Source organism: Triticum aestivum, chromosome 7D (genome assembly GCF_018294505.1).
Source record: "Triticum aestivum cultivar Chinese Spring chromosome 7D, IWGSC CS RefSeq v2.1, whole genome shotgun sequence".
NCBI classification, from domain to species: Eukaryota; Viridiplantae; Streptophyta; class Magnoliopsida; order Poales; family Poaceae; genus Triticum; species Triticum aestivum.
The window spans coordinates 67,316,277-67,388,365 of NC_057814.1; the positions used below are offsets into that span (position 1 = coordinate 67,316,277).

At 46.0% G+C, this 72,089-nt stretch overlaps 2 protein-coding genes, 1 long non-coding RNA gene and 1 pseudogene across 3 annotated transcripts; 2 read left to right on the forward strand and 2 right to left on the reverse strand.

Moving 5' to 3' along the window:
• Positions 1–10,708: 10,708 nt before the first annotated feature.
• LOC123166195 (GDSL esterase/lipase At5g45910) lies at positions 10,709–12,613 on the reverse strand. The gene is made up of 4 exons (XM_044583963.1): positions 12,242–12,613; positions 11,881–12,090; positions 11,265–11,687; positions 10,709–11,160 (listed from the first exon to the last, which is right to left on the reverse strand). Exons 1-4 carry the CDS (start codon positions 12,477–12,479, stop codon positions 10,946–10,948), a joined length of 1,086 nt encoding a protein of 361 aa, XP_044439898.1. The 5' UTR covers positions 12,480–12,613; the 3' UTR covers positions 10,709–10,945.
• A 20,551-nt stretch (positions 12,614–33,164) lies between these two features.
• Positions 33,165–34,061, forward strand: LOC123163956 (hevamine-A-like; annotated as a pseudogene).
• Positions 34,062–37,470: 3,409 nt separating this feature from the next.
• Positions 37,471–37,800, reverse strand: LOC123170822 (short-chain dehydrogenase reductase 3a-like). Its single transcript, XM_044588567.1, has one exon. The coding sequence runs from the start codon at positions 37,798–37,800 to the stop codon at positions 37,471–37,473; it is 330 nt and encodes a 109-aa protein (XP_044444502.1).
• Positions 37,801–39,773: 1,973 nt separating this feature from the next.
• Positions 39,774–41,872, forward strand: LOC123166670 (uncharacterized). Its single transcript, XR_006483642.1, has 4 exons — positions 39,774–39,928; positions 40,645–40,735; positions 40,846–41,326; positions 41,463–41,872. It is a non-coding gene; the product is annotated as an uncharacterized lncRNA (long non-coding RNA).
• The last annotated feature ends 30,217 nt before the right edge of the window (positions 41,873–72,089 follow it).

Sequence of the window (72,089 nt, forward strand, 5' to 3'; positions counted from 1 at the left end):
CTTGCCATTGGTTTGCTCAAGCATTTCACAAATTCCCGCCCAAGATTGCCATTGTCATCCCTCTTAGTGACCAACCGTTTAAGAGGGTCTGGGCGTGGGCAGTCAGAGTACCTTGTGAGCAGCACTGGTCCATACTGTCGCCATTTTGAGTGCGTGGCGGAGGAGGTAGACATTTGCGCTAGGTCGCCGGAGAAGAGAAAGATTGGGGAAAGGGGATGAATGGGCGGCGGCGGCGGCGGGCGGACGGGCACGGGCGCTCGTCTCTTCTAGCTGCGAGGAGGTGGATCCCGCGAATAGACAAGTGATGGGTCCCGCGCTTACATGGATAAGTGGTGGGTCCAGCCCCTAACAGCTAACAAGGGCATCAGTTGAGTTTAACAGCCATGTCGTTCGTGGGCTATTTTTTTCCAACCGGGCTCACACCCCTTTCCATTAATTTTGCAATCAACGGAAATACATCAGTCAGGTATCGTTGTTCGAAGATCGCAAGCTAGGCATCAAGCCAAATAGGACAACTACTAAGGAAAGGAGACTGAAAGGGGGTAGCGGGTTGATGCATCGCCAGGAAACCCACTGCATGATAATCCTGAAACGGACTATCAGCTGTGGGGCGAAAACCTGACGACACTACAACCACCACACGACACAGACGAAACTGTCTAGAGGATCACTCTTGCCAATTCGCTCGAACAACGTCGCACTCTTGCCAATTCACCTCAAATGTGTCGGATAGGAGCTATTGGCCCAGCCATGCACGCCTGGTTCTTGGATGAGAAGGCATCATTTTAGTTTGGCAGGGATCGCCATCGTTGGAGAGACGGAGCTTTCCATGCATGACAGATAACTTAAATAATCAATCTCGTACTACTAATATGGCTTGACTGATTATTTTCGTGAGACATCTTGTGGTTTCTAGTTGATCTAGACTGGCAGGTCCGTTCCCTGACGCTGCAGTCAGATGGATCGCTAGGACTCCAACGGCTAGGTGGTGCTGATTGTACGACATGATCAGACTTAAAGCTAAATGAAAACAACGAGATCGACGTCAGGGACTGACAAATTAACACTTCCCTTGGCGAGTTATTTACGCAAAACCATCACAGCTGGGGCTAAGGTAACAACTTGGTACCACATTTATGACAAGGCACAAGAAACCACCAACTTTGCGCCTAACCGATAACACGGAGCACTGATTGTCGAATTTACTTGCGAAAACAGCCGTTCTGACCGGCTGGGCCTACTTGTCGGGGTGACGTGGCGAAGACAAAAAAATTGACCAACTGATGTGGCAAATGAGACACGGGCCCCACCTGTCAATGACTAGACGTTCATCATCTTCACGTATCTTTTCTACGAGGCATTCCATCGAGCAGCTTCTGGACGGCTGAACACTTGGTGAACTCTTTCGTTTTTCCCAATCCCGATCGTGCCAGTCGCCGGGTCTGTTGAGCTATGCCTACGGGAACACGGGCGGCGTGTTAATCCGGCAGGAGCCCCGCCCGGACGGACATAGCGAGGGCCGGCGGCGCCTCGTCCAGACAGGAGCCCCACCCGGCCAGCTCCGCGGCAGGGCGGGCACAAGGCATCTGTGGCGGAGCTCGTGCTGGTGCGTCGCTCCCGAAGGAATCACGTCGCGCAGTCCGCACGGCCTGGCCAGCTTCGCACTGTCATGTGGCCATCAAATCAGTGTCCCTGTGTCGCGTGCGTGTGTGTTCTTTCTCGCCGGAAATAGAGCCGCTACCCTCCAGCAATCCATCGGACGCGTACGCATGCATGCGTTTTTGGCTTGAAGGAATACATCCAGCAACACTGGCCTCCCAATTTCTGCACTGAGCTCTCTGCCTTCCGTCGAACAGCTTAAGTGCGTGCAAGCTCCGCAGCTGTCTCGCCCCCCACCGCTTGGTCCGTTACTCCCAGCGTTCCCATAAGTGTGCCTTGGTCCCCCAGCTTCAGGCGCCGGGCTCGGAACACCTCGTCGGTCGTCGGGCTGTCGGCAGGGACGGCCGAGGTGCCCAACCATGGCGGCGGATGCGCGGGTCCAGCCTGAGCGTGGGCACTGGCGGCGGCCGGCAAGGCAAGCGTCTCGGGCAGTGGTGCTCGGGGCGAGGCGCGCATCGTCGGAGTGGGCTGGACAAGAGGATGAGGTTGATGGCGGGAAAGCGGCGGCTCGTCAGGCGTCGGGCTGCCGGCGGGGACGGCCGTGGTGGTCGGCCATGGCACCGGAAGCGCGGGTCCAGACTGAGCATGGCCACTGGTGGAGTCCGGTGAGGCTAGAGGCGAGCTGCTCGGGGGGTGCTGCTCAGGGCGAGGCGCGCGTTGCGGGATCGGGCATGACGTCCTCTGTGTGGCTGGTTGGAGAGACACCAAAATAAGGAAGAAGAAGGTGCGTGAGGATGACAGGTGGGACCTACCTCCACCTCAGCGAATTGTCCAGATAGGCATGCCACGTTGTCCTAACAGGTGGGCCCTACCTGTCAGTTTTGCTGTTTTCGCGAACAAATTAGACTATCAGTGCTTCGCGTTATCGATTAGGCACAAAATTGGTGGTTTCTTGTGCCCTGGCACAAATATGATATCAAATTGTTACCCTAGCCCCAACTGTGGTGGTTTGGTGTAAATAACTCTCCCTTGGCAGTTCCTCAGCAGAATTCTCTGTGCCGTAATGGAATGGGCAGTACTAGCTCCTGCCAATCTCCAGATTCTTGCAAAATTTGGAACCTGAAATGTTTCTTGTAGAATTCATGCGAAGCAGTTTTCCTTCAGAAATTAAATTCATGCAAATTAAAAAAAACTGAAATGAAATTCATGCAAAGTCGTGCGAGGCTCTAGCGTACACACGTACTCTTTTTTTCTTTTTTAAGATGCGTGTATTTTATTAAAAAGAAAGAGAGTATAATGCCGATGATGGAATGATCGATACATCACCAGAAGATGGTGTACCCCTAGCTACTTGCTAGCGGTCCAAATTGTAATCGAATTGCTGGAACAACAACCATTCAAAAATGTCAATATCATACTGCCATGCAGAGCACCACATAAAACTAAAGTCCTGAGAGTGCAAAATAAAAATCAATATATATTTTCTCTCTTTCTCTAAAAGCTTCATGTTGCTTCTCTGTCACGGCTGGGACCTAATGCCACGGGCGTTAGGAAAAGAGATAAGGGTGGTTATCATGGAAGTTACACTCGTTGGTGTGTGTTCGCTTGCAAGACACAGTATCAGCCAGCATATGCATGCATGCCGCCGATAACGACGGCCCTCGCTGCTCTCCGCTAGTCCACGCTAATTATTCAGAAACGTACCGGAGCGGCTGTCCAAGGAAACCAAGAAGAAATGGTTCTTGCCCGCCGCCGTTGATGCTGCTACCTAACTATGAGTAGCTACTAGCTAGAGTGAGTGTTGGTGGTACGTCTGTACCTGCTCCCCTTGTCCACGCTATTTTCCTAGCAATAGCAAGCAGCTCAAGTTCATGGCTGGAATTATTTTTCTGGTGCGGCATGGAATTAAATGGTTTTTTCCGCAAAAAAATGGAATTAAATGGTTTTGCTTGGTAGGCAGGAGGGCCGGCTGGTTAGGTAAGCCAATGGCACTTATCTAAACAACTGATTAGGCTTGTTAATTGGATAATCAGAGGATGCTAGCTAGTAGCCAGGCCAGGTGCTGAGGATGCAAGGAGTTTCATAGAAGAAAAGAAAAGAAAATATGTGCAAGGAATCGAAGCTGTCAAGAGATGTCGCTGTCTGGCTTGACGTCGGTCTGCAGCTGGTCTCGACTCGACTCATCATGACCAGATAATCTTATTTAACTGGTTTGATGTTGATCGCCGGCCTTGGCTACCGACGATGCAATGCACGGCAGCTCTCGCCCTCTCTGCAGATGTACATGCATGTCACCGAGGCTGACGCATTAGTCAAAGCACGGTCACAACGAAGCACATGCCACCGGTGTCTGATCAAGATCAAACACTCCAACGACCTCACCGGTCCGTTGACGGTCAGTGTTGTTTTATCTGTGACGTTTAAAACGTTTTTTTCTGTCTGTTTCGGATAACAAAAGTACAACATCATCGGCACATGCAGGGTTTGGCCATCCAATCTGTGAGTAGTTTATTAGGTAACGATCGAGTACATATGCCCTTAGAAGTTAAGTTAGAACCATGGTCAAGAAACTCCACCGCTCGCAAGCCCAACTCAAGTAGTCACTAGAATGTATGATTAGTTGGTAACCATATGCTTTGACAACGATAATCAAACCTTCTCTCCGAAAGGGAAAAAAATGACAATTAACTTCTACTCCCTCTGTTTCAAAATAGATGACTCAACTTTGTACAAACTTTACTATAAAATTAATACAAAATTGGGTCATTTATTTTGAAACGGAAGGAGTAGCTAGCAAAACATAAGTTGGTTACATTCGTTGACCACCCTGTCAACCTTTTCCCCTTGGACCGACACCACTTGGCACATGCATGGCCCATGCATATCCAGTGCCAAGTTAGTTCGATATTTTTTATTCATTTCCTTGAGGGAAAAAGTTAGCTCGAGAATTGACACGCCATCCACCCCGGCCGGCAAACACCAGCCGTTGCACCCGCATCCATGACCATGCTTCCATGCATGTCCTCCGGCAATGGAGTTGTTGCGCGCGCGCTGCATCCGTATCTTATCTCTCCTCCCTACGTTAAGTATAGTCTTCACTTTTCAGTGGAGATATTCATGGATTTTTTTTCGCGGGAAATCGAGATATTCAAATCAGTACCACGTACAAACACAGGCGAAGGGAAGACGAATATTTCCTCTGACCTATAAAGCCATACACACAGGCTACAATTCCACAAATATAGTATCCCCGCGATTTATAAAGTTGGTGTCCGTATTAGTGTAACCGCACATGGATCATTGCATCTGCATGCAGCTGCTGTTGCTGACAATGGTGTTTGACCTGCTGGGCTGCCGATAGCTTCCCGACCCGAGAAAAGAGGAGGGCGAAAGCAAACGTGGCGTCCGGTTGACACAATTGCAACATATAACCACCGGTGCTCTTCAGCTGGCTGGCTGCTTAGCTGATATGGTCGTTGTAGGTTTCTGTTTCTGAGGAAGCACGGCTTTTTGGCGACGGATACAAACAAAGGACTGGCTGCCAATTATAACGGGGGCTGTGGAATCATGCAGCATGTGTATGTACGCGATGATCATGATGGCGCTGGCTAGCTAGCTGCTTGGGGTGATGGAATTGATTACCTAATCAGGCCTCCTTTTCTCTTTTCCTTCTGAGATCATGCAATCGATGGTGTTCAGTTTTTTTAGTGGCTATATTTATAGGGTGTGTCTAGAACTCAGTCGACTAAGACTTAACGAACTCTCAGTCGAGTGACGTCAGCGTGGTTTTTTTGCTACAAACGGTGACGGACAATGTTGCGACGGTATTGCAAGCAACAACAATAAATGCGACAACTGTTCTAACTGAAATGCTACAACCGTCAATGAAGGATGTTGCAACCAGCGAGATGACGTGCTACAACCGATGTGCTCCCGCAGGTTGTTCACCATGCGTTCCATAGCACTTTGACTTTATATCTTTTACCATCTTGGAATCATGTAGATGTAGATTGCTTTCATCGCAGGGTCATTCCTGAAGGTGGCTTGTACCAGCTCTTCGTCATCATAAATAGCAAGCCACTCCTTGTTTATTACTCCGCTTTTTCACTCTCTCATTCTTAGTTAACCATTTCATTCTATTGAATCTGTGGTACTTTGAGTTTTGAACAATAGTTAGAATTTATTATTAAGCGATCCCCCGCTTTTTGACTTCTTTCTCTCTTTCCTTGGAAAGAACAGTTGTTTATTAAGACCGCTTTTCTAGAATCTACTTTGAAAGTGGAAAATAGGTCTCTTCTTCAATGAAGGCGGAACTATTCACTAAGCCAACAGGTTAGCGAGTCGAGACATCTATATCTATGGAATTTCAAAAGAGAGAAAAGGATCCGAATCCGACCCGAGGACGAGCTCAAACCTTAGGGTTTGAAAAGAAGAAGTAAAGCTCTCGTTTACTTCAATCAAGAAAGGTAGGTCATAACACAGATTGAATTAGACCTTACTCAATCACTCATCGCTGGAAAAAGTAGAGCAATTTCCTCGCAAAAAAAGCACGAGCGAGATATTCTTCCTTAACAGGGATCTCAATTGCGGGAAGAAGTACAAAGGGCAAAGGCAGAAGTGGAAGGGTCAAACTCCTCTATCGGGGAAAGACAGGAAGGATAAAAGTGTGCAGCTGCATGGTACTGCATTTTGTAGACGTGGTTCGGTTATTCCCATTTGTCTCTATCTATTGGTGGGGAGGTATATGAAAGAAGGGAACAAATAAGTGGATTGAGGAATAAAACCTCGAAGAGAAAGAGAACTTCTCCGGGTAATTGGCTCGCTCTCCATTGCTTGTGTGTATAAGGCCTATCACTACAGGAATCAGCTACTTTGCCGTCTGCCGCGGACGGCAAAAGGCTCCGGCAAAGTAGGCTACGGTAAAGAGCTTCTTTGCCGTCTGCTTTCTGAAGCGGGCGGCAAAGGGGCCTTTGCCATCAGCGGCTGATGGCAAAGAAAGATGACGGCAATAAATGTGTTGTTAGTCCGTTAGGCGGCTAACGGCAGCCTTTGCCGTCTGCCACAGACTCTTTCTTTGTCGTCAGCCAGAAACATTACAGATGGCAATAAAAAATTTATTTAAAAAACAAACAAATAGTCCAAGTGCAGAGGCGACGAGGAACGAACTGAGGACGAACACCACAGTATCCATCAACACTGCTGTTTCAAGAATCAACAACGAACGAACGGATTTCACAGGACAAAACTATCCATCATATAGCTTGCTGATCCAAAACAAAACTACTCTGTTTAACAAGACGAACAGATTACACACGAACGGATTACACTGCTTTACAGTACAGGTGTTTGATCTGGACGAACGCGCCTCCCTGCAACCATCCCCTGTGCCATGCTGGCTGGAGCAGCAACAACCAGCAGCCGCGCCCCTCTGCCTTCTCCTTCCTTTCTCCATGGACAGGAGCACACCGACACCACCATGGACACCCGAGGAGCTCAAGCCGTCCGCCGCCGCACCGGAGCTCGCCACCCTCGTCCGAGGGCTAGATCCATTGGACCGCACCAACTCTGTCAGCGCCAAGCCCCATCGCCGGCAGAGAAGAGCAGCGGAGGTGGAGGCCCGCGGCATGCGGAGGCGGGCTGCAAAGGAGAGCAGCGAAGGTGAAGGCCCGCGGCTCGGCTGCTGGTGCTCGGAGGCGGGTGGCTGCTGGTGCTCGGAGAGGCTGGTGCTCGGAGGAGCGCTGAGAGAGGGAGGCAGAGAGCATCGTAGGCGGAGGCGGGCGAGGCCGGGCGGCTTGCGGAGGAGGCCGGCGGCGAGCGGGGGCGGGCGAAGTCGGGCGGCGCGTGGAGGCGGGCTCCGGTGGCATGGCAGAGGCGGACGGCGCGCGATGGGGGACGAGGCGCGGAGGCCGGCAGGGCGACGGGGGATGAGGCAGGGGCCGGCGAGGTGTTGGCCGGGGCCGGGGGTCGAGGTGGTGGCGGGCGCTGGCCGGCCGCCTCCTCGATTTGGATCGAGAGGGAGAGAAATGAGAGAGAGAGAGAGGCGTGCGGTGGGGGTGGGGATAAGGGAGAGAGAAGACGGGGCATGGGGCTGGGCGCATGGGTGCTGCCCTGGGGGCGCGTGCGTCGTGGGTGGCTGGGGTGTGTGTCCGACGGAGGGTGGAGATGTGCGTCTGAGATCTTGCCAAGTCATCGATCTGCGTGATCGATCTGTGTGCTGTGTTTCCTCTTTGCCGTCTGCCAAAAAAACACAGACGGCAAAGAGCTCACTTTGTCATCTGCCAAAAATAACGTTATCTCTTTGTCGTCCGCCCTCCTTTGTCGTCCACTTTTTTGCTCTTTGCCGTCTGCTAGCAGACGGCAAAGAGGGGGCCGTTAGGTTTTCTTCTAAGCAGCTCGTTAGTGGGGCCCATCTCTCTCTTTGCCGTCCGCCAGCTGACAGCAAAAAGAACTGGCTGATGGCAAAGACCTTCTTTGCCATCAGCCAGTTTTTTGCCTTCCGTTTTATGTAAGCGGGCGGCAAAGACCTTCTTTGCCGTCAGCCAGCAGACGGCAAAGAATTGGCAGACGGCAAATAAGCTAATTCCAGTAGTGTATGTTATAGAGTATATAACTTTGATCATAGGGACCGATTTCTAGTCTTCGAACTTTTCCAATCCTGCTATTTTCCTCAAGTCTTCTTGAGTAATATGATCCCTGAGGGTCAATCCTTTCCCTTCCCCCCTTTGCCCTTTCAAATGAAAAAGAACTACCAATGCAAAGAAATGAAATGAAATGAACAATTGCTATGAGCAGTTTATTAAACTACACTACGGCTAATATATATAAGGACAAATCAACTAGAAAAAACCGTTGCCAAAGAAACCATTTGTTTAAGCTTATTAGCAAGATGGATGTTGCAACCGGTAAGAAAAAAATGTTGCAAACAATGGCATAAAATATTTTGTAAACGATGGCACAAAAATGTTGCAAACGATGGCATAAAAAAATGTTGCAAACGATGGCGCGGGGTCAGCGTCAATGAAACTGAAAAACAAACAGGAAACCCCCCAAAAAAACGTTATAATGAGAAAATCGCCGGATGAGTTGTGGCGCTACAGTGCCACATGACGTGCTGGGGCGCTCCCGTCCTAGGAAAAATGACCTAGCACGCGGGCAAAAATGGTGGACTCACGGGCCTTATAGGGGCATTACATGCTTCTTCCAACTAAGTAAACCAGCCCCCTCCCCCCCTTTATTTTCAGTTTGGGGTGGCCCAATTTTCCCAAATAGTCAACCCCAAGCTGCAAGCAGATCCACCCCGTAATAACCCTGTGCGTGTAGCATTACTGAGTGCATGCGGGAGCACCCTCCAACTAGTTGCTCCCTTGGGTAGGCTTTTATGGGCTGGGCCACAATTATACGACTCTGTATTCGGCAGAATCAAACAAGGGCGAAGCTACGTGTCCGCCGGCGGAAATTCAAAAAGGATCCGCCGCCTTGCTGACCATTAGATTGACATATTAATAACCGTCCGATTTACCAACGTAATGTAAGCAGCCACCCTTTGTAACAAGAGTGGTGTTTCTGCAACAGTCTGCTTGTTGCAATCACCCGAGCCTGTATTTTTTATTTTTTGCAACAGACATCTTATTGCAGAAATTTTTCGCAACAAAGATCTTGTTGCAAAAAATTTAAAGATCATCTGCGCGTGTTTTTTTATTTTCTGCAACAGACATCTTGCTTCAGAATTTTTTTCGCAACAAAGGTCTTGTTGCAGAATTTTAAAGATTTCTGCATATGGTCCCTCTTTGCAACAAGAGCTTTGTTTCAGAAACACACTGACTATTTCAACAAGAGCTTTATTCAGAAACACGCTCTCCCGAAACCGTCGTTCACCGTGAGCTTCGCCGGATGGTGGCGAGGGAGGATCAGCGCCGCTCGTCCCCGCCTTCGCGCCGCCGCCGGCGAGCACCCGACCTCTGACCAAAGTCACCTCATCACCATCCTCCTCTTCCTTCTGTTTTCTTCATCTCTCTGTATCTCTCGCCGCAGGAGCGTCGTTCGCCGGTATCGTCACGGGTCCTTGCTGTGAAGCTCGCCGTCAACCCCGCTAGACATCACCGAGACGAGCTCCCGCCGCTCCCGGGCTTCCCCACCCCCTGCCCACGGGTCATCCTCGTCAGATCCGGCGAGATTCGACTGCCGTCATCGCCCTCCTAGCCGCACGAGTCTCCGCCTCGGCGGCTCCGGGGCGTTCCTGCCTCCTGCCCACGCGCCATCCTCGTCGGATCCAGCGAGATTCGTGGCCGCCATCGCCCTCCCGGCCGCACGAGTCAGAACCGCTGCAAAAAGCCAGGCAGTTGCAAAACTCTCTTTTTCGAAACAAAGGCTCAGTTGCAGACACACATGTACACGGGGGTGCTCTCGTCCATCTGATCAACAGAGGATCCGATGGACACGGAGGCAGTGGACGCGCCCTCGCGATCGGCCGGCTGAAGGTAAGCTTTTCCCATCAAATAATAATAATAATAATAATCAATAATAATAGGTCCAGGTGGCGTATGAGCAACCTTGAAAAAAGTGGCGTACAAACAGGAGAAAAAAGATAGCTTGGAAGCAGGTTGGTCAATGATGCACGGGAAAGGCAAACTTTGAAGCTTGGTCTCGTTGGTGGTACTACTAAGACTCAGTACTCAAGTACTGGCACGGTCGTTTGAATCCAATGCCACGGTACAAACTGCAAAGTCCAGTTGCGCTTCTACGACCGATCGAGGACATCTCAATACCTCATCATGCATCGTCCATTCTGGCCGGGGAAGCAATCAAACAAATGATCGGCCAGTCGATCATCCGATTAGAAAAGAGGAACACAGGGTTCAATTTTTCACATGTAGTAGCATAGCAACTTCTGTTGTGCACTCGCGGTGTGGAGCACAGGTTGCTTTTGGCCATGTGATGTCTCTTTCAAGCAAAGAAAATGGTCAGCTCAGGTGTTGAAAGGTTATTATCATCGATCGTCAAGTTCCTGCTACCGAATCGCGACTTCGATCGATCGGTGAGGCAATTTTGCTTCTTTTTTTGTTTGGTGCCAATGATTAGTTTTGGTCCTGGTTTTGTACGCACTGGATCATGAACGCTCCAACCACACCTTTCATCAAACATTCAATCGAGCACATAAATAACCGCCGAATCTCTTTCAGCCCAAGCGCAAATTACACGAGAATTAATCAAATCGATGCTTATTCTCGCAACACATCTTCTTCTTCTTCTTCTTCTTCTGCTAAAAATAATAGTAATCCATTCCCTCCCCAGCTTCGAGGAATGAAAGGAAGCAACCAAACGACGAGCCGGAGCTCGGTCGCTCGCTCTAGGAGAGGATGGCCGGGTGGCAGTAGGGCCCGTTGACCCAGCCGTCGGCGATCTTCTTGTAGGCCGCCTCCGTCAGGTGGATCCCGTCCCAGCTCAGCGACGACGATGGGTTGCCGCACGCCGACGCGCCGGACATGCCGCACCTAGCCCCGTTCTGGTAGTTGTACTTGCCGCCGCCCGCGCCGCAGCACGCCCTCAGGTTCGTGCTGAACCCTGCACATCGACACACGCACAAAGAAATAATCAGCTCGCCGGAGCCGGAGAAGACAAGGAGTGGGAGGAGGACGATCAGTACAAACAGTGACGGAGGGACGTACCGTAGCTAGCGGGGCTCTTGACCATGTCGAAGACGTGGGAGTAGAAGTCGGCGTACATGATCTTGGCGTAGGGGTACTTGCCCTGCAGGCTGGTCACCTTGCTCTGGAGCAGCGAGTTGTGGCGGGCCGACAGCGCGTTGAACCGCTTCAGGCAGCCGTACTGGTCGTAGTCGCCGGCGTTGGAGGTCTGGTAGAGCGTGAGGTAGATGGGGAAGCAGCCGACGGGGAGCACCCCGGGGATGACGACGTACATGGCGCCCAGCCCGATGAGCTTCTCGGCGCCGGCGCCAATGGCGTCCACGATGGTGGGGCTCTGCCCGGCCGCCTGCTCCGGCGTGTAGCCGCCGAAGAGCTGCGCGTTGTAGTCGTTCCCGCCCAGCTCGCCCAGCACGAACAGGGACTTGGACAGGTACGTCTTGCACGCTGCAGTGCACCAACAACAAGGACGTGGAGTTAGTTAATGGCGCGCGTGATCATGCATGGGGACGGGGTGGGGGCGGGCAGGCGACCATTTTTGTTTTTCTCTCTGGCCTTGGCCTGGACCAGGCGGCGTTAATGGCGATGGCGGTAGAGTTGAGGAGGTAGGAGGGGATTAATGGCGGTGTTTGTTACGTACATGAGCCGCAGACGGAGGGGAGGAGGTTCTGGAACCACTGGATCTGGGTGTCGAGGGGCCCGTTGTTCCAGATCTTGTCGCCGACGCCGAGCGACTGGAAGAAGCTGGAGCCCATGGCGGTGGCGCCGATGATGGCCATGTTGGCGCCCTGCTTGAAGTCCGCGCCGCCCTGCTTCGACGGCTTCAGCAGCGGCAGCCCGAACTTCTCGGCTGCACGCACACGCCAAAAACAGAGCACGTCAGCTCACCTGCCGCCCTCGAGCTCGAAGCAGAGCGCATGCTCTGTTTCTCTTGTTTTGGAGGGAAAATGCATGCATGGCGGGTTCAAATCAAAACCGGCGGCGGCAGCGAGCGTGCGTACCGAGGAAGTCGACGACGAGGCGGCCGTCGGAGCAGCGGCAGGTGGCACGGCCAAAGAAGGTCTCGCCGTAGGGGGGCTGGGTGAGGGTGAGGCCGGCGGGGGGCCCGTTGACGCAGAGGTTGCCGGTGTCCGACATGGAGTCGCCGAAGCTGTAGATGGCGTTGAACTTCTGGCCGGACACGGCCAGGAAGCACGCCGAGACCATCACAAGCGCCACGAGCAGCGGAGAGGACGCCATTGTTGGCTGGCTCGGAGCTCTTAGAGTGGGAGTGCCGATCGCTCGGTGGATGGATGGGTTGATGAAGGAAATGGGCGATGGCTCGGCGGCTTATATAGACGGCGCCGGTGGTCCGGTGGCACGTAGCTGTTGTTGCGCCATTAGCCCACCTCGCCTCAATCAATCTTCACTTCACCGGGCTTAACTAACTAGTACTACTCACTAGACTAGTATTTTTGTCACCGGGTTGTTGTGCATGCATGAACTCTTTCTTTCTCGACCCTTTCCTCCCTGGTTCCCTTTCATCCTCGTGTTCCAATGTTCAATCATGTCAGTACATCAAATCTTTATCTTCCCCTGCTTTTATCCGGTTACCACTTTTTAGCTAGGCTAGGCTACATATCTTTTTATGCAATGAAATCAAGAAAGCAAGTAGATTGCATTATTTCGTTTGCTGGCTAATATGTTAACATGTTCGTTTTTACTACTCCCTCCGTTCTCTTTTATAAGACGTTTTAGACATCTGATTTTGAACTGTTTTGGGAGCTGTCTGAACTATCTAAAATGTCTTATAAAAGTGAACAGAGGGAGTACAAATTTGGTATTCCTCTGGTGCCTGAAAAAATCACACATGTTAGTCGATTTTCGAACGAGTCCGAAGATGGGGTCGACACGGCGAGGCCAATTCAGGTTGCTCACCGGAGACGGGGCGGCGCTACAAGCGGGAGCGAGCTGTGACCTTCCAGACAAAAGCGAAGAATAGGGTTGACTAGCACGGGTCAAGGGTGTGGGAGGGGGTCGGGGCAGCGGTAAGCACGATGGTTGAGGAGGAGGGGGCAGCTCCCCAGGCCACAGAGCCAAATGTGATCTGGCCAAGGGGGTAAATCGGCTAACTGCAAAAAAATAAATTCAGACACATGTTTTTTTTTTTTGCGAATTAACGGGGGCTTTATTTCTATGTAATAGTGTTACAGTCAAAAGGCAACAAATCCTCAATACAAGGTGGAGCCGAGATCAACCACACATCCGTTGTACTCTCGGTACGGCTATAATTGGCCAGCCGATCTGCAACTCTACTTTGACTATGAAGAATTTTCTGAGGATAAAACTCCCTAACACACGTTAACAATTTCATCTCCCAAACCAAATGACCATACGCAAAACGCTCCAGTCCCGTGTTGGTGCAATTTTGTGTGCACCATGATTTGAACCCTCGATAGATGAACTGATCTCCCTATGCCTTTGTGATATCATCATATGACATATAGGTTCCTGGGTGTGGTACATTTAGAGCACATATCCTCTGACTTCAGCTAGATGACTTTGGGTCATTGACATGTGCCCCCCCGCATGTCCGACAAGCCACTGTTGAGTTATCTGACTGAAGTTAGAGCATTAAAACCATTATAAGCTACGCGTGAAGGGCGGCCAACTAGCTATGCCACGTGGCGCAAGCTGGTTGGCCGCGGTAAGAAATCTTTTGCAATTTTTTTTTCGATGAAGGTGTGGATTATTTTTTAAATGTATTTTTTTAGATGGAGATGAGGACCTCTGGTATTTTTTAAATGGAGGGTTATGCAAAATGGCACTCGCTAGTAGGCTGTTGTGGTATTTTTTTCCTTTTTACTTTTTTTAATGAAGTTGATGGTTTTTTTAGATGTTTTTTTAGACGGAGGCGAGGACTCGAGGACTCTATGTATCTTTTTAAATGAAAACGTGCGCACAACTTCCTCTCAAGCGGCGCCACCGGATGGCGCTCCAATCACTAGTATACATTGGGAAGAGGATTAGGAGCACTTGGCGGGTGTGTGTTTTGGATAACAATTGGTATTTTTGTGATGAGTAGAGGTTTAGTTCCTTCTTCCTTAAGATCAGGGAAGCTAATTCGCTGTCAGAACTAATACCGTCTGGTTGGCTTAGCTTTCCCGCGATTAATTTGCATGTGATGTTCCAGGAAAGCAGGGACATGAAAGCGGGGCCTGCGTATTTCTTATCTTGTTTCTCTTATTGTCCAATCTATAATGTGAGAACAAAAGCAAAGTGACCAATTATATGCAGTATGGCCATGGGCGTATAATACTACCACAGTAGAGTCCTGAAAGTCCCGGTGGTGCCAGTCTAGTTGGACTGTAGTAGTATGGCCTCGGGAGTATAACTAATTACTACAACCACCTAATCATTTTCTCCAGACTCCCGACATGTAGTACAAATTATTCTCGAATCATCAAGCTTGATTATTAACTTATTAGCCAGCAATGAAATAATGCAATTTAATTAAGTAGGTAGGTGCGTATTTACAGGCAGGCTCTCAGCACTGATGAGCTCTACTGTACCTGCTTTGTTGATGCCACTGCATGGAAAGCTACTGGTCTCTCTCATATAATGGTGCTATGTACACACACACACACACACACTGCATATAATTCCTTAAAAAAAACTGAAGAACATCGAGTGCATGATCTCACAAGGAAAAGAGAAAGGGAGGCCTGATTAGGTAATCAATTCCATCAACCAAGCAGCTAGCTAGGCAGCAGTCCAGCACCATCATGATCATCACGTACACATACACATGCTGCATGATTCCACAGCCCCCGTTATAATTGGCAGCCAGCCCTTTGTTTGAATCCGTCGCCAAAAAGCCGTGCTTCCTCAGAAACAGAAACCTACAACGACCACATCAGCTAGCAGCCAGCCAGCTGAACAGCACCGGTGGTTATGCTGCAATTGTGTCAACCGGACGCCACCATCGTTTGCTTTCGCCCTCATCTTTTTCCCGGTGCAGGAAGGAAGGGCGCCATGCTATCAGCAGGTCAAACACCATTGTCAGCAACAGCATCCGCATGCAGATGCAATGATCCATGTGTAGTTACACTAAAATGTACACCAGCTTTATAAAGCGCTGGGATACTGTATTTGTGGAATTGCAGCCTATGTGCATGGCTTTATTTGTCAGAGGAAATATTATTCGTGTTCCCTTCGCCTGTGTGTTTGTTAGTAGCGTAGCGGTTGTTGCACTTGCATGCATGCATGTGTCGTACTACGTGATACTGATTTGAATATCTCGATTTCCCGCGAGAAAAATCATTGAATATCTATCTCCACTGAAAAGGGAAGACTATACTTAACGTAGGGAGGAGAGATAAGATACGTATGCAGCGCGCGCGCAACAACTCCATCACCGGAGGACATGCATGCAAGCATGGATGGATGCGGGTGCAACGGCTGGTGTTTGCCGGCCGGGCTGGATGGCGTGTCAATTCCCGAGCTAACTTTTTCCCTCGAAAAAATAATGTAGAAAAATATCGAACTAACTTGGCACTGGATATGGATGGCCGGGCCATGCATGTGCCAAGTGGTGTGGGTCCAAGGGGAAAAGGTTGACAAGGTGGTCAACGAACGTAACCAACTGATGGTTTGCTATTGCTAGAAGGTTCATTATCGTTGCCGAAACGTATGTATGGTTACCAACTAATTAAACTCTCTAGTGGCTACTTGATTTGGGCTTGTGGGCGTTGGAGTTCCTTGACCATGGTGCACCCTCCTTTCCGAAAAAAAATGGAGATTAACTCTTAATTTAGCTCTCAACTAAGAGTTCGACTCTTAACTAAATTACTCACAGATTGTATCGACCAACCCTGCATGTGCAGATGATGCTGTACCTTGTTATCCAAAACAGCCGGAAAACAACGTTTTAAACGTCACAGATAAAACAACACTGACCGGCGACGGACCGGTCAGGTCGTTGGAGTGTTTGATCTTGATCAGACACCGGCACATGCATGTGCTTCGTTGTGACCGTGCTTTGACTAATGCGTCAGCCTCGGTGACATGCATGTACATCTGCAGAGAGGGCGAGAGCTGCCGTGCATTGCATCATCACATGCATCGTCGGTCGGTAGCCAAGGTGATTAACATCAAGCCAGTTAAATAAGATTATCTGGTCATGATGAGTCGAGACTCGAGACCAGCTGCAGTCAGACCGACGTCAAGCCAGGCAGCGACATCTCTTGACAGCTTCGATTCCTTGCACATTTATCAGTTTGTCTAATTCACATCTAAATGTTTTTTAAGGATGTCACATCTAAACTCCCACAAATATATAATGAAGCAACAAGAAACAAAAAAAAATAGAAAAAAAACAGACCACAAACAAAATGAAAATCAGCTTAGATGTGTCCTAGACAGACCCTTTTTTCTTCTATGGATTCCTTGTAACATGAACACGTGGCTCGGCTACTAGACTACCAGTACCCTCTGATTATCCAATTAACAAACCTGATCAGTTGTTTAGAGAAGTGCCATTTGATAGATCTTTGGATCGGAGTAGGCTAGTAGATCCGGTGAACCTACCTTGTCCAACAGTAGATGAACTCGAGCCGGAGGTCATCGTGATGCTAGGGCACACGGCGATGACAGAGAGTAGGTGACGGTGGTGGAGCTTCCCGTGAGCACCGCGCTAACCCTAGATCGGTAGGGATTGTAGGTGGGGATTGTGGCAGCGATTAACCTCGTAAGTCGTGCCCCGGCCCCCACCTCTGTTTATATAGCGCGGGTCACAGGGGCCCACCAACCATGGTTTGGTTGGGCGCCCCCGATCAGGGCGCGAGTCAGGGGGCCGTTCGACCCGTTGGGTTCGAACGGGAGAGAGATCAACCTAACATTCCCCCCCTTGATCTCAACTTTACTTTTAACTTTATACTTTCTAGTTTATCTGTTTCATCACATATTGGTACATAGAGCATGTTTCATCGTCACGGCCTAATTGCCGTTAGAATCATACAGCTACAACATACGTTATGTTCAGAAACAAATTCTGTTCCTTTTGGGCCTATCCAAGGATCATAAGGCTTTCCCTTAAACCCATGCCGGCTAAGTGTTCCTTGAACACATTGGATGGTAAGCCTTTCGTTAGCGGATCCGCAAGCATATCCTTTGTCCTTATATGCTCGAGACTTATAGTTTGATCCTGGATTTTATCTTTCACAACATAATACCTTATCTCTATTGTTTTTGCAGCATTACTCGACTTGTTGTTGTGAGCATAGAATACTGCGGGCTGGTTATCACAGTACATCTTTAGTGGTTTGTGAATGCAATCTACCACTTTCAAGTCGGGTACAAATTTCTTTAGCCATATCGCATGCCCCGTGGCTTCGAAGCATGCTATGAATTCTGCATACATCGTGGATGATGCAACTATCGACTGTTTGGAGCTTTTCCACGAAATAGCTCCCCCAGCGAGGGTGAATATGTATCCTGACGTGGATTTTCTATCATCTCTGTCCCCCGCAAAATCTGCGTCTGAATACCCTTTATCTCTAGGGAATCACTTCTCCTGTATATTAGCATGTAGTCCTTCGTGCCTTGCGCATAACGCAATGCTTTCTTTATCATCTTCCAGTGCTCTAGGCCTGGATTCTCTTGATATCTACCGAGTACCCCGGTGATAAAAGCTAAGTCAGGGCGAGTGCACACTTGTGCATACTGTAAGCTGCCAACTGCCGAAGCATATGGTACTGCTTTCATTTGATCGATCTCATACTGGTTCTTGGGACATTGGAATTTCCCAAAACTATCGCCCTTGACTATTGGAGCAGGTGTGGCTTTACTCGCATGCATATTATACTTTTTAAGAATCTTTTCTAAATATGCTTTCTGAGATAGTCCTAAGACTCCATTGTTCCTATCTCGGTGAATTTCTATGCCCAAAACATATGATACTTCACCAAGATCTGTTATGTCAAAATTTGAGGATAAGTATTTCTTTGTTTCTTGCAGTAGACTAACATCACTACTAGCAAGCAGGATATCATCCACATACAAGATTAGGAAAATATATTTCCCATTTTTAAACATTGCATACATGCAATTATCCTCAATATTTTCTTTAAATCCAAAACTTTTAATCGTTTGATTAAACTTTAGATACCACTGCCGAGAGGCTTGTCTTAATCCATAAATGGATTTCTTCAGGCGGCATCCCATATTTTCCTTGCCTTCCATGATAAAACCCTTGGGTTGTTTCATGTAGACCTTTTCTTTTAAATCACCATTCAGAAATGCCGTCTTAACATCCATTTGATGTAACTCTAAATCAAAATGAGCAACTAATGCCATTATGATTCTGAAGGAATCCTTACATGAGACTGGAGAAAATGTCTCATTGTAATATATCCCTTCTCTTTGTGTAAATCCTTTTGCCACGAGTCGTGCTTTATACTTTTCTATATTCCCTTTAGAGTCATACTTAATTTTGTAGACCCATTTACAGCCTACTGTTTTGGCTCCTTTGGGAATTTCCTCTAAGTCCCAAACATCTTTGGAACTCATTGATTTCATCTCGCCTTCCATTGCCTTCATCCAGTTCGATGAATGAGGGCTTCTCATGGCTTCTTCATATGAGGTGGGATCTTTTTCCATATGAACCATTTCTGTGTTATAAACTTTAAAGTCAGTAGAAATAGCTGACTTTCTTGGTCTTGTAGACCTTCTAAGGGCCTCATTTTCTGGCACATTTTGTGCCTCAACTTCTGGCACTTCTTCTAAAATTTGCTGTTGCACCTCCCTTTCATGCTCAACAACGGGTTCAGTCGGCTCCTGACGGACAGGTTCCGGTCTTCCCCCATAGCTGTCATGGGTGGAGTTGCAACTGGTAGTGAGAAAAATGGCTCCTGAATCATCGGATTAGGTGCATGCACCCTCTTCTCCTCAAGATCAATTTTCCGAGCTACCAAGCTCCCCCTCATCATTTCGTCCTCTAAGAAGACTGCATGCCTCGTTTCTACAAACTTTGTATATCTGTCAGGGCAGTAGAAACGAAAACCTTTTGATCTGTCTGGATAGCCAATGAAGTGGCAACTTACTGTTTTGGGATCTAACTTTGCAATGTTTGGATTAAACATTTTGGCCTCAGCAGGGCACCCCCACACCCTGAAGTGTTGTAGGGAGGGCATCCTTCCTGTCCATAGCTCGTACGGTGTTTTGGGCACCGACTTGCTTGGTACTCTATTGAGAATGTGAATGGCGGTTTTAAGCGCCTCCATCCATAATCCCAATGGCAAGTTGGAATAACTCATCATGCTACGCACCATATCCATAAGGGTACGGTTGCGCCTTTCAGCTACTCCATTTTGTTGAGGCTCGCCCGGCATTGAATACTGGGCTACTATGCCAGTCTCCTGCAAGAACTTCGCAAAAGGTCCAGGGACTTGGCCATATGGAGTGTGTCGACCGTAGTACTCTCCCCCACGGTCGGACCTTACTATCTTTATTCTTTCATCGTGCTGATTTTCAACTTCAGCTTTGAATATTTTAAATTTATCCAACGCTTCCGATCTTTCTTTGATTGGATAAATATAACCATAGCGAGAGTAATCATCTGTGAATGTTATGAACAAGTCATATCCATCCACACTTTTCACCGGAAATGGTCCACAAATATCAGTGTGAATGATTTCTAGTGTGCCTGTGCTATGGATTGCACCTTTTTTGATTTGTTTTACGTACTTTTCTTTAATGCAATCTATGCATTGTTCTAAGTCTGAGAATTCTAACGGAGGAAGAATTTCACTTTTGACTAATCTTTCTATTCTCCCCTTCGAAATATGGCCCAAGAGACAGTGCCATAATTTCGATGAGTCAAATGTTCTTTTTCTTTTCTTTGTTCTTTATTCGACGCGGAAACATGTTCTTTCACATTGCAAACGGAATAAACTTTTTCACGAAGTGATAACAAATAGAGCTCATCATGTAGTAAAGCATCACCCACATAAGCATTATTTAACCAAATGGCACACTTGCCATGTCCAAAATAACATTCATAATTATCTTTGTCCAAGCAAGAAACACTTATTAAGTTTCTATGACATGATGGAACAAATAAAACATCTCTAAGTAGAAGATTGAATCCATCAGCTAACTCCAAGGAGATATCACCGACAGCTTCAACTTCTGCTTCAACTCCGTTCGCCACTTCAATGCGTCTTTCGCTTCTTAGCATAGTCCGCGTCGAATGGAATCCCTGTAAAGAATTTGCAACATGAACAGTTGCTCCTGAGTCAATCCACCAAGTGGATTATGAAAACTGTGCATACAGGGATTCATTTACAAATGAAACTATATTGTTACCTCTTTTTGCCATGATCGACTTTAGCCAAACAGGACAGTCTTTCTTGTAATGCCCGGTCTTCTTACAGTGGAGACAAGTGTCTTTGTCCACTGAGAAAGGCTGTTGCTGACGCTGATGCTGATAGGAAGCTTTTCCTTGTGGCTTTGAAGGAGAACTTTTGTTGTTTTGATTGTAATTCTTTCTTTTTTGACCATGCATAGTTGAGTGTACCACCATGTGAGGCTTTAAGTCTCTCCTCTTCTTGGACACACATTGCTATTGTCTTTTCAACGTCCCATGTTCCAGGTGACATATTGTAGTTCACAACAAAAGTTTCAAACTCCTTCGGCAGTGAAGCCATGACAAGGTGGACCAGGAGCGCTGGTTTGATCTCCAGATCCGCATCCATGGGCTTGAGCTTTGCTGCCATATTGCTCATCCTGAGGATGTGCTCTCTTATGCCATGACTACCACCTGTGTATTTTTCTGTCACTAGTTGCTCTAACACCTGGGTGGCATATATCTTTGAAGAGCCAGTGAACTGGCTCTTTATCTTTGAGAGCAACTCCCCTGCGGAAGTGCACTCTGCAATGGAGCCCACAATGGCGCTCTCAATTGTGTTCTTTATAAAGGCCATGCATTTTTTGTTTGCATTGACCCACTTTTGGTTATCTATGAGGTAGGACTGCTCCAAAGGAGCATAGTCCCCTTTCTTTTTAGCCCATGCAGCATCATCATCAGTAGCCTCTCTTACTGGCTCTCTGGGTCTGACCGACTGTGGTTTCTCCACAACCCAGTCAAACGCCAGTTCAACTTTCTTCCTCCACTCAGTGTGGTTGTCACCTCTGAGTGTCGGAACTTCTTTTAGGCAACTCATCAAGTGAAAGCCTCCTGAAATCACAATTTAAGTGACATCAATATAACAATCATATGTATTAATCTAACGTTGGTCAAATTAAACATATAATTGTCTATGCAATTAAATCTATATTACCGTTGGGCAAAACTTAGAAATAAATGCACCTTTAAATTTCAATAATAAAACATGATCATGTTATTAACAACGTTGGTCAAAAAAATAACATAATCATATTCATTTTAATAATCTCTTCAACATGCTCTTAAAAATAATTCTATTTAAACTTTAATTTTCTTTGTAAAAGAGCACTAATAATTATTTACGCAGCGGAAAATCATGAATAAAAATTCACGAACTTTTTACTTTTTATAGAAACTTTTCTATGACCGAATATAAAATCAAGAACTTTTTTAATTTTCTTTATAAAATTCATGAACATTTATTTTCTGAAAATTTTCTTTTTGCATTTTCAGAAACTTTTTCTGTCACTTTTCTATTTTCTAGACAAAATTTTCGTTGGAAAAAATTGCATAGGAAAGCTATTTAAAATCTGCCCAGAAACTGGACAAAATCGACAGCAGCAACGGCGTGCGGCTAAGGCCTCGGCCCAGCGCGCGGCCCAGCCGGCCTGGACCCAGCGCGCCCGCGGCGGTTGGGCACGGCCCAACGGCGACTGCGCCCGGCCTCCCTCTCTTTCGGCCCAGTGGCCCAGCATAGCACTAGGGTTTCTGTCACAGCCGTCCGATGAAATCTGACGGCCAGCCGTTCATTTCGCAGGATCAAAACCAGCTGCGATCGGCCTCCCGATCGAACCCTACCGTCATTGGATCGCTCACGCGCCTCTCTCTGCCTCTCCCGCAGCGCTCGCTTTGGTCGTCCAGCCACCGCGAGAGAGCGCTGGCCGCCGGCCGCCGGCGACGGCTCCACCACCGCGCCGCGCGAGCCCGGCTGTCCCTTTTCCCCTTCCCTTCTTTTTCTGTTCTCCATCCACCACCTCCTCACAGAGAGAAAAAGAGGCAACTGCCGCACGACGGCGACCTAGATGGACGGAGCGGCTGCGCCCCTACCGACCCCTTCGCCGGTCGCGCGTTCCCCGTGCGGTGAGCGCGCCGCCGTCGAATGGGTCGGTGGTGGTGTTCTTTGCCCCTGAAAAGGGGGGTGTTCTTCTTCTCGATGCCTCGGCTTGCCGATGCGCATCGAGATCGAGAGGAACGGCGCGGCCTTGCGGCGGCACAACTTTTCTTCTTTGCCCTTCTAGGGTTCTTTGGGGGAGGGGATCTCTTTGTCTTTTTCTTTTTCTGTTGTTGTTTCTTTGTACCGAAATCAACTAGCCCGATCTGGCTGATACCATTGATAGATCTTTGGATCGGAGTAGGCTAGTAGATCCGGTGAACCTACCTTGTCCAGCAGTAGATGAACTCGAGCCGGAGGCCATCGAGATGCTAGGGCACACGGCGATGGCAGAGAGTAGGTGACGGTGGTGGAGCTTCCCGTGAGCACCGCGCTAACCCTAGATCGGTAGGGATTGTAGATGGGGATTGTGGCAGCGATTAACCTCATAAGTCGTGCCCCGGCCCCCACCTCTATTTATATAGCGCGGGTCACAGGGGCCCACCAACCATGGTTTGGTTGGGCGCCCCCGATCAGGGCGCGAGTCAGGGGCCCGTTCGACCCGTTGGGTTCGAACGGGAGAGAGATCAACCTAACACCATTAGCTTAACTAACCGGTCGGCCCTCCTGCCTACCAAACAAAACCATTTAATTCCAAAAAAATTTGCGGAAAAAACCCATTTAATTCCATGCCGCACCAGAAAAATAATTCCAGCCATGAACTTGAGCTGCTTGCTATTGCTAGCAGCTAGCTCCAGGACAAGAGGAGCAGGTACGTACCACAAACACTCCCTGTAGCAGCTACTCATCATAGTTAGGTAACAGCATCAGCATCAGCGGGCAAGAACCATTTCTTCTTCGTTTCTATGGACAGGCGCTCCGGTACGTTGCTGAATAATTAGCGTGGACAAGCAGAGAGCAGCGAGGGCCGTCGTTATCGGCGGCATGCATGCATATGCTGGCTGATACGTACTGTGTCTTGCAAGCGAACACACACCAACGAGAGTAAACTTCCACGATAACAACCCTCGTCTCTTGTCCTAACGCCCGTGGCATCAGGTCCGAGCGTGACAGACAAGTAACATGAAGCTTTTAGGAAAAGAGAGAAAAATTATATTGGATTTTGTTTTTGCACTGTCATGACTTTCGTTTTATGTGGTGCTCTGCATGCTAGTATGATATTGACATTTTGAGTGGTTGTTGTTGCAGCAATTCGATTACAATTTGGAACGCTAGCGAAGTAGGGGTACACCACCGTCTGGTGAGGTATCGGTCATGCCGTCATTGGCATTATACTCTCTTTCTTTTAAAAAAAATATATGCATCTTCAAAAAAAAAGAGTACGTGTACGTTAGAGCCTTGCACGGCTTTGCATGAATTTCATTTAAAAAAAAAATTCGCATGAATTCTACAAGAAACATCTCAGGATCCAAATTTTGCAAGAATCTGGAGATTGGCAGGAGCTGGCAAGGCCCATTCGATTATGGCACGGAGAATTCTGTCGAGGAATTGCGAAGGCATTTGTAAATGACGTCAATCGATCTCGTTGGTTTCATTTATCTGTAAGACTGAATCTTATCGTACAATCAGCACCACCTAATCGCTGGAGTCCTAGCGATCCATCTGACTGCAGCGTCAGGGAACGGACCTGCCAGTCTAGATCAACTAGAAACCGGGTCGTTACATTATTGGTAACGAGAACCTGCCACAAAATGATGCCTTCTTATCCAAGCACCAGGCGTGCATGGCTACGCATGCGATTCATGCCCTGCAGGCTGGAGCGTCAGTTGTCAAGGATCAAGTAGTGACTTGGACACCCTGACCCTGGACGTCGTGTTCATAGTTCAACGAATATCTCCGTATATTGGCAGCCATACTTAACGTAATGGGGAGAGGAGAGATGTGTATGTAGCCGGCAACAACTCCATTACCGGAGGATATTGGAGGAACCGAGGAAGTGGAACCAGAGGACATGCATGCAAACTTCAACGTACGTAACTGATAGTTTCATAGCTAGGTTAATTATTCTTGTTGAAATGTATAGTACTAGTAGAACATAGTAAAGACGCAAGTGCTCATATAAACGCGCATACGCTCACCCTTATGAACGCACACACTCACACCCTACCCCTATGAGCATCTTCGAGAGACTGAACCGGCATATCATCTTAAGATTTACTCCAGAAATAATGTGAGCACCAGGACTTGAACCCTGGTGGACTGAAGGTATCACTGTTCCTCTAACCATCCAACCACAGGTTGATTTGCATAAAGATTATATATATGATCATGATCAGAAGAGACCAGCTCAAGACCAACGCCAAGCCAACCGAGAGCCGACGCCACCTTCGGCCATATATATGTGTGTGTGTGTGTGTTTAATTAGTAACATAATTACAGCTTTGCCATTAGCTTAACTAACCAGGTGGCCCTCCTGCCTACCAAACAAAACCATTTAATTCCATGCGGCACCAGAAAAATAATTCCAGCCATCAACTTGAGCCGCTTGCTAGCTTGAGGACAAGGGGAGCAGGTACGTACGTAACCACTAACACTCTGGCAGCTGCTACTCCTAGTTAGGTAGCAGCATCAGCCATCAGCGGGCAAGAACCATTTCTTCTTCTTCTCCTTGGATGATTAGCATATGGACAGGTGCTCCGGTACGTTTCTGGATAATTAACGTGGACTAGCGGTGGGCGGCGCGAGGGCCGTCGTTATCGGCGGCAGCATGCATGGATATGCTGATCCATACTGTGTCTTGCAAGCGATCGAACACACACCAACGAGTAGTACGTACGAGCTATAGGCCATAGCTTCCGACCCAATATAACTTCCATGCTAACAGCTCCTTCCTCTCTCCTAACGCCCATGGCATTAGTTAGGTCCGAGCCGTGACAGGGAAGCAACCTCAGACTTTTGGGAAAAGAGAGAGGAATTATATTGGTATTTCTTCAACTGTCGCCGCTTTAATTTTATGATACCGACATTTTGAATGATTGTCACAGCAATTCGGCTGATCGTTGGAACGCTAGGGAGTACCGAGTACGGGCACGCAAGAGTCGTCTCGCATTGCTTTGCAGGAATTTTGCAATAAACATCTCGATGTGTACCGAGTAAGACACCAGTTAGAGTTCCAAATTTTGCAATTCCCTTCTACGAGGATGGAAAATATGTCATGTTCAGGTTTTTTTTTTGTCATGCTTGCCGAGGGGAATTGCCATGCTCGCGGCATGTAATTTACCATAAGAAAATATTCGATTTGCCATGCTTAAAAATATCACGTTAGAAGGAGCAAGCACTGCCCATTCCACTACGGCACAGAGAATTCTGCTGATGAACTGCAAGGCAAGAGTTAATTTGTCAGTCCCTGCAGACTGCAGGTACCAACATGTTAGTGGCATCTAACTATCTGAAGGTTGGTTTATTTAGCTTAAAGTCTGATCATGTCGTACAATTAGCAGCACCTAGCTAATTGATGGAGTCATAGTGATCCATCATGAGTGACTGCAGCAACAGGGAACGAACGCGCCCAGTCTATAAATTGGGTCGTTCCCTTATATTATTGGTGAGACCCTCCATAAGATGTCTCACGAAAATAATTAATCATGGAGGACATATTGGTACGAGATTGATTGTTTGAGCTCTCTGTCATGGAAAGCTCCGCCTCTCCAACGACGGCGATCCCTGTCAAACTAGAATGATGCCTTCTTATCCAAGAACCAGGCGTGCAAGGCTACGCATGCCGTTCATGTCCTGCAGGCTTCAGCGTCAACTGTCGAGGATCAAGCAGTGACTTGGACACCCCGACGTCGTGTTCAGAGTTGAACGACTATTCGTCAAATAGGAGAGTTCAGTTAACGAGCAATGCCGCGCGCGGTCCTCTTCTCAACTCCCCAACCAACCACACACTCTTGTGTGTGTGTGTGAGGAAGATTGATTCCAGGGTACTGGCCTCTCTGACTGCACCCAACCAAATCAAACTGAAGAAAGAAAAAGAAAGGTTACTTTGCCTAGCTAACTCTATTAGTGATGACCAGTTATATCATGGCTCATTACCTTTCTGGACCGCAAGCATGCAGACAGGGATTCAGAAGTTGCACCAGTAGGCAGTAGCAGTCTAGCTGTTGCTGGAAGCCTCGAACTGTGCTGCACGTACATACAATGGAACCAAGATCATCTCCAAGCATACCGTGCACTGGCACTAATGATATCCAGATGAAACGATATCGTACACTTGGAAATTGAAAAAAAAAGGACATGCAGTACACTTGCAAATACTGTACCTCTACCTTAAATGATACTCCCTCCGTCCCATAATATAAGAGTGTTTTTGACACTAGGGAGTAGTCTACAGAACCCCATGATGCCATGATACGATTAGCTGGTACTGTACCTCTACCTTAATAATACCCTGGTTCTTCACGTGTGCTTCACTGATCTTGGCCGTCATGGTCTTGATCGGACGGCTTGTCAGACCGAAATGAAACCATAAAGAGGACATGCCGCATCCGGTGGACCGCGAATAATTGCTCCAGCGAATCAGTCTTAACTGGAGTGGCTACGTAGGCGTCCTCTGTAGCTGGGACGGAGCTCCTCCATTTGAGCTTCCAATGATCGATAGATCATCGATGGGCCATGGCCATACACGCATCCAGGTCACTGCAAAATCGGTCCGATTGAGTACATTGGATAATTTGAGTGGAAATCAATGCGAGGTCGCCCCACTTGCCACCGCGGCCGATAGTTCTGGTGCAGTACTGCTACTACAAGCTAGCTACTGCTTATGGGCAATCTGCACGGTTAGAGCATCTATAGCCGGGCGTCCCAAACCGGCATCAAACGTCCGGGCGGCCCATCTGGTCACTGACGGTCATGATTTTTCGACCTAAATGGCCCCCTCAAACGCTCGGGCTGACCGGCACCCCAAATATCTAGCCCAAATATGGAGTGGATATAGTGGCGTCCGGGCATGCCCGCCACCTCGGACTGGCGGCGGGGTCCCACGCGGAAACGCCCAGAAACCCGTCGGTCCGAAGCTCGTCTCCTCTGTCGGACCGATCGTGGCGCTGCTCTAGCGGGCCTTGTAGTGCCTAGCCTGGTTATTTAAGTCGGTCGACGGCACCGAAACCCTACCATCCACATTTTCCTTTGCTTGTCCGCCACCGTCGCCACTTTCCATTCTCCCCGTCCGCCTAGTAGCCATGCCCCCACGCCATCGGGTGAGGAGCGAGCCATTTCTAACGCCGGAGCGCCGGCTCGAGCTCCTTGAGTAGATTCGGGCAAGGTGCGAAGCCCGGATCGCCACGGGGCTACCTCCCGATGCAGTGGATCCGAAGAAGGAGTTGGAGGAGGAGGAGGAGGAGGAGGGGGAGGAGGTTGAGGAGGAGGAGGAGGATGTGGGGGACGCTGGCAACGTGGATCTGCAGGCAGAGTAGCATGCCATCATCGATTCCCTCCGCTAGGAGTCGGCTGCGGAAGCCAGACGCCGTCGTCGGCAGGAGATGGAGGCGCATCAGGCCGCGGAGGAGGCGGAGATGCTCGCCTACATGGATGATGACGAGCAGGAAGAGAAGGAGCCGGAGCCCTCCTACCCGCCCGTCCAGCCGGCGCCCGGCACCGTTGTCGTGAACATCTCCGACGGTGAAGATTAGCTAGGGTAGTACGTAGGATTTTTTTTGCATGCTTTGTATGGATATAGGGGTTCAAATATGTGAGACTCAGATGAAAATGGCTAATTTGAGGTGTGACCGGTCACTGTCCGCGGACGCGCCTGATCACGTCCGCGGGCGTTTGAGGGGCCGAATTTGCAAGTCCCGCTGTAGATGCTTTTACAAGTCGAGTACTAGGTATTTGATACATGCAAAGGCATACATGTACTGATGTATAGAGGAATGAGAGGATACATGAAGGGAAAAAATGCATGAATGAATGCAAGGATGCATCATGCATGCATGGGCCGGATAAAGGGAGCCGAACCAGTGGATGGGCCGTTAATACCCATTACCGGGCTAGCCAAGGGTTCAGCTATGTGCCGCCCGCAGCGACTCATAACGCATGCTCGCCTGCAGGGCTTCGTTGCTAGGCTGACCTAGTAACCATGCGGCCATATCATGCTGACGACACCCAGTGTTTTTGTTTTTGTTTTTACCCTTTTTTCGTTTTTGCTTATTTTAAACATATATCTTCAAAATACTTTACATAAAATTTTAAAAAATGTTAATCAAGCATTTGAAAATGTAAATGTCTATAAAAAATATTAATCATGTGTACGAAAAATGTTAGTGACATTAACAAATTTTACGTATTTAAACAATATACATGGAATTTGAGAAAAATGTTAATACAATGTAAGAAGTTGTTTCCTTAATTCAAATAAATACATGTTATATTTTAAAAAAATGTTCATATGTTTTAAAGATGTGTTTGTGACATGTTCAAAAAAAGTGTATACAATATAAAAAATGTGTACATAATGTAAAAAATGTTTCATACTACTAAAAAAATTATGTGACATTTTGCAGAAAAAATCAGCGATTAAGAAAAATGTTCGTGACATTTTTAATGTTTCTGCAATGCAAGCTAATGATCAAGTAGACTAAAACAATGTTTATTTCCATTTCAAAATTGTTCGTGACATATTAAAAAAAGTTTATACAATGTAATAAAGTTGCAGTAGGCTCATTTTATTATTTCCATTACAAAAATGTTCCTGTAGTTTTAGAAAATGTTTATTGCCATTAAAAAATGTACAATGTGTATTATAAAAAGTGTTCAAAACATGTATTTAAAATATATAAATCATGTTTTTGGAATACAAATGTCCAAGTACGTTAAAAAAATGTTTCACATGTGTGCTAAAAATATAAATTGTGTACTGAGAAAAAGTACACATTTTAAAAATAAATAAATGAGAAAACGAAAGTGAAAAACAAAGTATAACAAAAGAAAAAAGGAAAACGAAATATATAAATGAGAAAACAAAAAAAATAGAAAACGCAAAAGAAAACGAATATGAAAAAAAAACTGAAGCAGAGCAGGCAAACTACAGCGACACATAGCAATCGATACGGGCGAGACATAGCCCTGGCGGCTAGCCTTGTTTGTTAAAAATACGTGTACAAATTTGCGCCAATATAAAAATGTGCACAAATTTGTGAACATTTGGAATTTTCAAAAACTTTTGTTATAAAAATATGAAAAAAATTAACTGAAAAAGTTCAACATAAGTAAACAAAAATGACAAAAATGGTTCAATCTCGTTGTTTTATCTATAAGTCTTTATCAGGGTTTTTCCTTTTTTTATTTTTTTTATTTTTGTTTACTTATATTATTTTCCTTTAAAAAAGTTATTGTTTTTATAACAAATTGTTTTTAAAAATTCGAAATGTTCACAAATTTGTACATATAAAAAAATGTTAATAAATTAAAAAATTTGCGAATAGTAGAAAACTAGAACCGGAAAAACTTGGGTCACTATAGTTGCTTAAGCCTGGTCACTATGGTCCTGACCCAGTCGCGGCTACTCCCCTCCTATGCATCGAATAGGGCTCTCATCAATCCTGATGTTTGCTTTTGTTTTCCACAGAGGGATCCTATGTTAAGGGGCATTTCCTTTACTAGGCTCCGAGCGTCATAGATCCCCCAAATCACACATGAGGTGTCTAACTGGGTTGCCCAATTAAAAAGTTTCAATGATTTTTCTTTCCTACAAGGACATGTGTGATTGTTGAGTCCCTTATAAGGAACACATCAGAACGCATTGGCGACCGGTCGCGTGGGAGGGGAGCGGCTAGGTTGGCCCACTTCGAAGCTAGGGTACCAAAGCAATGTTCTTTTTGATCTTCCAGCTTTCTTCCAAAAATTTGGGTACAGGATCCTATTACATATAATTAAGATGTAATTATAAGATTAAAATAATACGGATTTTAAAATGAAATCACTAGTTGAGGGGCACCACTTGCAAATGGCACTCCCAAACTCCTTCAGTGGCAACAAGTGGCGCAGTGTATGTCCGTCATTTGTCGCAACCAGAGAGTTTTGGTGGATTTTTTTTTCCATTGGGTTGGCGTATGTGCTTTTTAATCCATTTTTCTGAATGAAAATCTATTACACCGAGCGCCCAAGTTGTAAACCGTTGTCAGATTGCATTCCTTGTGGCGATAACTTTGTGAAAATTTGATCTAATGTTGGTAGGTTTTAACGAACTTTTCTCTGGACACAACTTATGCTTTTAAATATGTTATTACAAACTTGTCGTCCCCAGAATAACATATATGTCCTCCCAAGAAAGGATGCATGTCGTCACATAGTGCAACTTGTACTCCCTGCGCAATACAACATGCTCTCCCCATGCAGTACAATTTGTACTCCTCAGCATAACATGTACTCCCTGCTCAATGCAGCTTGTCCTCTCCGTGCAATACAACATGTACTCTCAGATGTAACTTGTGCTCCACGCGCAATGCAAATTGTACGACCTGCACAATACAACTTGTACTCCCTAGGGTAACCTATACTCCTGAGATGGTGCAACATGTGCTCCCTCCATTGCATCTGGTATTTCTGATGCAACCTTTACTCACGCGCGGTGCAACGTGTCTCCTTGAAGGATGCAACTTGTACACCATTGGAAGTATTACTCGTACTATGGATGCAACCTGTAGATGAGAAAACCAAGAAAACATGAAAAAAGAAAGAAGAAAGGGGAAAAAAAGGGAAAAAAGAAGAAGGGAAAACCCACTCTAGCCTCCTACTGAGCAAGCGCACCCTCCACCAAGCGGACCGTGCCTGGCCCGCAAGGCCCCATACGTGACTCTAGGGGGGGGGGGGGGTAGCCCGCAACTAGTTGAAAATGTGCATGAAAATAAAAAAATGTAAAAATGTTCATGTGTTTTGTAAACATGTGTATGAATTTAAGAGAATTCTTGGCATTGAAATACCAAAGAGGGAGGGAAAACAAAACTCAAAAAGGAAAAAATATTTCAAAATATTAATAAATAATAAAAAACCAAAAGGAAATACGAAAACTGCTAGAAGATGGACGAAATGGATCTAAAAAGACCTGGCTCCATGCTCCATGGACCGGCCCATCGCAGCGTGTGGGTTGTGCGACATGCCGGCATCTTGTCGCATAAGCGACAAAGGAGAGCAACTAATTAACGAGTGCTCCTTCGGAAGCCTCACAACGATCAGCGCCACTTGGCGCGCTCTCAGCCACCCGCCACGTGTCGCGCTCTGAACGCTCCCTCCGGATTTTATTTTTCTTTATTTTTCCGCACGCGTTTTCTGCTTTTTAAACGGTTTTTTCTCGGGTTTTATTTTGACGTTTCGGTTTTCCACCGGTCTTCCTTAACTTTTGGACCACGAAAAAACACATTTTTTAATCATTTCGCGAGAGTCACGGTTTTGCTTCCGCGAGAGGCATGATTTTGCTTTCGCGAGAGTCACGGCCGTGCCTCTCAGAAACGGAAAAAAACGTGTTTTCTATTTTTTTCCTTCCGCGAGAGGCACGGTTTTGCTTTCGATAGAGGCACGGTTGTGGTTTCATGAGAGGCACGGCCGTGCCTCTCGAAAACGAAAAAAACATGTTTTTCTGTTTTTTCCTTCCGCGAGAGGCACGGTTGTGCTTTCACGAGAGGCACGGCCGTCCTCTTGGAAACGAAAAAAAATGCGTTTCTATTTTTTCACGAGAGGTACGGTTTTGCTTCCGCAGGAGGAATCCAACGGTGAAAACGGTTCGAGATTTGGACGCATGGTTTAAGAGATAAAACGTTTTGAATAAACGAATCTACGAAAAAAGGAAAAACTCCCAGGTGCACATGCAGCACGCCACTTGTCGCAATCAGGGAAGGTGGGAGTGATGTTTGCATTGAGTACTCCTTAACTAGTGATTTCGGCGACAAAGCGAATTTACCTTGATTTTCTATAATAAAATTCATTTAGTTTTGTTCCCTCTTTTTTGAAAATTTCCCTTTTTTATTTTCGTAGATTTCAAAAATTCTAGCTTTTTGAAAATATTTAATATTTCTAAAATACATGAGCACATTTCAAATAAATGATATTTTGAAAGTAGTTAACATTTTTTAAAATATGTAATTTTTTCAAAAATGTTGCTAAAAAAAGAATGAAGAAAGTGCGTTTTGACCTGGACACCAGGTGTCAACCCTTCTTCCCCCTATCTCACGCCAGAGGTCATTGAGACATAGCAGTGTGATCTGCTTCGCCCGCGAGCCTGCGTGTGCTCCGGCGTCGTTCGTACGATCCATCACCGTCACCTCTCCATTTGGCCTTTTGTGTTCAGTAATTTTATTCGAACAGCCCTGTCGATCACCTTTTCTTATTCTGGACTGGTGCCTTGCACGTTATTCCGTCCAAGAAAACGTGGTTCAAAATCGCGAACATCGTCGCCGTTGATTCGAAGCTGAGAGCCGAACGCATTCACATGCGTTCATCCATCCATGTGCCCGACAAGCCACGTACGACCATAAACAATACGGGGAGTGTCAGATTGATTTCACACTACACGAGTCCCCTCGTATATAAGCCAACCCATCCGAGCCCAAACTCAGATCATCACACACACAAGCAAAAACACAAGGCATACACAGAAGCAATAGGGATTGCTCCACAAATGGCTAGCAGATCATCATCCCTGCTGCAACTGCTGGTACTGGCAGTAGCGGCGACGCAGTTCCTTGGGTCGGAAGCCGGTGGCATTTCCATCTACTAGGGCCAGAATGGTGGCGAGGGCACGCTGGCGGAGACCTACGCTACTGGGAACTACAAATTTGTCAACCTCGCCTTCCTCGCCGCGTTTGGCAATGGCCAGCCGCAGGTCCTCAACCTGGCAGGCCACTGCGACCCGACCAACGGCGGCTGCACGAACCTAAGCTCCGACATCAAGTCATGCCAGAGTAGCGGTGTCAAGGTCATTCTCTCGATCGGTGGCAGGGCAGGCAGCTACTAGCTTTCCTCAACCCAGGATGCCAAGAATGTCGCAACGTACCTGTGGAATAACTTCTTGGGAGGTAAGTCACCTTCGCGGCCTCTCGGCGATGCAGTCCTCGACGGCATCGACTTCGATATTGAGGGCGGCACACCCCTGCACTGGGACGATCTTGCAAGATTCCTGAAGGGGTACAACAACTCCGGGAGGAGGGTGTACCTGACTGCCGCGCCGCAGTGCCCTTTCCCGGATGCTTGGGTGGGTGGCGCCCTAAACACTGGTCTCTTTGACTATGTGTGGGTGCAGTTCTACAACAACGCTCCTTGCCAGTACACTTCAGGCAGCACTTCCAATCTAGCTGACGCATGGAAGAAATGGTTGACGGTTCCTGCAAAGCAGATCTTCCTTGGCCTCCCGGCATCACCTCAGGCTGCGGGGAGCGGGTTCATCCCAGCTGATGATCTAAAATCAGATGTTCTCCCATTGATCAAGAGCACGGGAAAATATGGAGGGATCATGCTATGGTCCAAATACTATGATGACCAGGATGGCTACAGCTCTTCGGTGAAGAGTTATGTTTGAGAGGGTTACCTTACCTTTGATTTGTGAGATACATGTGTGCTGTTTCATTGTGATGTGTGAGGGGAACCGAGGATTCATGCATTTCCATTGTTATTTGTAAGTAATTATGTGTCTCTTGATTATTGTATATAATATAAATAATTTATACTTGGAGAATCTCTTGGATCTTCATTCCAAACAAGGAAACCTGAACCCATGATTATTTGTTCAACATGACAGAGTTTGATATTATTATTAGTTTCATTACATTTAATTCCATTGATTGCACAAAGGAGCATTATGCAACTTTGGCCCTGTTTGGTTCATAAGTCCTAGGACTTTTTCTAGTCCCAACTAAAAAGTCCCTAGTCCCTAAAAAGTCCCTCCCCGTTTGTTTTCAGAGACTAAAAAGTCCCTAGTCCCTCCCTAGAGGTTATTAAATGACCATGTTACCCCTAGTATACAGAAAAAAAACAACCAAACAACACCATGGGGCGGCGTGGCAATGGGTGCAGGGAGGGGCATTGTTGGAGAAGTCCCAAAAAGTCCCAAAAAAAGGCTCTTCTTGAGAGTCTTCTTCATTTAGTCCCAAAAAGCAACTTTTAGTCCATAGTAGTCCCTCCTGTTTGGTTAAAAAGTCTCTAGAAGGGACTTTTTCTAGTCCCTACACCAAAAAGTCCCTGGAAACAAGCACCCCCTTTGTTTCATGTGTCTTATCCACCTGACTAGATCCACAGATAAATATTTCATTATCGATAAATATGTGCCTACACCGCCTTCCCCCCCCCCCCCCCCCCCCGCGCGCGGGGGGAAATAATACCTTTGCATAGCTGCTTAGAACAATCCCGTGAATAGTGTAGAGTATGGTGCATCTAGAATTTTGAAAGTATGCATAATACTATGCATGACGGTCGGTTACTGATGGTGAGATTTGTTCACCTTCTTCTGCTCTAGTTTCCACTAGTTAACTTTGTGGAACGAACTACTAAAGTTGGGAATGCCAATCTTACATATGTGTCAAGGGCATGACGCCATGAACATATACCAGTTAAAACTTCTATTAAGGATATCAGTTAGCACATACATTTGTATTTGAGCAAGTCTTGTGAGACCCTAGGCACCCATTCGTCGACAAGGTGTGCCCTGTGTACCCGGTTCGACGATGGTTCAACACTATTCACTAACAAGCATCAATTATATTTGTGGCAAAGTAAAACGAGTTTCTAAAATCTATTTCTTGTACATAAAAAATTATGACAAATGGTTTTGGGTTTCATAATTGGCAAGTCACTTCCCAAAACTCCAAGAAAATTCCAGTGAGTCAAAATACCTATTATTGGGCTTAGGAAATATAATTTTCACCCAAATTTAATTATGTAAGTTTATTTATTTGAAATCAATTTTATTTAAGACAACAAATCCCTAAAACTATTTTTAGGGGAATACCCATAAAATCCAAATAATTCCAACATTTACTAAATCCCTAAAAATCGCCAAAGACATATTACCCCCCAACCCCTCCTTTGGTAAATTAATACATTATGTAGGATTTTTTTAAATGAAACGGCAATATAACTGTTTCAAATTGTGTAAACGTTTCCCAACAAATTTTTGTGTTTTGGATAGTCACGGGACCCCCCTCTTTTTATAATGTTCTTAAATAAGGCTTCGAAAAATTCAAATTAATCCTGAGGAAATTTAATTTCTTTAGAAAATCCAACCAAAAAGAAGGAAAACAACAAATATTCCTTTATTTGTTAATTTTTATTTAACATTAAACTTGGATTTTTTTTATGTTACATCAATGAAACCGAGGGGGTTCAACATAAATTGAACCCAATGTGTTTCCAGTTCATGAAATGTGAGGGAAAATAACTCTGGCCAAAGTCTACTTTGTACAACAGCATAGCTGTAATGGTCCAAAATACTATGGTGAAACACAAGGAAAATCCAAATTTTACTGCGATGTTCTGGTTGGGCTGCCTATCTAATTTTTCTCATTTTATTGCTTACACTACACCACATGTGTGGTTACATGTCTCTGTGTCTTCTTTAGTGATTTTAATTAACTTGGGTGGGTGTTGTAATATATGGAGTTTAACAAATAGCATTGATATTTGTAGAGTAGGATATTACTTCATAGTGTTTATCAAATACGTTTTTTAACTCAGATGTTGCCGGATAGAGAAGTCTACAGAGTATGAGATGTTGAAAATTAATGTATCCTCTAGTCTCTTTCTTCCATCCATATACCTTCTATGTTTTTTGGAGTTTGATAATCAGTCACGACAAACATGTGCTCTACAAATTGTCCTGACAATAAGTGGTAAGAGCATGTTAGGGAATTTACAACCCAAATCAAAGCGAACAATTCAGATGCTTGATGGTGGATTGCCTCCATCAGTTTAATGACTTGTAAACTATGTGTTACAGAACCATGAGATTCCAAGTAATTATTTGAAAAAAAATCAATAGAACTTGAACATTCAATAATCTAAGGTCGTCCATAAATTTTGGTTGGGAGGATGAAACAAAGCAAGATTGTACCTGAGCCCAAGCGGTTCTTCAGATACGATCCTATTTGTAACGAGCTCAAGGGCTGGCCATGCCCTGTCAAACATAGTGGCGTTACGATGCTTTCACAGTTCCCACATTACCAGCAAGAAGATGGTATGGATGTCCTTCCTAGCCTTAGCGTTGAAACCAATTTTGTCGAGAAGCCAAAGTTTCCAGCGTGTCAAAATGGTTAGGTGCCCACTCCAGCTTCCCCAGGGCAGCACAAACCTGCACCCAAGCTGTCCTAGCAAACACGCAAGTCAAGAGAATCTGATTGATTGTTTCCTCTTGCCGTTGGAGAATGGGCAAGTCTCCTGGTGGGATAGTCCTCTCCTTGCCACATGTTCCCTAACGCAATCCAGGCGAGATCACAAAAGTTTAAGGCAAACAAGTGATGAAGCAACCAAAACATCTTGATCGGAACACTTTCTTTGAATCAATTTTATTTAGTGTCATGTCCCTCCAATCCAACCAAACATCAAATGAGTACATGTTTTGCGATACCATATGTTTTATGTTCGTTCTGACACATTGTGATACCATATGGTTCCTCTCACCAAACACTCAACTACTTCCTCTGTTCCCAAATATAACGCTCTTTAGAGATTCTAATATGAACTACATATGAAGCAAAATGAGTGAATCTACAACCTAAATTATGTTTATATGTAGTCCGTATTAAAATCTCTAAAAAGTCGGAGGGAGTAGAACCGTACCTCTTCATTCAATTAATTCCAACCTTTCAGAGCGGTTCAATTTCATTATAGTACTTGAAAATAGTACTTGAAAATGAACTCACGGAGCTCTGCCAACTGAGACCAAAGTACATTTTTTTCCTTCTGATTTATTTTATATTTTGTTTTTATCGCCGTCCTTAACGTGCCGGGACGTTGAGCGGCTTCCCCACGGAGAACCTGCCGTCCACCATGAGATTATGCCCGGTGATGTACCCGGCATCGTCGGACGCCAGGAACACCGCCGCCCTCGCAACGTCCTCCACGCACAGCACCACGCCGCCGGCCATCTTGTTGATGTCCTCATCGAACAGCCGCCTGATCAACTCTTCGTCGTCCGCGCCCCCCGGCGGAAGCCTCAGCATCTCCATCACGGAGCGCGCCCCCATGGGCATCGCGATGGCATACGGGGAGATGGCGTTCACCCTCACACCACGCGCCGTCAGCTCGGCCGCCGCGGACCACACCATGCCGACGACGGCCGTCTTAAGACGCTATATGCGTGGGGGCCGGACCCGCCCAGCGCGCCCGCCGTGCTGGACGTCAGTGGCGGAGCTAGACAACATCTGCTGGGGGGGGGGGCTAAAAAAGTTCTCATCTATCCCTCACAATATTTTTTTCTTCACAAGTTGGTTCAATGTTTGGGGGGGGGGGGGCACAGCCCCCAGGTGTTGGGAAATGTTGCATGGAAAACAAAAAAAATTCTACGCACACGCAAGATCTATCAAGGAGATGCATAGCAACGAGAGGGGAGAGTGTGTCTACGTACCTTCGTAGACCGTAAGCGGAAGTGTTTAGTAACGCGGTTGATGTAGTCGAACTTCTTCGCGATCCAACCGATCGAGTACCGGACGTACGACACCTCCGCGTTCAGCACACGTTCAGTTCGGTGACGTCCTCACCTTCTTGATCCAACAAGATGGCGAAGTAGTGGATGAGTTCCGGCAGCACGACAGCATGGTGACGGTGATGGTGATGCTATCTCCGCAGGGCTTCGCCTAAGCACTACGAAAATATGACTGATGGACAAAACTGTGGAGAGGGGCGCCGCACACGGCTAAGAAATTGTCGTGGTTATATGTGGCGCCCCCCTCCCACATATATCTCTGTTCCTAAAGTCTCAGTTGGTACGCGGGTACCCGTGTGTTTTTTTCGCCTCACCTCCCACCACCCTCTCTCACTTGATTTTGTTTCCTCCCTTTGAAAAACCAAACCCCACTAAAAACCTAGGCCTTCTCTTTTTCAATTAATATTTACTCCTAGAAAAGGGAGGCGCGTTGATTTGGCTGCCAAAAAAGGAATCACATTGATTTGACTATCAAAATAAAGAATCGCCTTGATTAGACTTTCAAAAACAAGCACGTGTTGATTTGGCTATCAAAAATAAAGAATCACCTTGATTTGGCTTCCAAAAATAAGAACGTGCCTTGATTTGGCTTCCAAAAATAGGAGGCTCCTGTGACCACGCCGCCCCTCGGAACCTCAGCTGACGACGCTGTGTCGTGTGCTCCGCTGCGCCTGAAGGGAGCACGCCACGCCTACAAGGGCCATGCCGTACTCCCTGCCACGCGGACGTCTTGAGGGAGCGAGCTTCGACTGCTGCGGCGGCCGCGGTGGCAACACCATCACCTGGTACGTCTTCCTGCCACAAGCCGGCTGCTGACCTTAGCCTACTTCTATCCGTGTCCTCCGTATCCACTGCTGAACATGGTATGACTCTTTGGAGTTTGCACATCACGTTCTTAGACAATGCGCGGAGTTGGTTCGCACGCTAGCTGAGTTGTAGTTGCAAAATGGAATGCAAAGACAACCGGTCCCTCCCTATTTTTTCGAAAGAAAAACCCACTGGTCCACTTTTTTTCTTCCTGAAAGGACATTCATCAAAATCGTGTCATTTTGTATCAGAAGAAACACATAGAGAAGGCAGAAAAGCTTGCATAGCCGAAACAAAATAAAACTCCACATAAATTGCTACGCGATGTCTTTGCTACAAAAACCTTTTGGTCATAAAGAAAATTGGAGTTAGAACACACAAAGATGAAACTTGGTAGGCATAAAGAAATTTCTGAGCTTTGACAAAAAGCAATTTGAAAGAGAAGGGAATAATGTTGCAAATCTAGCTGTGCTGAATCCAACACAACGGACTGCCAATGCTTAGAGCTTAGCATAAATTATACGGATTTGCTAAAACTCATTCGAATGAGAAACTAATTGGTCTCATTCACTTTTTCGACCATCCGATCGAGCCGCGCCATGATTGGTGTTTCCTCGTGGAGAGCTTGGCACGGCCCATCTGTTGTCTCGCTCGTGGCCCGTTTTTTTTTGTCGCACGTTTGTTTCTCTTTTTCTTTTTGCTGACTAAGCCCAGCCCGCGTCTTATCGCCCCTCTGTTGTCTCGCTCGCGGCCCCTTGTTTTTTGTCGCACGTTGTTTTTCTTTTTCTTTTCGCTGACTAAGCCCAGCCCGTGTCTTATCGCCCATCTATTCATTTCTCTTCGTGTCTTATTGGTGGCGGCTGAGATTCGGGAGAGGCCGCTGCGGGAGATCGGCGACGGCGGCGTCTACCTGTGCGGGATTTCGGCGGCGGCGGCATTTAGAAGTAAGAATCCGCCCGTCCTCCAATCCTTTTCTTTGTTCTTTGTAGAGATTCCTGTTCTAGTGTTTACTTTTAGAGCTGTTCTTTTCTAGCCAGATCTGTAGGAACTGTATATGTTTTTGGCGGCTTTGAATCAAGGATGTTGGTGGCTGTATTTATGGATGTGGATTTTTTGCGTCGGATCTGTGTTGGGGCGGTTCAGCCAAATAGGAGAAATGGGCGTGGAGTAACAGTAGGATCTGTGTTGGAAATGGGCGTGGAATGTGTTCAGTGATGTATCCAACACAGGTTTTTGTGTGTGTTTTTTCTTTGTATGTAGATGAATGTGTAAAGGATAATGTTGCAACACAGATTTTTCGTTTTGTCTTGCGCAGCCGCACCAATTCACTCTGCCTTTATCCTTCAGGCGTTGATGATTTTTTGATAGTAAAAATGTGATCCCTTTTTTTTCCTGTTAGAACTGGACTATGTTTCCTGCTCTCGTGGTTGTTGAGGTTGTTATATACACAGTATTTTCACCATGCATTAGGACAAACCGATTTTCGAAGTGACATTCTAATCAAGTAGAAGTTTGTCTACACTACTGCAGTGTTTTTTTAGTTAATTTTTCATTGTAATCAAGGAGAAGTTTGTCTCGGCTACTATAGAACTGCAGTAGTGAATGGCTAGTGCAAACTGATTGTGGAATACCTTTTTATATGTGAGTTTATACTCTGCAGGATGTTGTGTCCAGATTGCCATTCATTCTGTCAGAATGACGATGAGCAGAACTTTGGCATTTTCATTCACGATGGGTCTCGAGATTTTGCGGTAATCTATTCTCCTTTTGTTGCATGTTTTTTTTTCAATGCCTTTTCCTTTATGATAGAATTCTTCTTTTTGCTAATTGTTTTGATTTTTTCTCCTTTTTTTTTGAGCAGAACATCCCATGCACCGCAAGGAACCGGTTCAACCAGATGAGTGGTCTGAAGTTTAAAGCACATGGCCGTAGATACGTTGTTGATGTGTTCATTGGACACGAACCAACATTGATTGGAGGTGATGACTGGGCGAAGTTCAAACGCGACTTCAACGTGTGCCAGGGCAAAAAAAGTGGTGTTCGACATGTCGGGATGGGTACCCGAGGCTTATGTGTGTTCTGTTGGAAGTAGCCATGCAAGTGATCATAGGGGTGTAGCACAGGACATGACAGGAGGTGATGTTGCACAAAGGGGGGGGGGGGGGGGGGAAGCTAGCAAGTTTGATGCACTTGGAGTGGAAGAAGTCATTTATACCAGAGATGTTGTTCTCAGCGATGGTGAAGCACAAATGTTGGGACTGGTAAGAACCATTGAAGATGGATACATTGGACCACATTTTGTGCACCGCCTCACGCCCAAGAACATCACAAGCAAGCTTATGGTACATCTTCTCAATCTTCATTACCTTTTTTTGTTATTTTTTATTTTTTGCAAATATGTTTTGCTTTCTTCATCTTCTTTCCTAACACAATTTTCACCTTTTTTCCTTTTTGTTTGTATTTGTTGATATCACATAGAAAATCCCAAAGAAAATTGTTCAACCATTGAACTTGGCTCCAGAAGGGGTTGTTGAGCTTTGCTTGGGTGTAGGAGATGTAATGCAGCTTGGATATCACACGGATCGTGATGGACGGATGGTCTTCCACAAAGATTGGGGTGTTTTTGTAGCCCAGAACCACCTCCGGGCGGATGATGCTGTTGTTTTCAACTTCAAGCATAGCAATGCACAGGGCATCAACATTAAATGCGTCGTCATCGGTTTGAGGCCGGCAGAAGGATAAGAGTTTTGGTGCTACAAACAGTGTAATGGCACTTTCCTAGGTTAGCCCTTTTTGGCGACTTGGGCTATCCAGCTACCTTCACTTTTTATGTCTTTTTGTTTTTTTGAACAATGTAAGCACTCGGATGAATGTTTTTAGTCTTTTTCCATGTGGTTTTATTGCAGTAACTTTTTGCGGCATGGGTGTTTTCCCATGCACGCCCCTATGCTTCTTTTTATATACAATGTCATGTGTTGGCAGAAGTTTATTATCCTTAAGTTGTTGTTTTTTTATCTCTTTCTTTGTAATTGTAGTTGCATCCGCTCCACATGAGCGCAACTACAATTCAGCAACACCATTGCACAATTGCAACACCTAAATATGACCGCACCCGGGTGTCAAGGGCAGTGTTTGTCTGCAGCAATGAATTCGGTTGCATTTTTTTATTAAAAAAATAGATTTTTTTGTAGTTGCAACGGCTCAGACCTGAACACATGCAACTCAGCACACCCAAGCGCAATCGTAAGACATATAATGTGATTGCAACCATGGTGTTCATGGGGAGGACTGTCGGTGCCAATGAAATCTGTTTCATTTTTCCCCGTTCGGTATTTTGTTGTAGTTGCAACCGCCCCAACCGAATGCAATTGCAACTCAGCACACCCAAGCGCAACTCCATGACATATGATGTGACCGCAAACCATGGGGTCGGGGCAAGGGTTAACTCAATGCCACTTGCAAGTCAACCCTGGACTTGCATTTGGTCTGCTTTTTTGTTGTCCCAGTTTCAAGTCCACCGTCGACGCGCAACTGTGGGGTGCACATGCCTCTTTGCAACTCGACCATCGACTTGCAACTGGGACTGTTTTACTTGATTCCACTTGCAAGTCGACCCTCGACTTGCGATTGGTCTGTTTTTTGTGTCATGTTTTCTGTAATTGCCCTAGTTGCAAGTCCAAGGTCGAATCGCAACCGCGAGGGTCGCTTCTCACTTGCAAGCAGACCGTCGACTTGCAAGTAAGGGTGTTTTACTCGATGCCACTTGCAACTCGGCCATGGACTTGCAACTGGTCTGTTTTTGTATGTAGTTTTTGCAATTGCCCTACTTGCAAGTCCAACATAGACTCGCAACTGTGGGTGCCCGCATGCCACTTACAAGTAGACCATCAACTCACAGCTAGGGTTGTTTACTCAATGCCACTTGCAACTCGACCATCGACTTGCAACTAGTCAGTTTTTTGTATGTACTTTTTGCAATTGCCCTAGTTGCAAGTCCACCATCAACTCGCAACTGCGGGTGCCCCCATGCCACTTGTAAGTAGACCATCGACTCGCAACTAGGGTTGTTTACTCGATGTCATTTGCAACTCGACCATCGACTTGCAACTGGTCAGTTTTTTGTATGTACTTTTTGCAATAGCCCTAGTTGCAAGTCCACCATTGACCCGCAACTGTGGAGGGCCCGCATGCCAATTGCAAATAGACCCTCGACTCGCAACTGGTCTGTTGTTTTTTTTGTAGTTTTGTAATTTTCCTAGTCGCAAGTCCACCATCGACTCACAAGTGTGGGTGCCCGCATCGAATCGCAACTACCTTGTTTACTCGATACCACTTGCAACTCGACCATCAACTTGCAACTCGGCTTTTTTGTTGTTGTTTGCAATTGCCCTAGTTGCAAGTTCACCATCGACTCGCAACTGTGGGGGCCCGCATGCCACTTGCAAATAGACCCTCCACTCGCAACTGGTCTGTTTTTGTTTCGTAGGTTTGTAATTGCCCAAGTTGTAAGTCCACCATCGACTCGCAACTATGGGTGTCCGCATGCCACTTGCAAGTAGAACATCGACTCGCAACTAGGGTTGTTAACTCGAAGCCACTTGCAACTCGACCATCAACTTGCAACTCGGCTTTTTGTTGTTCTTTTGCAATTGCCCTAGTTGCAAATCAATCATCGAATTGCAACTGTGGGGGACCCCATGCCACTTGCAAATAGACCCTCGACTCGCAACTGGTCTGTTTTTTATATGTAGTTTTTGCAATTGCCCTAGTTGCAAGTCAACCATTGAGTCACAACTGTAGGGGGCTTGCATCCCACTTGCAAATGGACCCTCGACTCACAATTGGTTTGTTGTTTATTGTAGTTTTGTAATTGCCCTAGTTGCAAGTCCAACATCGACTCGCAACTGTGGGTGTCCGCATGCCACTTCCAAGTAGATCATCCACTCGCAACTAGGGTTGTTTTACTCGATGCCACTTGCAACATGACCATGGACTTGCAACTGGTCTGTTTTTTGTATGTAGTTTTTGCAATTGCCCTAGTTGCAAGTCCACCACTGACTCGCAACTGTGGAGGGCCGCATGCCAATTGCAAATAGACCCTCGACTCGCAACTAGTCTGTTGTTTTTTGTAGTTTTGTAATTGCCCTAGTTGCAAGTCCACCATCGACTCACAACTGTGGATGCCCGCATCGACTCGCAACTAGGGTTGTTTACTCGATGCCACTTGCAACTCGGCTTTTTTGTTGTTGTTCTCAAGTGCCCTAGTTGCAAGTCCACCATCGACTTGCAACTGTGGGGGCCCGCATGCCACTTGCAAATAGACCCTCGACTCGCAACTGGTCTATTTTTGTTTTGTAGTTTTGTAATTGCCCTAGTTGCAAGTCCACCATCGACTCGCAACTGTGGGTGCCCGCATGCCACTTGCAAGTAGAACATCGACTCGCAACTAGGGTTGTTTACTCGATGCCACTTGCAACTCGACCATCAGCTTGCAGCTCGGCTTTTTGTTGTTGTTTTGCAATTATCCTAGTTGCAAGTCAACCATCGACTCGCAACTGTGGCGGCCCACATGCCACTTGCAAATAGATCCTCGACTCGCAACTGGTCTGTTTTTATGTAGTTTTATAATTTCCCTAGTTGCAAGTCCACCATCGACTCGCAACTGTGGGTGCCCACATGCCACTTGCAAGTAAACCATCGACTCGCAATTAGGGTTGTCTTACTCGATGCCACCTGCAAATGGACCCTCGACTCGCAACTGGTCTGTTTTTTGTATGTAGTTTTTGCAATTGCCCTAGTTGCAAGTCAACCATCGACTCGCAACTGTGGGGGCCCGCATGCCACTTGCAAATAGACCATCAACTCGCAACTGGCCTGTTTTTTTTTTTTTGTAGTTTTGTAATTGCCCTAGTTGCAAGTCCACCATGGACTCGCAACTGGTCTATTTTTTGTAGTTTTGTAATTGCCCTAGTTGCAATTCCAACATCGACTCGCAACTGTGGGTGCCCGCATGCCACTTGCAAGTAGACCATCGACTCGCAACTAGGGTTGTTTACTCGATGCCACTTGCAACTCGACCATCAACTTGCAACTCGGCTTTTTTGTTGTTGTTTGCAATTGCCCTAGTTGCAAGTCAACCATCGACTCCCAACTGTGGGGGCCTGCATGCCACTTGCAAATAAACCCTCGACTCGCAACTGGTCTATTTTTTTACTTTCCTAATTGCCCTAGTTGGAAGTCCACAATCGAGTCACAATTTGTTGGTGCCCGCATGCCACTTGCAAGTAGACCATTGACTCGCGACTGGTCTTTTTTTTCTTTTTGTTAGGTCTTTTTGTTGTAGTTGCGACTGCTCCAACCGCAACTACGGAACATATAATGTGACCGCAACCGGAGGTCGGGGGATAGTTGTCGGCGCCGATGAAATCGGTTCCAATTTTTTTGTTAGGTCTTTTTGTTGTAGTTGCAACCGCTCCAACCCGGAACAATTTGCATCTCAGCACACCCTAGCGCAACTACAGGACATATAATGCAACCGCAACTAGGGGTTGGGGGAAGGGTTGTTGACGTCAATGGAATACAAGCAACTGTGGGGCCTGCATGTCACTTGCAAGTGGATCATCGACTTGCAACTTTGGGTGGTTACTCGATGTCACTTGCATCTCAACCCTGGTCTTGCAACTAGCCATTTTTTGTGTGCTGCTTCGTAATTGCCCCAATAGCATGTTCACAATCGTCTCGCAACTGCGAGGGCCCGCATGCCACTTGCAAGTAGACTATCGACTCGCAACTGGTCTTTTGTGTTGTTGTTTGTTGTTGTTGTTTTTGTTGTTGTTGTTGTTCTTGTTGTTGGTTATTGTTATTGTTGTTGTGTTGGTTGTTGGGGGTGTTTACTCGATGCCACTTGCAGCTCGACCGTCTACTAGAAAATGGTCTATTTGTTTACCTTTGTAATTGTCCTACCTGCCAGTCCACCATCGAATCGCAACTGTGGGTGCCCGTAGGCCAGTTGCAAGTAGACCATCGACTCGCAACTAGGGTTGTTTTACTCGATGCCACTTGCAACTTGACCAAGGACTTGCAACTGGTCTCTTTTTTGTATGTAGTTTTTGCAATTGCCCTAGTTGCAAGTCCACCATTGACTCGCAACTGTGCAGGGCCCGCATGCCAATTGCAAATAGACCCTTGACTCGCAACTGATCTATTGTTTTTTTGTAGTTTTGTAATTTCCCTAGTTGCAAGTCCACCACCGACTCGCAATTGTGGGTGCCCGCATGCCACTTGCAAGTAGACCATCGACTCGCAACTAGGGTTCTTTACTCGATGCTACTTGCAACTCGACCATCAACTTGCAACTCAACTTTTTTGTTGTTGTTTGCAATTGCCCTAGTTGCAAGTCCACCATCGACTCGAAACTGTGGGGGCCCGCATGCCACTTAAAAATAGACCCTGCACTCGCAACTGGTCTGTTTTTGTTTTGCAGTTTTGTAATTGCCCAAGTTGCAAGTCCACCATCGACTCGCAACTATGGGTGCCCGCATGCCACTTGCAAGTAGAACATCAACAAGCAACTAGGGTTGTTTACTCGATGCCACTTGCAACTCGACCATCAACTTACAACTCGCCTTTTTGTTGTTCTTTTGCAAGTGCCCTAGTTGCAAGTCAATCATCGACTCGCAAATGTGGGGGCCTGCATGCCACTTGCAAATAGACCCTCCACTCGCAACTGGTCTGTTTTTGTTTTGTAGTTTTGTAATTACCCTAGTTGCAAGTCCACCATCGACTCACAACTGTGGGTGCCCGCATGCCACTTGCAAGTAGAACATCGCCTCACAACTAGGGTTGTTTACTCGATGCCACTTGCAACTCGACCATCAACTTGCAACTCGGCTTTTTGCTGTTGTTTTGCAATTGCCCTAGTTGCAAGTCAATCATCGACTCACAACTGTGGGGGCCCGCATGCCACTTGCAAATAGACCCTTGGCTCGCAACTGGTCTGTTTTTTCTATGTAGTTTTTGCAATTGCGATAGTTGCAAGTCCACCATCGACTCGCAACTGTGGGAGGCCTGCATCCCACTTGCAAATAGACACTCGACTCGCAACTCGTCTGTTTTTTTGTAGTTTTGTAATTTGCCTAGTTGCAAGTCCAACATCGACTCGCAACTGTGGGTGTCTGCATGCCACTTGCAAGTAGACCATCGACTCGCAACTAGGGTTGTTTACTCGATGCCGCTTGCAACTCGACCATCGACTTGTAACTCGGCTTTTTTGTAGTTTGTTTTTGCCCTAGTTGCAAGTCCACGATCGACTCACAGTTGTGGGTGCCCGCATGCCACTTGCAACTCGACCATCGACTTGCAACTCAATTTTTTTTTGTAGTTTGTAATTGCCCTAGTTGCAAGTCCACCATCGACCCGCAACTGATCTGTTTTTTGTCTGTACTTTTGTAATTGCCCTAATTGCAAGTCCACCACTGACTCGCAACTGGTCTGTTTTTTGTCTGTACTTTTGTAATTTCCCTAGTTGCAAGTCCACCATTGACTCACAACGGTGGGGGCCCGCATGCCACTTGCAAATATACCATCGACTTGCAACTAGGTCTTTTTAGTTTGATGCCACTTGAAAGTCAGCATTCCCCTTGCAATTGGTTCATTGTTTTTTCATGCCACTTGCAAGTGGACACTCGACTTGCAACTGGTTTTTTTTATGCCCACTTGCAAGTGGATACTCGGCTTGCAACGTTTTTTTTGTTGATTCCACTTCAAGTCAACGGTCAACTTTGCAACTGGGTTTTCTTGTTTCATGCCACTTGTCAGTCGAGGGTCGACTAGAAACTGTGGGATCATATTTTTTTGTTTGTTGCCACTTGCAAGTAAAGTGTCATTTTTTTGCAATTTTTGTGTTTTGTGATCTTACGGAGTCCACCATTTTTCTTTTTGACTTGCAACTATGATTCTTTGTGTTCATGCCTCTTTATTTGCAAGTCCAACCTTTTTTGATTCGATAGTTTATATATCACAAACACTTTTTCCCGTATCTTTTTGAAGCTAAAATTTTGCAACCAAGCGCCAACTAATAACTTGAGAGCCCCTAGTTGTTACTCCTTAGTGAAGACACAACTATGTTTTTTTTTTCTTTTTTCGTCTCTTTTTTTGTTGATTTTGTTGTAGGCGCACTAGTGTTTTTTAGTGACCCTTTTTTTTAATCTCAATTTTTAGTTTCACAATTTTTGTACAAGGACAGACCCCCAAAATGCTTTCTCTATGTGTTTTTAGACTAAACACAGTGTTCTGTAATCAACTGCCATTTTAAAACTTTTTTAGGGGGGTTTTCTGCAAGATCTCCACAACAACAACGGTTCTCCAATGTATATCCACACAAACACATTTATTTTTGTCTCTCATTTGCACTGTTTGAATCGGTAGCGCAGAGGAGGAGGAGGAGGAGACGGGGACGAGAAGCCACCGTCGTTCGGCCCTGCACGCGAGTTCTGCGCGGCCGACGGGATCCTCGGTGTGGGCGCCGTCCGGCAGCTGACAGCAGCCGAGTCGCGCCAAGGGACAGTGAGTCGCCCCCCCCCCCCCCCCCCCCCATGTGGAATCTGCTTGATTTTTGCTCGTGCCACTTGCTCAAAATTTTGCTCCGGCCGCCTGTGTTGCCATACGTTTCACCCTAGGCAGATTCAGTGGTCTGATTTTCACTAGAGTTGTTATTGCAAAGGGATACCACAGTTGAGCATGCACAAAATAAATTCAAGGCAAATAAGGACTGTCGTCATGGTTGTTTTCAATGTTTTTGTTTTCAGTGTATATGTTGAGAGAGCATGTACCACGTATTCACTTTTCTAATTGCTCAGAGAGCATGCATCATCTTCAGAGAGCACTCATTAGTCAATGTTCACAGGAATGCATGATGGACTGAGAGTTTGACCCATCATCTTCAGCAATTGTTCAGAGTGACATACTTCAAGTTCAGAGAGTTTAACTCATCATGTTCAGAGAGTTTAGAGAGATGTGCGTCTAGCTGTGATATTTTTATCAGTGTTCTAGAGAGATGTGCGGGGCTAAAAAAGCCCAAAATTGATAACCCAAAAACAAACAACGACAAAAAAAAAACTGAAAGCTGACAACCCAAAAAGTGAGAACCAAAGAGGCCCGTTCTTGTGTTTTTTTTTTTGACCAAGAATAAGGATGGTGTAGGCCTGTCAGGAAAATGGGCTGAGACAAGAAAACGCGATGTCATGCATACGTCATGTGAATGAGACCAATTTATGTCTCATTCGAATGAGTTCCAGGCGCTCCCTAAATTGTATAACTATAAGAAGATAGACACACCAACAGTACTGCACACGAGGCAGGAACTGATAGACCTATAGCCAAACCCAGCCTCCCGAAGCTCTGCTCGGACACCTGCACGAGCCGCTCGACTGTGGGGATCATGTGGAAGATGAAGCCGCCGCCCTCTCCGAGCCTCTCCCCGTATCCGGCCAGCGTCCAGACCATCTTCTCGTGCCACGAGATGTTGTTGGAGGAGCAGAGTAACTGGAACAAGCACTCGACCAGGTCCAGCCTGAGCACCCGTGCGCCGCTGCCGCCGAGCTGCGCTGTGACCTCCGTGAAGCGTGCACCAGCGGCGGTGAACTTTCCCTAGAGGTCGAGGAAGGGGACGACAAAGTTTAGGTAGTGCACAACACGGCCCGTGCGGCGGCTCCGGAGGAGGAGGCGGGGTCGTCGTTATGGAGGAGGAAGGCGAGGCCGTCGTCTGGGAGGTGGGAGAGGGAGACGAGGTGAGGGCCCACGGCAGCGGTGAATCGGAGAGGGGAGAGGCAAGTGCGGCGCTAGAGGAAGGTCTGGCCGGTGGGAATAGTGAGAGGCAGGGAGAGTTCGTGGAGATCGGTCCGGATCCGTCGTCGCCGCCTCTGGTCTCACTTCCAATCGCCACCAACGGCCGTCTTCCTCCGCAAACTACGCCACCGCATCGCCTCTACGCCTCATGCCGCCTTGCTGGCCGCCGTGTAGGAGAGTGAGACGGGATTGAGAGAGAGGTGGAGGGAGTGAGGGAGTGAGGGATGCCGGTGAAAATGGAGAGTGGGAGCGAGTTGAGGGTGACGCTGGGTAGGTGAAAAAAAAGTTGAGGTTGTGTCACTCATGTTTATTAATATGATTTGTATATATTTATATGTAATTAGTGGTGCCATGCTTTTTATTGCAAATAAAAATGTGTTAGTCTCACTTTTTCAAATATATTTTATTTGTTTATTTATATAATGTAGTATAAAATGTTTTTATACTCCATTTTGTTCATCAGAGATAATAAGTGATGGATTCCGATGATTTTTTTTAGAAATATCATCTCACACAAGCACCGACGACGACGGACCAACCTGAAACACCACGAAAAGAGGTGCATAGAACTAAACCTTCTATATATATATATGCTATACAAAAGGTGCACTTTTATATGATCATTGTTGCAGAACATGGGAAAGATAAAGATGTATCATGGTGATGTTCAAAATGAATCCATCAACAAGGGTTCCGAGGCCACATCGTTGGAAGGGGTTGAAAGTTTTCAAAGCTTTTTACAACATAATGATGTGCGAGTGGTGATATCTCGTAACAAACCAAAAAGACAAATAAAAATGTCATCGCACAAGGTATTTTTTTCAATGTTATTATCGGTCTTTAGTTTGTCATATTGTTTTTCGTGTTGAACTAATTTCGCTCATTTTATATACCGATTTGGCTCATTTTTGCATCATGACGGTAAATTATGTTTGTACCCCCAAATATATTACTGTCATCAAGTCAATCATGTCTGCCCCCAAGAAAACCAAGTTTGTGGACACTGGAGATGCCTTGTTATCAAACGATGAGTTGGAATGCCTTATGAAAGATGATATGTTCTTGCACGATGGTGTAAGACCAATCACATAACCTTTGTACTTAATAATCGCAAGTGAATGGGCTTCAATTATCATCCAATTGTGCCCGTGCTATGTTGTCTCTACATCTAAAATTTAACATGCATTATCTTTGTATAATAACTCTAGCAAAATATTTCAAAAGCCTGTTGCAACGCACGGGCATTCTACTAATTTAGATAGAAGCGACGAGCGGCGGTGAGAGGACTCCATTCGAGACGGTCAAGGCGCCGGTGCTGACCCACCGTATAATTCACGCCACTGCAGAAGTCATAGGATGGGAGGAGATCTACTGCGCCGTCCACGACCAAATGAAGATCAAAATCCGCATGAATGCCAAGGTAATCCTCTCTGATTAATATTAGGCCCTTTTAATTAATTTACCAAGATTTACTAACAAAGGAGAAACATTTTCAAAGGTTAAATATGTATAGAAAGGCCCTTATTTCTAGCAAATGGCATACATTTATTTCAATGTCATAATAACGAGTTCTTTTCTGAATTTGTAAAATCCAGTTTATCACAATGTAGATTGGCAAATGAATTAATTTGTTCTGAAAATGAATAGTGCGGGGAAAAGGTATATTTGCATCACCTGGTGCGCTGTAATTTCAGCTTCCTCAAGTGTGCACGGCGTCCATAATGTTAGAGCATGACCGGATGGCCGTATCTGGCCGTTCAGATTCTTCCACATCAGGCACATCCGGTGCTGCTCATCTTGGCGTTCACGCCAAGCCTCATATAGATGGCATGGTATCTACTGTACATGGAAACTGTTTATTGTAACCTGATTGTAATCCTGTACTCTATATATACGTGAATATGAGATGGACGAGGCATGCAATCAGCAGCCCGTTCTTTCCCAACTTACATGGTATCAAGCCGATCGGTCCTTTCCTGCCAAGAACTCGATCCCAACACCTAATCCTCCTCACCTCCTCCCACCTTGCAGCAGCAGGAACAGCTCGACCCCGCGCTTGTCACCGCTCTGAACAACATGCACTTCCCCAACAATGAATGGTACATGGATTCCGGCGCTTCCTCCTATATGGCATCCGATCCGGGTAAACTTCAATCCCTAACACATCCTCCACTTCCCCTAATAAGCTCAGCGCCCGCTCAACTAAATGTGTTTTTCTTGGTTATCCTACATGTCATCGTGGGTACCGCTGTCTTGATCTCACAACCCGGCGCATCGTTATCTCGCGTCATGTTATCTTTGACGAGACAACATTTCCGTATGCACCCGAATCATCTTCCACGCCACCACCACCCTCTGTCCTATTCGATCCACCACCAGCTCCTCAATACGTGCATCACCCAGCAGCTCATGCTACAACGCCAACCACTACACTCAATTCATCTGATCATCTCTACATGTACCATGTAACATCCGAAAATTCTAAATTTTAGAATGTTATGATAAATAGATAGATTTGATTGATTGTTTGATTAATTGTGTGAAATTGAGTGAAATTTGAAACCTTTTGAAAGTTAAATGAGAGGGAATAAAAGGACTTTCCCAAAGAATTCAAATTCTTTTCATCACAAAACCCTGGAGGGAAGATGACATGACTTCTTTCATTTATTTAAATGAAAAGGGGTGTTGAAAATATTTGAATTTCATTTGAAAATATTTCAAATTCAGAAACTTTAAGCAACTCAATGATTTTCATGAGAGAAGATAAAATGAATTCTTCAAAACATATAAATATGAGTTGGAAGTTTAAAAGGATCATAATTTAAAGTCCTTTTGAAATTATTTTCAATTTGGAGTTATTTGAGTTTTATTCAAATTATTTTTCTCCAAAATAAAAATATATGGAAAATAGGGTAACATGATTCCCTACATCAGAAAATTGGAGATAAATAAATTTGAAATAATTTTGGTATTTTTAAAATGATTTTTATGAGGTTCTATTGCAACAGTAGCACTCTTTGCTTTATCGAATTTTTGTAGATTTTATTTGGTGCAACAAAAGTGTTCAGGTTGTAGAAAAACTTTTTCTGAAAATTTTGATATATAATACGCCTGTATAATATTTTTTATTTATTTGTTTTTATTATTTTTGTTTGTGTTTAAAAAAGAAAATGTTATTTAAAAAAAAACTTCTGGACCGACCGGGCCGGCCCAGCCAGCCATGCCACGGCCCAGCCATCCCGACGCGCTGTCCGCCTCGCCACCGAGCTCGGGACAGAGTCCCGAGCGCTGCCGCAACCGCCGCCGCCTCGATGTCCGTGCGCCGCCCGGAGTCCTCCTCTGCCTTGCCCCCTCCTCCACGCAACGCGCCACCCCCCCGAGGCTATATATAGCTGCACTCCGCGCCCTCGCGCCGCCGCTCGCCTCCTCGCCGCGTTGCGCCGCCGCCGCCGCCGCCGCCAGATCCGCCGCGCTGCCGCCCGCTGCTGCTGCCCGCGCCGCACTCCGCCCCGCCACCGCCGCTTGTTGCCTCGCCGCTGCGCGCTGCCGCCGTAGCCGCGCCGCCACCCGCCGCTGCTCCTTGCAGTCACCGGAGCCGCGCCGCCCTCGCCGGAGTCCATCACTAACCGCCGCCGCCGGTTTTCGATGGAAAACCGCCCCGAACCGGTACAAACCGACCCGGTTTTCTTTTTAGGTTTTTCTTTAGTTCGGTTTTATATTATTAGATCGGTTTTCTTTTTAGCCTAGTTATTTCGAGAACGTTTGCTGGTTAGGTATTCACAGCGAACAATTTTCGTTCGTTAGGGTTTCATAGCGAACGTTCGTACCGTAGAGTTTTTTTCTTTTGATTTTCTGTCCAGGGACCCATCCGTGAATAATATATTTACAGATTAGTCCCTGATCGTGCAACGCTCATAACTTTTTGCTCGTTAGCCGGAATTAGACGAAACCAATGCCCACCTCTTCGTTACGATTCCCTCTATCCAGTAAAGCAACTTAAACATGTTTTAGTTGATTCTTTTTGCAAATTAAAGCTCTTGACCTAAACTTTCTGATAAGGCCAAATTCATATAATTTTGGTACTATTAGAAATTGTTTTATGTTGCAAGAGGTATTTGCTTGGTTTTGAAGCTTTCTGAATTATTTTGTTCGATCTTTTTGATCTTTTGAGAGATTGCTTATGTGTGGTTACTATTGCTTGCTTACGATAGATTGACCGGAGTGTGACGGGTAGAACTATCAGAGAGTTTTGAGTGCGAATCATCTTCATCAACAGTACATGCAAGTTCACACTTTGATCATATCCCTTCCATACCCAGTTTTTATGCATTAGTTTCACCCTCAAACATTGCATGAGTAGGATTGATAACATGTGGGTATTGGGAAGTAGTTGATGAGGTAGGAACCTATTGCCCTGCATTCAAACCTTGGGAGTTAGTTTTACGTTATGCTTATACTGCTATGCTATGCTCGTAGACGTGGATTGAGTTTGAGAGTATTCATGACAGATGTGAGATTGTTAATTAATGGTTCAACTTAAGGTGGCAACTTAAATACACATCTGGGTGGATTGAGGCACCTGGGGTACCCAGTGATTGCCTGTATTTTTTGGAAATCCCGGGGTACCGTGTGATTCTCCTATGGACCGCCACCCAGGCTCAAAGGGATCATGAGATTATTCATACTAGAAACTTCCGTGTGCAGCCACAAGCTATTATGGGCTCTAGCATAGTTGATTAAGTCGTGTGAACTCTTACAGTGGCAGACTAGCATATGTAGGGGATGTAGGTGGTACAGTCTACCCATCATAAGGTGTTAACGCTTCTGAAAGACTATGTCTCGGTCATCCATTTCTCAAACATCATGTAGTGCGAGAAATCAAACGGAGGAGATCGAGTCTTGTGGGAAAAGTGCACAAACCTCTGCAGAGTGTACAAACTAATCATGGTTAGCGGTGTCCCCGGTTATGGACAACCTTGAGTATCTGGTTCTTGGATTATCCTGTTGATCTCATCACGTTACTTAAATAATTTGTTGGGTTGTTAATGATTACTTTTAATTGGGATTGAGAGGGGGTTTACCTTCTCAATATTTTTCAACAAACTTTGTAGTTAAATGAAATATATTCCTTTGCAGTAGGGAAAAATTGGCTTTTCGCAAAAACCTTATAACCATAGAGCTTTTCCACCAGCCATATATGCATGTAGTGATAGCCATTGTTCATCATTTCTCTATGGTGTGAATTTGCCAGTACATTCAATGTACTGACCCTTTGTGGCTGCGACGTCTCATGTTGCAGGATCTTACGACGAGTAAGTGATACGTTAGGGTTATGATTTCTACACTCAACTTTGCCGTTGGTGTTGATGGGAATCCACAACCTTATTGTTACTTCCGCTATTTTGGATTGAGGTAATATTTTACGTTACTTTATACATGTGATTTACCTCTGTTATAAATCCTCGAGTACTGTGTGTGTCAGCATACCGATCCAGGGATGACACTTAAGCACAGAGCCTTGACCGTTTGAGGTCGGGTCGCTACAAGATGGTATCAAAGCCAGGTTGACTGTAGGACGTGACCCTAGAAACTGGCAAGCCCATAGGAAAGACTTTTCTCTACAACTTCATTTTTCAAAAGGATCTTTTACCTCTCTTCTCTTCTGAGCTTATTCAAAAATTCCCTTTTAAGTGAGACTATACCCCTTTCCCCATTTGACCACACGAGGATTCGACGGATGAGACCACTCCAAGAAGTACAAGATATTGGGCAGCTAAGACCACTTCAGAATGAAGAGGATTTTACCGTGCATTAGAATAATGGAAACCTCAACGGTTGAAGACTCCGAAGACTAGGAGAATTTGAAGGCTCTGAAGAATTCCCAGATTTGTATGACCTAGGAAGGCTACCCCTTATGGAAGTTGGCAGACTATGGAAGCCGTCAATGCCCGAGGTCAAGGTGTATCGGAGAAAGACTGGAACGTGGAGCATTAGAAAAGAAAGTTTTGTCAAGGAAAACCCTAAGGCAGGAGATATCAACTATGGAGAAATAGCTCATGGAAATGACAAGAGCAGAAACACGGCTATCCATGATGTTATCGCCCGCTTATGCTATTGTCACCATGCCGAGTTAAGCATGCATATGCATGGAAGGATTGGATGTAGAAGGCTGATGGAGCACCTATCAGCAATATGAAGTTTTAACCTTAGCCGGTGTATCACCAGGATCTGGAGTGTTACATCAAGAAGTTAAGATGGACCTACAAGAAGTAGTATTTGACAAGGAAGCATTTCGTGAAGAACTTAGGACCCAGAAGTTGAAGTAGCCAAACTGGAGGAGCAGAACCTCGAGAAACAGGAGATACGTCAGGAACTGAAGGACCGTAGTGCCATGGTTCATGTCAAGGATGTTGAAACCCGGAAGTTTGCAACGCAACTCCAAAATTATTAAAGGACGCCACGAGAGACTTCGCGTCAACAGAGAGGATCCGGCAAAAGGACTTGTGAAAAACAAGCATGATCGGAAGAAGCCATCGGAGACATGAACAAGACTTGAAGAGTTTGACGATGTTGAAGATTTATTGACCTTTAGAAGACCAAACCCGGTTATATACCTACGTTAGATGCGACGTTTGTGAGCTGTCATTTGTTTGATGTTTTTCCGACAGCCACAAATAAAAATCTGTCTTTTCAAAACTATTGGTTGTGTTGTGTGTATCCCTCTCTATATCTCTTATCTCACCCCAAACCCATGGACCCAACAGAGGATGAACGGAGATGAACTCATGTTCCCTGGACCGATAATTCAATTGGAGATGGACCGATGGATTCAGAACATGGAGGATCATATGGAGAATAACACTATAGTGGGAAAGGGTATGACCCAGCATGCTCTTCGGTGTTTTGAAAGAGGTGCTGCTACTTGGTGGAGGATGTACCAAACCATCAAAGGATGGCAAGGAGTAACCACTTGGAAAGAATTTAAGTTGACTTTGCCAAAGTCTTGGATGTGTCCCAGGAGTTGAAGCCTTATGGGAAGGATATGAAGAAAACGTGTGCATGCAAGCTTTGTGGAGTAATAGGACACAACCATAAAGAAAATAAGGACGAATACCCTCATAAGCGGAGGATTACCAAAGGAGTTAGCCGAGGATATCAGGGAACTTCGGTTGGAGATTGTTTCCAAAGGTTTTGTGCAACAATGGAAGTTCAGTCTACATTGTTGGGAAAGATCCGTGAAGCTCAGAAGGATGACAAAGAGATTGCGGAGGTAAAAGAGAGGATGAGCAAAGGAAAGGCCAAAGGTTTTCGTAAGGATGAGCACGACACCTTATGGTTCGAGGATTGTGTATATGTGCCCAATAATGCAAAGATCAGGAAGTAAATACTTCAGGAGGCTCATGACTCACCATACTCGATTCGCCCTGGAAACACCTTCTCTAAGTTCTCTATCTCAAACGCGTTCTGCGACCCTTCCGCCTGAGTCAGCTACACACCCAACGCCACCACTTCATCGTACACGCTCAGTCACAGGCCGACTTCCACCACCCATTGACCGCCTTAATTTATCAGCCATCACAGCCTCTCCCATCCCATACAATTATCTCACTGCCTACGTGATCCCTCTTGGCGACACGCCATGCAGGAAGAATTCGACGCTCTCACACTCAATCAAACTTGGCAATTAGTTCCTCCCCCTTTAGGTGCTAATATCGTTAGAGGAAAATGGGTCTTCCGTCACAAACACAATCCCGATGGTTCTCTCTCTCGCCATAAAGCTCGGTGGGTTGTTCGAGGGTTCTCTCAGCAACATGGTGTCGATTTTGACGAGACTTTTAGCCCCGTCGTCAAACCTGCGACCATTCGTATTGTTCTTTCTTTAGCTACATCCCACTCCTGGACGATCCATCAACTAGACGTTAAAAACACCTTCCTTCATGGTCATCTTGATGAAGTAGTCTACAGCCAACAACCATCCGGCTTCGTGGATCCTCAACATCCCACTCATGTATGTCGTCTTCTCAAATCCCTCTATGGCCTTAAACAGGCACCCCGTGCATGGTTTCAGCGTTTCGCAACCTTTGCTCGCACAATAGGATTTATTGAGTCCAAGTCCGATGCCTCTCTATTTATCCTTAATTGTAACAATAACTTAGCCTATATTCTTCTTTATGTCGACAACATCATTCTCACCGCTTCTACCCACACACTTCTACGGTCTATCATCCTGTCCCTTAGCACCGAATTTGCCATGAAGGATCTCGGCACCCTTCACCATTTCCTCGGTATTTCTGTAACTCGCACCGCCTCTGGTCTTCACCTATCTCAATGCCAATATATTCTCGACATTCTCTCTGGTGCAGGTATGCGCGACTGTCATCCCGTCCAAACTCCTATCGATACCAAGGCCAAATTATCCGGTTCGGTTGGCACTCCCGTCACCGATCCCTCTCTCTACCGGAGTCTCGCCGGAGCTCTCCAGTACGCCACTCTCACTCGTCCCGAAATAGCCTATGTTGTTCAACAAGTTTGCCTTCATATGCATGATCCTAAAGAGCCTCACTTCCATCTAATTAAACGCATTCTTCGATACCTCAAAGGTACTCTCCATCATGGTCTTCTCCTACACTCTTCTTCCTCCCATTCTCTCACTGCCTACTCTGATGCCGATTGGGCCGGATGCCCGGACACCAGACGTTCAACGTCGGGTTTTTGCATGTTCCTCGGTGATAACCTTATCTCTTGGTCCTCGCGACGGCAAACAACGGTGTCACGCTCCCGCGCCGAGGCAGAGTATAGAGCTGTTGCAACGGCAGTGGCTGAATCTTGTTGGGTCCGCCAATTACTCCATGAACTTCATCGGCCTATTAATAGTGCTACCATTTTCTATTGCGATAACGTCAGTGCAGTTTATCTTTCTGCCAACCCGGTTCAACATCGTCGCACGAAGCATATCGAGCTGGACATTCACTTTGTTTGCGAGAAGGTTGCTCTGGGTGCCGTTCGTGTTCTTCATGTCCCCTCGTCCTCTCAATTTGCGGACATTTTCACCAAAGGACTACCGACGACATTATTTCATGACTTCCGGACCAGTCTTCACGTCGCTGCTCTCCCGGGTTCAGACTGCGGGGGCGTGTTAGAGCATGACCGGATGGCCGTATCTGGCCGTTCAGATTCTTCCGCATCAGGCACATCCGGTGCTGCTCATCTTGGCGTTCACGCCAAGCCTCATATAGATGGCATGGTATCTACTGTACATGGAAACTGTTTATTGTAACCTGATTGTAATCCTGTACTCTATATATACGTGAATATGAGATAGACGAGGCATGCAATCAGCAGCCCGTTCTTTCCCAACTTACACACAAGATGGAGGCTTCATAGTACAAACTAATTAACATGCAATCAAATAAAATCAGCTTGGAGCACTTCAAGAACTTTTTTTCGGCATTTTTGTACCATGTCTTCTCTCTTCTCGAACTTGAGTTCAGTTTTAGATGAGCCTTTGCCACGTGAACATATAAAGTCCGTGTCATTGCTGATCCTCTGATTGCTCCAGATGGTAGCATGTATAATCTCCATGCCCGTCAGAGGTTTTGCTTCAGCCATAAGAAACCTGGCAAATTGCATCTCCCCTCTGGTGCCAGAATACCCTAGCAACCGCACATGTTCAAGATTCTTACGTAGGCAGATAGCCGTAGCAGCTGCTGCTGCCGGTTGCCACGGCCCTAACGCATCCGGCTGCTTATTCTCGGAACCGAAGCCGCCGAGGCACCAAATCCGAAGTTTCTGTATGCACGGGAACAGGCTTAACACGCCGGCAGCCTTGCTCAGCTCGTCGCAATCACTGAACGTCATGTTGAGAACGAGAATGGTCACGATGGGTATGGCGGCCCTACGCATGACGGTGAACCCGGGCGAGTCCAGCATCGGAAGTGCGAGAAGAGTCGAGGGCAAGGCAGCCTCGGCGATGATCTTGGGGTACAGTCGCCACACGTCGACGTACCCGAGCCTGATGTTAGCAACATTGGGAGCGTCCTTGAAGGAGACCTTGTCGAGTGGGACGTGTAGACACCCGAGGTCCACGAATTCTAGCGTCCTGGAGCAACATTGGGAGCGTCCTGGAGCGGGGCGCAAGGCGGCGGAGGTCGCGGACACTCAGGAGGTGTAGCTTCCGGAGGGCCGGGCAGCCAGCAATCATGCGGTGCAGCGATGTCTCGGAGATTTACTCGTGGATTAATTTAATCGAGAAATTACCTATTTACTCAATAATTCAAAAACCTATTATGTGTAGGAATTTTTCGGCAAGTGGCTTTGCCGCTGCACTGAAACCGGATAAGTTTACCGGTACGTATTTTAAGCGTGGGCAGACTAAGACTCCGGGTCACCGGTGTCTCCACGGGAACGATTGCTCCTGAACAGGAGAAGGCGTTCAAGGAGGCCACCGTTGTGTTTCACGGAGCAGTTCTTAGCGTGATCGGAGATAAACTGGTCGACACATATCTACATGTGCATGTCGCCAAGGATTTGTGGGAGGCGCTCGAATCTAAGTTCGGGGCCGCCGACGCCGGGAGCGAGATGTATATTATGGAGCAGTTCCACGATTACAAGATGGTTGAAAACCTTCCTGTATTGAAGCAGGCTCATGAGATAATATGCATTGTTAAGGAGCTTGAGCTTCTTAAGTGCGAGTTACCGGGCAAGTTTGTCGCGGGCTGCATAATCGCTAAGCTCCCTAATTCCTGAAGGAACTTTGCCACCACTCTGAAATATCAGAGGCGTGAATTCTCTGTGGAGGATGTCATTGGCCATCTGAGTGTTGAGCAGAATTCAAGGGCAAAAGACTCGCACGGAAAAGGGGCCGAAGGGACTTCTGTTGCCAACATGGTGAACCAGAAAAACTTCAACTCCCACAAGTCCAAGGGAAAGAACGGTGTCCAACACAATACCGACTTTAAGAAGAAGGGTAAGAAGACCTTCAAGAAGAACAAGTGCCCAAACAAGTTTAAGAAGTCAGGACAGGACTCCAAGTCCGTCAACATGATTGTGGGCAACAATGAGAATGGTGCATCTGGGTACGGTAATTTATTTACTGTTTTTTCAGTGTTTCAGCCTACCGATTGGTGGGTGGACACAGGTGCAGGTGTTCATATGTGTGCTGACATTTCATTGTTCACTTCTTACCAGGTCACAGGCCACGGGTCCGTATTGATGGGGAATGGCGCGAGTGCTTCTGTTCATGGTGTTGGCACGGTCGATTTAAAGTTTACTTCGGGAAGGATCGTGCAGCTGAAGAACGTGCAGCATGTCCCCGCCATCAAGAAGAACCTCGTTAGTGGCTCCCTTCTATGTAGAGAAGGGTTTAAGTTGGTTTTCGAGTCTAATAAATTAGTTGTTACGAAATATGGACTCTTTGTTGGAAAAGGTTATGAGAGCGGAGGGATGTTCCGCCTTTCCCTCGCAGATTTTTGTAATAAAGTCGTGAACCATATTCATTCGAATGTTAATGAATCTGAAGTTTGGCATTCATGTCTTTGTCACATTATTTTCAGTGTTATGACGCGGCTAGCCAAGTTGGATTTAATCCGAGTTTCACTTTAGCCAAAGGTTCTAAGTGCCTTTCATGTGTGCAAGCTAAGCAACCTCGCAAGCCTCACAAGGCCGCGGAGGAGAGACACTTGGCATCATTAGAACTCATACATTCTGATCTTTGTGAGATGAATGGTGTGTTGACTAAAGGTGGAAAAAAATACTTCATGATATTGATAGATGATTCCACTAGATATTGTTATGTGTATCTGTTAAATACTAAAGATGAGGCTCTACACTACTTTAAAATCTATAAGGCGAAAGTTGAGAATCAACTTGAAAAGAAAATTAAACGAGTCCGGTCAGATCGTGGTGGAGAGTACTTCTCGAGTGAGTTTGATTCCTTCTGTTCGGAACACGGCATTATTCATGAGAGGACGCCTCCCTATTCACCCCAGTCAAACGGGGTTGCCGAGCGGAAAAACCGTACTCTAACTGATTTGGTTAACGCCATGTTAGATACATCGGGTTTATCCAAGGCATGGTGCACTACTAGGAAAAGGGCTATAGATGATATGGCCACTAATGGCGCACCAGGCATGTTGGTGCGCCATTAGTGTGAAAATACTAATGGCGCACCACATCCACGGTGCGCCATTAGTAACAATTTTTTTTTTCAAAACTACTAATGGCGCATCGTGGGATGATGCGCCATTAGTAGTTGAACTAGTAATGGCGCACCATCCCACGATGCGCCATTAGTAATTATGTTTCAAATTTTTTTTATTTTTATTTTTTAAACTACTAATGGCGCACCACTCACAGGTGCGCCATTAGTAATTTTGTTACAAATTTTATTTCAATTTTTTTTTTGAAAAACTACTAATGGCGCACGGTTGGGGTGGTGCGCCATTACTAGTTGAACTAGTAATGACGCACCACCCCCACGGTGCGCCATTAGTAACTTGGCCCATTCCACCGAATGCACCCCCCCTTGGACCGTCTTTTCAGTTTAAAAAAATAAAAGAAAATGATGGAAATATCAAAAAAATAAAATAAAATAAGTTTCCCATGTGGTATGTGGTCTAGTTGTTGGGAAAATTAACAAATATGAATTTCTGACTTTATTTGCAAAATCTCTCTGGAATTTCTTAAAATGGGCATAACTTTTGCATACGAACTCGAATGAAAAAGTTTTTTATATGAAAAATCATCTACTCGAAAAGTTACATCCGAATTTAACGGGGGAAGCCCCGTTAAACATTTTCAAAATCCTCAAAAACCTAACAGAAAAAAAGATACGGGGCTTTCAAGATCTAGAGGCAAAAATTTCAAAATTTTTCAAACTTACTAGTGGCGCACCGTTTGCTAGGTGCGCCGCTAGTAACAGAACAAAATATTGGTTTTGAATTTTTTTTTGGGATTTTTTTTCAAAAAACGATTCGTAATATGACAGGGAAGTTTGAAATATTTTTCAAAATTTCATCATACTCATCAATATGAACAAAGTCCTAGACATCAACAAGGTTTAATATGATTGATATGATAGATATATCAACAAGTGGCTATTAAGTGAGGTGGTGCTGGGGTTGGATAGAACTGCGAAGTTAAGCGTGCTCGGGCTGGAGTAGTGTGACCTTCCGGGAAGTTTGACCACTTAGTGCGATTTGACTTGAAATTAAGCATATTGACCTGAGATTAAGCCATAGTGACCCGAGATTAAGAAAAAATTGAAAAAAAAATTGAACATATTTTTGAAATTTTTTTGAAAAAAATATTTCTGACAAAAAAATAAAAAAAATTTGAATTTTTTTTAAAATATTTCTGAAAAAATATTTAAAAAAAATTGTTACTAATGGCGAGGTGCGCCATTAGTATACCAGATACTAATGGCGCATCGTGGGCTATACTAATGGCGCACCTGCGGTGCGCCATTAGTATACCAGATACTAATGACGCACCACAGGTGCGCCATTAGAAAAAAAATCTAATGGCGTGGTGCTAGTGGCGCACCTGTAGTGCGCCGTTAGTAGCGAAAACAGGTGCGCCACTAGCAGCCCTTTTCCTAGTAGTGGTGGGTGGAGGCTATATTGACGGCATGTCATGTCCTGAATAAAGTTCCGACAAAGGATAATGAGATCACTCCCTATGAGAAATGGGCAAAGAGAAGGACAACACTCTCATACTTGCGTACTTGGGGCTGTTTGACGAAAGTCAATGTGCCGATCCCCAAAAAGCGTAAGCTTGGACCAAAGACTGTGGACTGCGTTAATTTGGGCTATGCTAAGAACAGCATTGGCTATAGATTTCTAGTAGTGAAATCTGAGGTACCTGACCAGAAGGTCGGCACAATTATGGAGTCGAAGGATGCTACATTCTTTGAGGATATTTTTCCTATGAGAGATATGCAAAGCACTTCTAGACAGGAATCTAAGGAGACTCCTGAACGTGCCATCCCTATGGAATATTATGAACAAACACATGATGAAAATCCTGAGGAGGATGACGAGGAAACCCTTGGTAGGGGCAAGAGACAAATGACTGCAAAGACCTTTGGTGATGATTTCTTCGTGTACCTCGTGGATGATACTCCCACTTCTATTTCAGAAGCGTATGCCTCTTCAGAAGCTGACTACTGGAAGGATGCGGTCCGTAGCGAGATGGATTCCATCATGGCTAACGGGACATGGGAGATCACTGACCGTCCCTATGGTTGCAAACCACTGGTATGTAAGTGGGTTTTCAAAAAGAAGCTTAGGCCCGATGGTACGATTGAAAAGTACAAGGCTAGGCTTGTGGCCAAGGGCTATGACCAGCAAGAAGAGGAAGATTTCTTCGATACTTATTCACCTGTGGCTAGACTGACCACCATTCGAATATTACTCTCGTTGGCGGCCTCGCATGGTCTTCTCGTCCATGAGATGGATGTTAAGACGGCTTTTCTAAATGGAGAGCTAAACGAGGAAATCTACATGCAATAGCCTGATGGCTTTGTGATAGATGGTCAGGAAAGAAAGGTGTGTAGGTTGATAAAATCTTTATATGGCCTGAAACAAGCACCTAAGCAATGGCATGATAAGTTTAATACAACTCTGACATCTGTTGGTTTCGTTGTTAATGAGGCTGACAAATGTGTATACTATCGCCATGGTGGGGGCGAAGGAGTTATACTGTGCTTGTATGTTGATGACATACTGATATTCGGAACAAACCTTAAAGTCATTGAGGAGGTCGAATCGTTTCTATCTCAGAACTTTGAGATGAAAGACCTTGGTGTGGCTGATGTTATCTTGAACATCAAGCTACTAAGAGATAATGAGGGTGGGATTACACTTCTGCAATCCCACTTGAGAAGGTGTTGAGTCGTTTTGGATATTCGGACTGCACACCATCTCAAACATCATATGATCCTAGCGTGTTGATTCGAAAGTCCAAAGGCATGGCTAAAGATCAATTGAGATACTCTCAAATCATTGGTTCACTGATGTACCTAGCGAGTGCAACGAGGCCTGACATCGCGTTTGCTGTGAGCAAACTGAGCCGGTTTGTTTCCAAACCGGGTGATGTACATTGGCATGCTGTTCAGAGAGATATGTGCTATCTGAAAGGTACTATGAACTATGGACTTCACTATACCGGATACCCGTCGGTACTTGAAGGGTTTAGTGATGCGAATTGGATCTCTGATGCTGATGAGATGAAGGCCACAACTGGGTATATGTTTATTCTTGGAGGTGGTGCTATTTCCTGGAAGTCCTGCAAGCAAACGATCTTAACAAGATCGACAATGGAAGCAGAGTTAACAACATTAGACACATCTGGTGTTGAAGCAAGATGGCTTCGAGATCTTTTGATGGACTTGCCATTGGTTGATAAACCGGTTCCGGCTATCCTTATGAACTGTGACAATCAGACTGTCATCATCAAGGTGAAGAGTTCAAAGGACAATATGAAGTCCAACAAACACATAAGAATGAGATTAAAAGCTGTCAGAAAATTAAGAAACTCCGGAGTGATGGCGTTGGACTATGTCCATACGGCTAAGAATCTGGCAGATCCCTTTACGAAAGGGCTATCACGTGTTGTGATAGATAATGCATCGAGGGAGATGGGTATGAGACCCACATGAGTTGCCATGGTGGTAACTCAACCTATGTGATCGGAGATCCCGTGAAATAGGACCTGGGAAACAAGCAGTGGTGAACTGAGGAGAGTAACTATACTAACCTACTCCGTTGGAGATGCAATACTCTCAATACTGTATGGTAGGGTGACTACTGTCTTAATGTGTTCCAAAGCTTAAGTGAGCAAGATGCTATCCTACAGAGCGATCTTTGGAGGAACACACCTATGTGAGCCCGACTGCTGGTCACAGTCTATGAGATTGGGGTGATCTCTAGTAAGCTCATGAATAGGCCAGGAGTGTGACTTATATGCTCCACCCGAGGGGTCAGCCTTTGGTAGCCTAGTACTAGTAAGACATGTGGTGAAACTTCTTTACGCCAAACTGACAATTCAAGGCATAGTCCATTGTTCAGTTGTGAAGAAGTGTAGCTACTTGCTCTAGGTGAAGTTCAACCTTAACAGGTCTTCACTGAAACACTGGTATATCGAAACAGTAATTGAAACAGAGGACACAATGGGCCCTCGAGATCTGATGGGGGATTGCTGAAATTTGAGATGGGTTCTAGGCCCATATAGCAATTTCTGAAAAATCTCTAAGGGCCCATGTGGGTTATATGGCACTAGGTGTAGTGGGAAGTTTAGTCCCACCCCGGAAGTGGAAGAGGAGTTGGACCTCCTTATAAGGGTTTCTCTTCTACATGCTATTGGAGCTTGAGAAGAGAAGAGGCCCTCGCGCACTTCTCCTTCGCCGCCCGCCTCGCCGCGCCGCGCCGCGGGATTGAGCCGAGCCGAGCCCACACCTACGCGCTTATTTTTGCCAGTCACTAACGGACCATGTCTCTCCACGCGGCTGCGTCTATATAAGTGTGTGGTGTCTCCTAACCCTAGCCGCCACGAACAGATCACGTCTGCTCCACGCGCACGCCGGTGACTCCATCCCGTTCGCCGCGTACACGGTCGCCGGGAGAGCAGGTCTTCGAAACCACGCCCTTCTGGTTCCTGTACGGGGTGAGGGGCGAATAGGTTTTTGGGCAGCGATTACGCGACTGCTCGCTTCCGATCGTCTACTTCCTCTACGTCTGTGTCGCCTTCATCATCACCATGTCTACCGACGCCGAACGTGCCGCCGCCGAGAAAGCTGAAGCTGACAAGAAGGCCACCGAGGACGCCGCTGCTGCCACCAACGCCGCGGCCTCTGCATGGCCTACTGGAGGGTATAACTCGTTTATCCCGCTCCTACTGTTTTCTGTTTTAGCCATGCTAGCGTTATATGTAGATCTTTCTGCTATTAGCATAGTATGTGCTAGTTTGACTGAATATCAGTATGCGTTTATTTGTGTCAATGACATGTTAGTGATTTACTCGTGGATTAATTTAATCGAAAAATTGCCTATTTACTCAATAAGGGCGAGGCTGTCTTCGATGCGCCTGTGCGCCAGGGTTTGTAGCCAGCCAGCGGTTGTCTCAGTCAACAAGGGTGGTTGCACGGAACCGCCGGATGCCCGCCCAAGCGCCGTGGGAGGAGAGGATACGCGAGATGTACCGGCCGTCGGAGGGGATGCCTGGCTTGTTGTCGGCATGGAGGTCGAGGTCGAGCGGCAGTGACGGCCAGATGGGTTGCCAGCGGCGGGAGAGCTGCATGGTGCGTGCTGCGTCCTTGAGTGGGAGCAGGGCCACGATGTCGCCCAACAAGCAGTCGGGGAGACGGCTGATACGGTCCTCCGCGTCGTCGGCGGCCATCTCCATCGATCTGATTCACAGCAAGGGATTGTGCCGCCGTTTCCTTCTGGATGAAACTTTGTGCTTCCGTGTACAGTATATCTCTCCAAAAGTCGATGGAAACTAATCTGCATGCCGTGTCCGTGCAGGACACGTGGTATCAAATATGTTAGGAATTGTTAAAAGTTTCGTGTCTACTGTTTTGAAAAAAGGACACGTTGTTCAAATAGGATATAGTTGTAATTTTTATTACTTTTGATGTTCATTTTACACCCTTGAAATTGTTAAAATTTCCGTGTCTACTTCTCAAAAAAGGAAGACCCCTTGCATTTGCATCATCATGATACACACAAACCGCCTTTATTAAGAAAACAGAAAAAAATTAGTCTCACGGTACACTGCGGAAAAACATATATAGCCGAGTGTTTTGATGTACGTCGAGTGTTATTTGTTGGGCACTCGGCTTGTATACCTCTAATTTGAAAAGTCTGAAAAAAGCACGCGACATAAGATAGACCCTCGGCATATCACAGGCTAAGCTGAGCACAGGTAAAAATACACCCGGCTTACATCAAATACTTGGCTTAGCTCAGCCTCGACATTGTGGCTGGCACGTGGCTGAACACCTAGTATAGGGGGGGGGGGGGGGAGGCTGCCAGGAGGCGCCCCAAGTAGGCAGAATCCTACTTGGGGTCCTCCCCTAGCCGCGCCCCCTTTCCTTATTAGGTGAGCGGGGAAAGGCAGGGGAGGGTGGCGCCCCTTTTTCCTTTCTCCCATGAGAAGGGGAAGGCGGGAGGGGCTAGCCCTCCCCCCTTTCCTTCCCTAGGGCCGGTGGCCAGGGAGAGGGGCGCGCTAGCCCCCTTGTGGGATGGTCTGTCCTCCCTGGCATTAGGCCCATACACCTACCGGGTGTGTCTGGAACCCCTTCCGGCGACCCGATGACTACCCAGTGCACTCTGAAACTCTTCCGGTGTCTGAATATCATCGTCCTATAAATCAATCTATACCTAGACCATTCCAGATCTCCTCGTCATGTTCATGATCTTATCCGGGACTCCGAACAACATTCGGCCAACAAATCATATGACTTATATAACACTATATCGTCAACGAACGTTAAGCGTGCGCACCCTACGGGTTCGAGAACTATGTAGACATGACCGAGACACCTCTCCGGTCAATAACCAATAGCGGAACCTGGATGCCTATATTGGCTCCTACAATTCTATGAAGATCTTTATCGGTCGAACCTTATGACAACACGTAATTCCTTTTGTCCATTGGCATGTTACTTGCCCGAGATTCGATCGCCGGTATCTTCATACCTACTTCAATCTCGTTACCGGCAAGTCTCTATACTCGTTCCGTAATACATCATCTTGCAACTAACTCCTTAGTCACTTTGCTTGCAAGGCTTCTTATGATGTGTATTACTGAGAGGGCCCAGAGATACCTCTCCGATACTCGGAGTGACAAATCCTAATCTCGATCTATGCCAACTCAACAAACACCTTCGGAGATACCTGTAGAGCATCTTTATTATCACCCACTTACGTTGTGACGTTTGATAGCACACAAGGTATTCGTCCGGTATCTGGGAGTTGCATAATCTCATAGTCGAAGAAATATGTATTTGACATTAAGAAAGCAATAGCAATAAACTGAACAATCATATGCTAAGCTAACGGATGGGTCTTTTTCATCACGTCATTCTCCTAATGATGTGATCCCATTATCAAATGACAACACATGTCTATGGTTAGGAAACCTTATCCATCTTTGATCAACGAGCTAGCCTAGTAGAGACTTACTAGGGACACGGTATTTGTTTATGTATTCACACATGTATTTCAGTTTCCAATCAATACAATTCTAGCACGAATAATAAACCTTTGTCATGATTTAGAAAATAAAATAATAACCATTTTATTATTGCATCTAGGGCATATTTTCATCAGTCTCCCACTTGCACTAGAGTCAATAATCTAGTTCACATCGCCATATGATTAACACCCATAGTTCACATCGCCATGTGACCAACACACAAAGAGTTTACTAGAGTCAATAATCTAGTTCACATTGCCATGTGATTAACACCCAAAAAGTACTAAGGTGTGATCATGTTTTGCTTGTGAGAGAAGTTTAGTCAACGGGTCTGTCACATTCAGATCCGTATGTATTTTGCAAATTTCTATGTCTACAATGCTCTATATGGAGCTACTCTAGCTAATTGCTCCCACTTTCAATAAGTATCCAGATTGAGACTCAGAGTCATCCGACGAACTCTTTATCACCTCCATAACCGAGAAATATTTCCTTAGTCCTCTTTAGGTAACTAAGGATAATTTTGACCGCTGTCCAGTGATCTACTCCTAGATCACTCTTGTACCCCCTTGCCAAACTCATGGCAAGGTACACAATAGGTCTGATACACAACATGTCATACTTTATGGAACCTATGGCTGAGGCATAGGGAATAATTTTCATTCTCTCTCTATCTTCTGCCGTGGTCGGGCTTTGAGTCTTACTCAACTTCACACCTTGTAACACAGGCAAGAACTCTTTCTTTGACTGATCTATTTTGAACCTTTTCAAAACTTTGCCAAGGTATGTACTTTCCGAAGACCTATTAAACGTCTCGATCTATCCCTATAGATCTTGATGCCTAATATGTAAGCAGCTTCACCGAGATCTTTCATCAAAAAAATCTTATTCATGTATCCTTTTATGCTATTCAGAAATTCTATATCATTTCCAATCAATAATATGTCATCCACACATAATATAAGAAATGTTACAGAGCTCCCACTCACTTTCTTGTAAATACAAGCTTCACCGTAAGTTTGCATAAAACCATATGTTTTGATCACCTCATCAAAGCGTATATTCCAACTCCGAGATGATTGCACCAGTCCATAGATGGATCGCTGGAGCTTGCACACTTTGTTAGCACCTTTAGGATCGGAAAAAACTTTCTGGTTGCATCATATACAACTCTTATTTGAGAAATCCATTAAGGAATGCAGTTTTGATGTCGATTTGCCAGATTTCAAAATCATAAAATGCGGCAATTGCTAACATGATTTGGACAGACTTAAGCATCGCGGCGGGAGAGAAAGTCTCATCGTAGTCAACTTCTTGAACTTGTCGAAAACCTTTTGCGACAAGTTGAGCTTTGTAGACAGTAACATTACCATCAACGTCAGTCTTCTTCTTGAAGATCCATTTATTCTCAATGGCTTGCCGATCATCGGGCAAGTCCACCAAAGTCCATACTTTGTTCTCATACATGGATCCTATCTCAGATTTGATGGCCTCAAGCCATTTATCGGAATCTGGGCTCATCATAGCTTCTTCATAGTTCGTAGGTTCGCCATGGTCTAATAACATAACTTCCAGCACAGGATTACCGTACCACTCTGATGCGGATCGTGCTCTGGTCGACCTATGAGCTTCAGTAGCAAATTTTTCTGAAGTTTCATGATCATTATCATTTGCTTCCTCGCTAGTTGGTGTAGGCAGCACGGGAACGGTTTTCTGTGATGTGCTACTATCCAATTCGAGAGAAGGTACAATTACCTCATCAAGTTCTACTTTCCTCCCACTCACCTCTTTCGAGAGAAACTTCTCTAGAAAGGACCCATTCTTAGCAACAAAGATCTTGTCTTCAGATCTATGGTAGGTGTACCCAATAGTTTCTTTAGGATATTCTATGAAGACGCAGTTCTCCGATTTAGGTTCGAGCTTATCAGGCTGAAGCCTTTTGCCTTGCATCCCCAAACTTTAAGAAACGACAGCTTAGGTTTCTTGCCAAACCACAGTTCATACGGTGTCGTCTCAACGGATTTGTCGGTATAAAATGTACATTACCGACACATTATTTGTCCTCAAGACCGCCGACACATAAACTGTAAGGGTTGCTTGAGACTTCCGATGGTCTATCTGTCGGCGGTGCATGATGGTTCGCAGATATACAATGTGTCGGTGTTTGTTTCTTTAATGTTAGATGGTGTGTCGGTGTAGCTTTGTGGTAGAAAAAGTGTCGGCATAGTTTAGATCGGGCCCACCAGTTCGGAGGCGCGCGGGGCGCAAGACACACAAAAACTCCAAATTTTGGCCCAAGCCTCCCAGCTCCGCCACTACCCCCAAGAGAACCCCCCGCATCTTATCTCTCTCGTGCACCACACTCCCACCTAATCCTAGGTTAAAACTCACAAGCCGCCAAAGCCTGACCCGCCGGTTGATTTGCTCGTGCGGCGCCCTCTCCCATCACCGGTGGCGCCTCTCGAACCTGCCCCCTAGCCTTCGGTGCCGCCCCACTGTCCAATCCTGATGTATCGCCTCGTCGCCCACATCAGGGGATCCCGTCCGCCGCCCACAGCTGATCGAGGAGCTGCTCCTCCAAACATCCGCGGAGGAGCACCTCTACGTCCATAGCTGCGGAGTCGCTCCACCATCCCTTCTTCTATCACCAGAGATGCCTCTCTGTCGCCCCTCTCCTGTTCCACCTCCATGTCCGGTTGCGGCAGGTAAGCTGCATCAGTGATTTTTTTGCCTTTTAAGCTAGTTGGTAGTTCTTGCTTATTATTGTGCAGATTCCTCTCATCTCTCATTTTATATCTTCGTATATGTCGACTACTGGACCCTTCTGGGTTTTGCTGCTCATCTCCCTCGTCTTCATCTATTACTTGATTTATCTGAAGGTGTGAACTTCCTTCTCCCCTTCTGGATGCAGTATTTAAATATGGACTGTGCTAAATTCCAACTGACCGGAAGATAAGCAACAGATCCATACGCCTCCTTCGATCTTCCTACCTAATCACGCATGCATGCAACCTTACTAGCTAATCCCGTGGGTGGTGGCGGAGGAAACACATGCAACCAGCC

Bases quoted from the DNA above. Each gene is read 5' to 3' on its own strand.
- LOC123170822 (XM_044588567.1), bottom strand. From the start codon at position 37,800: ATGGTGTGGTCCGCGGCGGCCGAGCTGACGGCGCGTGGTGTGAGGGTG.
- LOC123166195 (XM_044583963.1), bottom strand. From the start codon at position 12,479: ATGGCGTCCTCTCCGCTGCTCGTGGCGCTTGTGATGGTCTCGGCGTGC. The intron at 12,091-12,241 runs GTACGCACGCTC...GTGTGCGTGCAG, and splicing joins CCTCGTCGTCGACTTCCTCG to CCGAGAAGTTCGGGCTGCCG. The intron at 11,161-11,264 runs GTACGTCCCTCC...GTCGATGTGCAG, and splicing joins CAAGAGCCCCGCTAGCTACG to GGTTCAGCACGAACCTGAGG.